Genomic DNA, 72,089 nt, shown 5'->3' with positions numbered 1-72,089 from the left:
AATACGCCGATACAGAGGGCATAGGCATCACCGGGGGGGCCGGACGGTCGATATGGCGTCGGTCGCGGTCGAATAGCTTCGATCCTGGCTGACATATACTCGATTACGTCAATTTTCGTTTCGGCCGAATTCTCGGTCTTCCGAAAAATATACGCCGATGCAGAGGGCATAGGCATCACCGGGGGGGCCGGACGGTCGATATGGCTTCGGTTCCGGTCGAATAGCTTCGATCCTGGCTGACATATACTCGATTACGTCAATTTTCGTTTCGGCCGAATTCTCGGTTCTCCGAAAAAAATACGCCGATGCAGAGGGCATAGGCATCACCGGGGGTGCCGGACGGTCGATATGGCGTCGGTCCCGGTCGAATAGCTTCGATCCTGGCTGACATATACTCGATTACGTCAATTATCGTTTCGGCCGAATTCTCGATCTTCCGAAAAAAATACGCCGATGCAGAAGGCATAGGCATCACCGGGGGGGCCGGACGGTCGATATGGCTTCGGTCCCGGTCGAATAGCTTCGATCCTGGCTGACATATACTCGATTACGTCAATTTTCGTTTCGGCCGAATTCTCGGGTTTCCGAAAAAAATACGCCGATACAGAGGGCATAGGCATCACCGGGGGGGCCGGACGGTCGATATGGCGTCAGTCCCGGTCGAATAGCTTCGATCCTGGCTGACAGATACTCGATTACGTCAATTTTCGTTTCGGCCGAATTCTCGGTCTTCCGAAAAAAATACGCCGATGCAGAGTGCATAGGCATCACCGGGGGGGCCGTACGGTCTAAATGGCGTCGGTCCCCGGTCGAATAGCTTCGATCCTGGCTGACATATACTCGTTTACGTCAATTTTCTTTTCGGCCGAATTCTCGGTTTTCCGAAAAAAATACGCCGATGCAGAGGGTATAGGCAACACCGGGGGGGCCGGACGGTCTAAATGGCGTCGGTCCCCGGTCGAATAGCTTCGATCCTGGCTGACATATACTCGATTACGTCAATTTTCGTTTCGGCCGAATTCTCGGTCTTCCGAAAAAAATACGCCGATGCAGAAGGCATAGGCATCGCCGGGGGGGCCGGCCGGTCGATATGGCTTCGGTCCCGGTCGAATAGCTTCGATCCTGGCTGACATATACTCGTTTACGTCAATTTTCGTTTCGGCCGAATTCTCGGTTTTCCGAAAAAAATACGCCGATACAGAGGGCATAGGCATCACCGGGGGGGCCGGATGGTCTAAATGGCGTCGGTCCCCGGTCGAATAGCTTCGATCCTGGCTGACATATACTCGATTACTCAATTTTCGTTTCGGCCGAATTCTCGGTTTTCCGAAAAAATACGCCGATGCAGAGGGCATAGGCATCACCGGGGGGGCCGGACGGTCTAAATGGCGTCGGTCCCGGTCGAATAGCCTCGATCCTGGCTGACATATACTCGTTTACGTCAATTTTCGTTTCGGCCGAATTCTCGGTTTTCCGAAAAAAATACGCCGATACAGAGGGCATAGGCATCACCGCGGGGGGCCGGACGGTGATATGGCGTCGGTCCCGGTCGAATAGCTTCGATCCTGGCTGACATATACTCGATTACGTCAATTTTCGTTTCGGCCGAATTCTCGGTCTTCCGAAAAAAATACGCCGATGCAGAGGGCATAGGCATCACCGGGGGGGCCGTACGGTCTAAATGGCGTCGGTCCCCGGTCGAATAGCTTCGATCCTGGCTGACATATACTCGATTACGTCAATTTTCGTTTCGGCCGAATTCTCGGTCTTCCGAAAAAAATACGCCGATGCAGAGGGCATAGGCATCACCGGGTGGGCCGGACGGTCTAAATGGCGTCGGTCCCCGGTCGAATAGCTTCGATCCTGGCTGACATATACTCGATTACGTCAATTTTCGTTTCGGCCGAATTCTCGGTCTTCCGAAAAAAATACGCCGATGCAGAGGGCATAGGCATCACCGGGGGGGCCGGACGGTCTAAATGGCGTCGGTCCCCGGTAGAATAGCTTCGATCCTGGCTGACATATACTCGATTACGTAAATTTTCGTTTCGGCCGAATTCTCGGTCTTCCGAAAAAAATACGCCGATACAGAGGGCATAGGCATCACCGGGGGGGCCGGACGGTCGATATGGCGTCGGTCCCGGTCGAATAGCTTCGATCCTGGCTGACATATACTCGATTACGTCAATTTTCGTTTCGGCCGAATTCTCGGTCTTCCGAAAAAAATACGCCGATGCAGAAGGCATAGGCATCACCGGGGGGGCCGGACGGTCGATATGGCTTCGGTACCGGTCGAATAGCTTCGATCCTGGCTGACATATACTCGATTACGTCAATTTTCGTTTCGGCCGTATTCTCGGTCTTCCGAAAAAAATACGCCGATACAGAGGGCATAAGCATCACCGGGGGGGCCGGACGGTCGATATGGCTTCGGTCCCGGTCGAATAGCTTCGATCCTGGCTGACATATACTCGATTACGTCAATTTTCGTTTCGGCCTTATTCTCGGTCTTCCGATAAAAATACGCCGATGCAGAGGGCATAGGCATCACCGGGGGTGCCGGACGGTCTAAATGGTGTCGGTCCCCGGTCGAATAGCTTCGATCCTGGCTGACATATACTCGTTTACGTCAATTTTCGTTTCGGCCGAATTCTCGGTTTTCTGAAAAAAATACGCCGATACAGAGGGTATAGGCATCACCGGGGCGGCCGTACGGTCTAAATGGCGTCGGTCCCGGTCGAGTAGCTTCGATCCTGGCTGACATATACTCGTTTACGTCAATTTTCGTTTCGGCCGAATTCTCGGTTTTCCGAAAAAAATACGCCGATACAGAGGGCATAGGCATCACCGGCGAGGCCGGACGGTCGATATGGCGTCGGTCCCGGTCGAATAGCTTCGATCCTGGCTGACATATACTCGATTACGTCAATTTTCGTTTCGGACGAATTCTCGGTCTTCCGAAAAAAATACGCCGATGCAGAGGGCATAGCCATCACCGGGGGGGCCGGACGGTCGATATGGCTTCGGTCCCGGTCCAATAGCTTCGATCCTGGCTGACATATACTCGATTACGTCAATTTTCGTTTCGGCCGAATTCTCGGTCTTCCGATAAAAATACGCCGATGCAGAGGGCATAGGCATCACCGGGGGGGCCGGACGGTCTAAATGGCGTCGGTCCCCGGTCGACTAGCTTCGATCCTGGCTGACATATACTCGTTTACGTCAATTTTCGTTTCGGCCGAATTCCCGGTTTTCCGAAAAAAATACGCCGATACAGAGGGCATAGCCATCACCGGGGGGGGCCGGACCGTCGATATCGCGTCGGTCCCGGTCGAATAGCTTCGATCCTGGCTGACATATACTCGATTACGTCAATTTTCGTTTCGGCCGAATTCTCGGTCTTCCGAAAAATATACGCCGATGCAGAGAGCATAGGCATCACCGGGGGGGCCGGACGGTCGATATGGCTTCGGTTCCGGTCGAATAGCTTCGATCCTGGCTGACATATACTCGATTACGTCAATTTTCGTTTCGGCCGAATTCTCGGTCTTCCGAAAAAAATACGCCGATGCAGAGGGCATAGGCATCACCGGGGGGGCCGGACGGTCGATATGGCTTCGGTCCCGGTCGAATAGCTTCGATCCTGGCTGACATATACTCGATTACGTCAATTTTCGTTTCGGCCGAATTCTCGGTCTTCCGATAAAAATACGCCGATGCAGAGGGCATAGGCATCACCGGGGGGGCTGGACGGTCTAAATGGCGTCGGTTTTCGGTCGAATAGCTTCGATCCTGGCTGACATATACTCGTTTACGTCAATTTTCGTTTCGGCCGAATTCTCGGTTTTCCGAAAAAAATACGCCGATACAGAGGGCATAGGCATCACCGGGGGGGCCGGACGGTCGATATGGCGTCGGTCCCGGTCGAATAGCTTCGATCCTGGCTGACATATACTCGATTACGTCAATTTTCGTTTCGGCCGAATTCTCGGTTTTCCGAAAAAAATACGCCGATACAGAGGGCATATGCATCACCGGGGGGGCCGGACGGTTGATATGGCGTCGGTCCCGGTCGAATAGCTTCGATTCTGGCTGACATATACTCGATTACGACAATTTTCGTTTCGGCCGAATTCTCGGTTTTCTGAAAAAAATACGCCGATACAGAGGGCATAGGCATCACCGTGGGGGGCCGGACGGTCGATATGGCTTCGGTCCCGGTCGAATAGCTTCGATCCTGGCTGACATATACTCGATTACGTCAATTTTCGTTTCGGCCGAATTCTCGGTCTTCCGAAAAAAATACGCCGATGCAGAGGGCATAGGCATCACCGGGTGGGCCGGACGGTCTAAATGTCGTCGGTCCCCGGTCGAATAGCTTCGATCCTGGCTGACATATACTCGTTTACGTCAATTTTCGTTTCGGCCGAATTCTCGGTCTTCCGAAAAAAATACGCCGATACAGAGGGCATAGGCATCACCGGGGGGGCCGGACGGTCGATATGGCTTCGGTCCCGGTCGAATAGCTTCGATCCTGGCTGACATATACTCGATTACGTCAATTTTCGTTTCGGCCGAATTCTCGGTCTTCCGATAAAAATACGCCGATGCAGAGGGCATAGGCATCACCGGGGGGGCCGGACGGTCTAAATGGCGTCGGTCCCCGGTCGAATAGCTTCGATCCTGGCTGACATATACTCGTTTACGTCAATTTTTGTTTCGGCCGAATTCTCGTTTTTCCGAAAAAAATACGCCGATACAGAGGGCATAGGCATCAGCGGGGGGGCCGGACGGTCTAAATGGCGTCGGTCCCCGGTCGAATAGCTTCGATCCTGGCTGACATATACTCGTTTACGTCAATTTTCGTTTCGGCCGAATTCTCGGTTTTCCGAAAAAAATACGCCGATACAGAGGGCATAGGCATCACCGCGGGGGGCCGGACGGTGATATGGCGTCGGTCCCGGTCGAATAGCTTCGATCCTGGCTGACATATACTCGATTACGTCAATTTTCGTTTCGGCCGAATTCTCGGTCTTCCGAAAAAAATACGCCGATGCAGGGGGCATAGGCATCACCGGGGGGGCCGTACGGTCTAAATGGCGTCGGTCCCCGGTCGAATAGCTTCGATCCTGGCTGACATATACTCGATTACGTCAATTTTCGTTTCGGCCGAATTCTCGGTCTTCCAAAAAAAATACGCCGATGCAGAGGGCATAGGCATCACCGGGGGGGCCGTACGGTCTAAATGGCGTCGGTCCCCGGTCGAATAGCTTCGATCCTGGCTGACATATACTCGATTACGTCAATTTTCGTTTCGGCCGAATTCTCGGTCTTCCGAAAAAAATACGCCGATGCAGAGGGCATAGGCATCACCGGGGGGGCCGGACGGTCTAAATGGCGTCGGTCCCCGGTCGAATAGCTTCGATCCTGGCTGACATATACTCGATTACGTAAATTTTCGTTTCGGCCGAATTCTCGGTCTTCCGATAAAAATACGCCGATGCAGAGGGCATAGGCATCACCGGGGGGGCCGGACGGTCTAAATGGCGTCGGTCCCCGGTCTAATAGCTTCGATCCTGGCTGACATATACTCGTTTACGTCAATTTTCGTTTCGGCCGAATTCTCGTTTTTCCGAAAAAAATACGCCGATACAGAGGGCATAGGCATCACCGGGGGGGCCGGACGGTCTAAATGGCGTCGGTCCCCGGTCGAATAGCTTCGATCCTGGCTGACATATACTCGTTTACGTCAATTTTCGTTTCGGCCGAATTCTCGGTTTTCCGAAAAAAATACGCCGATGCAGAGGGCATAGGCATCACCGGGGGGGCCGGACGGTCTAAATGGCGTCGGTCCCCGGTCGAATAGCTTCGATCCTGGCTGACATATACTCGATTACGTCAATTTTCGTTTCGGCCGAATTCTCGGTCTTCCGAAAAAAATACGCCGATGCAGAAGGCATAGGCATCGCCGGGGGGGCCGGCCGGTCGATATGGCTTCGGTCCCGGTCGAATAGCTTTGATCCTGGCTGACATATACTCGATTACGTCAATTTTCGTTTCGGCCGAATTCTTGGTCTTCCGAAAAAAATACGCCGATGTAGAGGGCATAGGCATCACCGGGGGGGCCGGATGGTCTAAATGGCGTCGGTCCCCGGTCGAATAGCTTCGATCCTGGCTGACATATACTCGATTACGTCAATTTTCGTTTCGGCCGAATTCTCGGTTTTCCGAAAAAATACGCCGATGCAGAGGGCATAGGCATCACCGGGGGGGCCGGACGGTCTAAATGGCGTCGGTCCCCGGTCGAATAGCTGCGATCCTGGCTGACATATACTCGTTTACGTCAATTTTCGTTTCGGCCGAATTCTCGGTCTTCCGAAAAAAATACGCCGATGCAGAGTGCATAGGCATCACCGGGGGGGCCGTACGGTCTAAATGGCGTCGTTCCCGGTCGAATAGCCTCGATCCTGGCTGACATATACTCGTTTACGTCAATTTTCGTTTCGGCCGAATTCTCGGTTTTCCGAAAAAAATACGCCGATACAGAGGGCATAGGCATCACCGCGGGGGGCCGGACGGTGATATGGCGTCGGTCCCGGTCGAATAGCTTCGATCCTGGCTGACATATACTCGATTACGTCAATTTTCGTTTCGGCCGAATTCTCGGTCTTCCGAAAAAAATACGCCGATGCAGGGGGCATAGGCATGACCGGGGGGGCCGTACGGTCTAAATGGCGTCGGTCCCCGGTCGAATAGCTTCGATCCTGGCTGACATATACTCGATTACGTCAATTTTCGTTTCGGCCGAATTCTCGGTCTTCCAAAAAAAATACGCCGATGCAGAGGGCATAGGCATCACCGGGGGGGCCGTACGGTCTAAATGGCGTCGGTCCCCGGTCGAATAGCTTCGATCCTGGCTGACATATACTCGATTACGTCAATTTTCGTTTCGGCCGAATTCTCGGTCTTCCGAAAAAAATACGCCGATGCAGAGGGCATAGGCATCACCGGGGGGGCCGGACGGTCTAAATGGCGTCGGTCCCCGGTCGAATAGCTTCGATCCTGGCTGACATATACTCGATTACGTAAATTTTCGTTTCGGCCGAATTCTCGGTCTTCCGAAAAAAATACGCCGATACAGAGGGCATAGGCATCACCGGGGGGGCCGGACGGTCGATATGGCGTCGGTCCCGGTCGAATAGCTTCGATCCTGGCTGACATATACTCGATTACGTCAATTTTCGTTTCGGCCGAATTCTCGGTCTTCCGAAAAAAATACGCCGATGCAGAAGGCATAGGCATCACCGGGGGGGCCGGACGGTCGATATGGCTTCGGTACCGGTCGAATAGCTTCGATCCTGGCTGACATATACTCGATTACGTCAATTTTCGTTTCGGCCGAATTCTCGGTTTTCCGAAAAAAATACGCCGATACTCTTTTCAAAAATTTGATTTACAATACGGTAAATTCGTATTACGTGTTTGTTTTACGTATAAATATGCCCGGTTACGCGTATATTCACACGCACGCACACAACGCGCGCGCACATTAACACAAAATATATATAAATCTTTGATACCGTATTCAAACTTTTTTATGCATAGCTTAGTTGTTATATAAAATCAAATAAATTATTTTTTTAAATTTATATTTAAAAAAATATAATGGAAGTATTTCATCACGTACATATACGATTCAGGATAAAATATTAATCCGGTGATTAAAAAAAAAATGAATAAATATTAATAAAAAAATTCATCTGTAAATCTCATTTATCTATTATTATTTTTTTTGTGTGATTTATTGACTGTACTCTGCATACAAATGGCTTATAATTTAATCTACATATGAAAACTTATTTTTTTTAAAGCTATTTTTATCGCGTAATCGAAAAATTGTGTGTGTAATAGATATTTCATGCAAAGGAATTGTATTAAAAAAAAAAAAAAAAACATGAAATAAAAAAAACAAAAAATTGCATATTTTTCCTGGGGTTTATTTTTAATTTTATTTTACTAATGTGTACGTTGCAACCTGTTTAACTAGTGAACAATAAGCAATCCCCCACGGTAAAATGAGATGAGGATATCTATGATATGTAAATGAAGTATAATCTGGTACAGACTCAGGCCGACCGTTACTAAGACGAGCGGGTAATTGAATCTTACCACCGAAGTACGGTTGACACAATTCCTGACCGGCCGTTTGGTCTTTCGTTCGTACCTGTCTGGACGAAGAAGAGCTGAAGACCCCTTCTGCCCCTACTGTCGGGAGTTAGACACGCCGGAGCACGTGATATTCCAGTGCTTCGGTATGACGAGGAACGCCGCGACTGTACTGCCGTAACTGGGCATCTCGAGATGGGGGACCATCGTTGGAACGATGTTACGAAGTTCGACACTTAGACGGGTTTTATAATATCGTGAAGCGAGAAAGGGTTAGCGACGGCTACGTACAAAGCTGCCCTTTGCCCGTTCTTACACGGGTAGGCGGTGGTGATGAAGGGCAGGTACTCTCGTCCCCTGAGCTAAAAGACTGAATCCCGGCGGGGCGGTCCCTTTGAGGGTGTCCCTGTTAGAGGCAAAGCGCAAAGGTCCAAGTCCTGGTTGCTGGATGATGGTGGCCGGGAACGGCATAGCCGGGCCTGGCGTTTCCCTCATCTGGCGGATAGAGGCAAAGGCATCTCCCGGAACCGTGTTCATCCTTAATCGGGGGGTCTGGTTTCGGGAGGCAGGGTTAAAAAAAACTACCAAAGTACACCGGTATCCAATTTTTAGTATAAAATCCGTATTAAAGTAATAAACGTTTATAGGAGTAGTATATATTGTGCAGGTTGTGCTTGAATTCTCAGGACCGGTCGGCCAGACAATTTAAGCAGAACCTGAACGTCGTTTTCGCGATACATTAAAGAACGATTTTATAATACATTAAATAACCAGTTATCGAGAACATTTTTTCATGAATATATTGAATACATTAAAGAACGATTTACATTACATTAAATAATCAACCCAGAATATTGAAACAAAATTATACGACTACATTAAAGAATGATTTATACTAAATGCGCTTTACTTATACGATTTTGATTATTTATTTTTAATGTTAATAAATAAGATTATCTATCAAGGCAGTTTTCAATGTGAAATCAGATCTATGACGTCATGGGGAATCCCAATCTTTTACATGACTATATATACATAGAGTGAATGCTAACATCAATAACATATATCGCTTGGTTTGTATAGATGCATATATAGAGTGGCTTTTTCCCGACCTTTAAATCGGCCGAATTCAGTAGACAGACAAAGAGCGTCCCTATGGCAGCTGTTGACCATAGGTGATCGTCGAACGGTTCGGCCATCCTTATATCGTCTAAAGCATAAATATATTTATATTTTTTTAGACGAGCCACAGCCCGGAGAGAGCAGTCGTCCAGACTGTGGGTAGAGTTTGCAATTTCAATCGATCAACTTACTTAAGACGTGCACACTGTTTTAGAGAAAAAGTTACATATATGCAGCATTTACAGGAAGAAATCACATATTTCACATTCTTTCGCAATCACAATTTTCTTATTGACGATTCATTATTGTATATGTTACTAAAAAACATTTGCAAAAACGAAAAAATAAAATATATTCATCGTTAACAGAAACATTATAAAAAATTAATTATAATTAAATATAAACATTATATTTTTTGTTAATGTTAAATTATCTAACAGCGCGGCCTTGATGATAAATTTATCTGTATGTTAGTCATTCATACGAATTAAGTAACAGATTATTGTCTCAGACCAGTCGAGCCAAAACCCTTATCATTACGTTCGGTTTCATCTAATGTTTCGCTTTCCGTCCACGATATGCGTTTGTATTTCGATATTACCATTTGCGCGATTCTCATTCCTCTTTGCACTGTAAATTCTTTATCGCTCAAATTTATAAGACCGATTTTAAATTCACCGCGATAATCAGCATCGACTGTACCCGGTGAATTCACAACAGTAATGCCATAGCTCATAGCCATACCCGATCTAGGCCTTATTTGCGCTTCATACTTTTTAGGCAGCGATATAGCAATGCCGGTCGCGATTATTTTTATTTCACCCGGCTTTAAAATAGTATCGATCGTTGAAACTAAATCTAAACCGGCGCTTTGTTCGGTAGTGTATTTAGGAAAATCAACGAAATTATTCAATTTCTTAATTTTAAAAATTTCCATTTGAAATCTATATTGTAAAATAAATAATTCAATGCAAATAATCTATCGAGGGAAAAAATTATTTATTTATCTATTGTATATGTTCCTTCAGATTTGTGATATGCTGCAAAATACCGATTAAACGGTAGAAATGTAAGTCATTCATACAAATAACATAATAAAGCGTATGCATGACATCATGGGGATTCCCTGGTCTGTAGCATTAACCTTTGTTCGCGCAAAATAAATAATACAAAACTAAAAATCTATCGATGGCAAAAAAATGAAAATAAAAATATCTGCGACCTTTCACTTATTATTCTTGCTTTATCGCTTTACCAGTCAGCGGAGAATACGCGATTACATTATCGTATATCAATAAACAGTATGCTAATGTATTTGGTTTAAAATTCTCTTCCGCTTCAACTTTAATCTTCAAATCGATTACACCAATCTTTACGGATTCATTTTGACGCGAGCAGTCGATCACATACAGAGGGTATTTGGTTTTGTAATCTGAAAACGTGTACGGTGAATCTATATTTTGATAATATGATTTTTGAAAATTAATAAACATTCTATACATCAACGCTTGATTCCCTCGTAAATCTTCATACGGATATTTATTCGAATTAATCATTACACAAATATTTTTAACGTTACACGAATCGAATTCTGACGCGTCCTTCATGGCTTTATCTTTCCTATCGGTTTGAAAACCTACAATAACATAACGCGGTTTATCAATTTGCGACAACGTTGTCACATTCCATATAAAAGAATTCGTTTGAGGAACCGCCGTATTTTCATGAAGGTCCCACGCTCTGAACGCCATACGCACATCTTTATTTTGATCTCTTATTTTAGCTAATTCCAATTCATATTCGGGTGCCACCTTGAGGTACGGAACAACCCACACGATGTCTGTTAATTCTATCTTAGATTTATGGTCGGAAACCGTAGCGCATATCGCGTTTACATCGCTATCAAAACGTCTCAACGCCGATTCCTGTCTGTTGTTTATGATTATTTTTTTATAGTCTTCAGCGAAACCCAACAGCATCGATAACGGTACGCGTAAATTAAAATTACAATTTTCATCTAAATGGACTTTATTTTTTCCACTAATCCATCCCGCTATTTCGGCAGATGTCAACGTAGAATTTGTCATTGAAAGAGCGTTTTTCATAACCGTTGTCACGCCTACATTTCTCACCGAAGCTACTTCTTGCGCGTTAATAAGATATCGTATATCCTGGAATAAGAAGGCCACACAAAAATTAACTAATTCTGAAGTAGTTGATTTTTTTCCGTCTGCTCCGACGAGTTTACCGGAAACAATCAAATAACTTTCACCCGGAACGGTATACACGTCTGGTTGATTTATAGGGATTTTAATCTCCTTTTCGATTTTATTCGCTAAGGAATAGTGATTGTGAAATTGATTATATGTTAGGGACTCATCTGAACGCGCTATTTTGTTAACTGTTAAATAATTCATCTCTATAGAGAAAGTTTAATTTTTTTTATTTCAATAACGTAATGGTGCTTTTAAGTTTCCTGTCGACGATTTCAAAACCTAAAGATTTTAATTTTTTAACGCTTTCTTCGGTCAATTTGTAACGTTTTTTAACATTAATTTCATCATCACTTTCAAATACTACCGGCATGTCTATCTAAAATAACAAAATAAAAATCCAAATTACAATATTATATTCAGAAACTCCGATGGGTCCTTGATTCTTTCAATACTAACATCGTGTTTACTCGTTCACCACGCAAATTCAATAAATTATCATTTTCATCGGTCAACGATATAACTAAATCGTAAATTGCTCTCACATCTACCGGTAGAAATTCAGTATAGGGAGGATATTCTTCAATCATATCACCCGGATCTACACTCAGCGGAAACTCATATAAAATGCGGTCTTGATTTTCATTTCTATAACTGCCCGAAATAATGTTACATTTCACGCGTACTATATTCACGGAAGCGATATTTATTATTTCATCCGAAAGATGCGTTGCATTCGCTTTCAGAATTATCGGCCCGTAGCCCAACAGCCTGCCGATACTGCAATCTGTATCCGACAGGTCTATCCATACGGTGCTTTTAATTTCACACTGTAACGTATTTGGGTTAGCTCGCAATGTGATGGTTTGATTAATTTTATTCATTTTATTCTGTATATAGTTACTGATATCTTCAATTTCGTAACTGCCCGTTGGTATTGTTATGTATTGCTTTTTTGTCAACACATAATTATTATTTTCATCTTTTTTGACATCCTTTTCCAAAGCGAAACAAAATTTATTATTTTTGTTTTCCTCGACGTTCGGGATAGTGTTGGCTGTCATCAACCATTTGAGACCCGATTCGTATTGGCCTTTTGAAAGATCGATCGGAGGAAAAAATGATTTTTTAATCATCGAACTGTTACCGTCAATCGATAATAGACACGACATATCTATTTAGAAAAAATAAAAAACAAAAAACGTATAATTTATTCGGATAAAAATTCTAAACATAATCGACCGCAAATCACATCATCATCGGTCTGATATCTATTGTAGTTGTACGTTACGTTAGAGTTTCTGAAATAATTCATCAGTTCTGGAGGCGGATGCGCATCGCCTATGCTATCAAAATAATCTACGTTTTTGTCGATTTTTCGGAAACAAACCCAATGCGTACCGCGGCCGTTTGAAGTGTCTAAATTCACTATCGAGCATTCATTTTTCCAAATCATTTTCGGTAAAGCATCCAACATAAAAACACCGCGAAAATGTGGAATTTTCAATTGTTTCGCATATTCAATCATTTCGTGATCGTACAAAGCGCGATTTGGTATTGAATCGATTAATTTTTTTTTTTCTTAACCGTACCGCTGCCTTTCTTCAATCTCAATCGTCCGCCAAATTTGGATTTAAGTTTCATCGCGTTAGTTACTGCGTAGGGTGCGACCACACGTTTCCAAGCCCGTTCGGCAAGCGCTTTATCGGCTTGTGATCTTGTTTTATTATCTGAATATTTCGAATATGCTATATCGTGCAGTTTACACGCCTCATCTAATTTATTTAAGCCTCTATCACCACGCTTCAACCTCTTATCCAAATTCGTGCCCGGACCGCAATAATTGTAACCTGGTATATGAGCTTCAAACGGTAATAAATCTACAGCCTTATTGATTACTGACCCGATTATACCGCGTCCGCCTTTTTTCTTGGAAATATTTTTCTTCTTCACCTTCATATCTCTCTATATAAAAAAAATTATTTTTTCATTCAAATAAATTATTCATCATGACGAACCAAATTTATTTTTATGCCATCATTATTGTTTTTGTTAATCGCTTCCAAAATTTCCTTAATGGCCGTCTCTATCGCATCATCTATATATCTATCAACTTTTGTTTTAAGCTTGATGTTTTCATCATTTATAAATCGTAAAGTATCGTTAGCAAGGCTTTCCATTTCATCTTCTATGTATTTTCTAATAACCTCATCGTATGCATTTAATATTTCTAAACCTATAAACTTTTCATACAGATGGATTGTGTATTCATTAAACATAGTTTTGCTTCGACGCAGATTCAACGCGTCCGCATCATCGACAGGATCGGACACGTTACACAACCTATGATTTTTTATATCGTAATTTCCATCGGTTGTGATGGGAAAACCCGACGAAATTTGTTTGGCATGTTTCAAATTCACCGCATCCGAATCACCGATAGGATCGGACACGTTGCACAATCTATGGTGATTTATATAATAATTTCCATCACTAGTCGACGAAAAACCTTCCCCAGGAGGCCCTCGTTTTCTCGCTGTTCGACGTCCATTACGACCTAATCTTAATCGTGACATTTCTATATTTGCAAAAATTAAAATTAAAAACAAATAATCTATTCTTCAAATTCAACTTGTTTCAATTCTTTAATTATGGATATCAGTTCGTTAGAAACGCCCTTGTTTCCAGCGTCATATTCGCCTACAAGAGTATGCAATCTAGCTACCAGATCGTTTGGATCGTGCCAATATAAATAGACCGGATTATAATTGAGTTGCGCGTGCAACAGCCCGGTGCCGCTGAACGATGACGATGGTGTCTTATATGGTGAAATTGATTTGACGGGTCTTTTTGAAGGGAACAGTTTTCTGATGACTTCGTTGTATTTGAAAGATTTATTCGTTTTTACTGCGCCGGCGTCCGTCAAGTGAGCACCGGTACGCTTCAACATTTCACCGTAAGTTTGCATATCTGCCGTGTGAACTTTTCTCAGATCTGGATTTTTAAACAACAACAGCTCGAGAACGCCCGGTGTGGCCGAATATATCATCTCTCCCAAATGCATTTTATCACCGACAAATTCAATTTTAATATCGCCCAATGTAGCCCTATCTGTATTTTTATCGTATTTCACACAGTTTACATGATCTAGAGATACTTTTGGACCGGTCTTCAACATTTGTATGTATGGTTTTATAGCTTCTGAATAATCTTCAGCTGTAATTGTTTCTTGCGTCTCAGAAATTTGTGTAGATGGAGTGTCTGGCAAAATATGTATATATTTAACAAGCTCTTCGTCACCTTCATACGCAGTTTGAGTTTGTTCACATGGTAGAGTTATTTGTTGGGATAACATTGTAGAAGAAGCTACATCTTCTTCATCATCTGAAAGTTCTAAATCTTGTTCCAATAAACTCTGTTCACATCTCTCTTCATGTCTGTCTAAATTACTCATCAGTCTATCGCCCAATTCGCGTCCTACTCTATCTATATCAATTTCTCCATCGGTCAGAGGTAGAGGAGACGGTTTTGGTTTATCTATTTTTTCTCTAATTTCTTGGATCGGTTCGATTATCGGTTTGAAACGTTTAGCGAATAAAGCTTTCTCTTCGGCTAAACCCAACATGAAAGCCGCACGTTTACGTTTAAAATCTTTATTCAATCTATCAATTTCCATCATTTGTTTCTCCTGCTTATACATTGTTCTATATATAAAAAAATTAAAAACTGAAACAAATAATCTATTCGCGTTCAATATAGCATCGCTGCGTTCAATCGATGATCGTAGATACTCTTTAATCGAATCAGGTAGGGAAGAAGTCTCCCCTGGATTAATATTTTTTCTAATTATCTAATTTTACGGTTTTACTTACTATTTCATTAAAATTAATTATCTTCTGGTCCGCTACTTTTCGGTATTTTGCACCGCTAAGCCTTTTGCGTCCATCCATTTTTTTTTGGTTAAAATAACATAACCAAACTTAACTTTAGACCAAAAGTATACTAACTGAACTAAGTACTTACAAAATAAATGCACTAGAATATCCTAGGATTTTAACTAATGCAAGTTACATTTTTAAAAAAATTAATGTAAACGTTTTACATAAAAGAACTTTCACTGAAACAGCAGAATGGCAGGAAAATCGCCATGGCGCAACAAGACACCAGATACCTGACTGTCAGCTTCAACAGACGACAGACTTGAGCGCTCGCCACGGCCGTGCTCAGTACTTCGCTTGCTGCCGTCCTCCTCAACAGATTTACGTATAAGGCAATCGTTCATTTACTGACTTCATATGCTTGCTGTTAAAAAACAACGTTGTGCCACAACTGAACTGCCGCAATTATCGTGCTTTAGACTACTATTAAAATAAATATTGCGTGTATTTTCTGATGAATGTACTTTTTTAATGTTTGATTTAATATTTTTTAAAATATATTTTAGGAGCGGCTAAAACGTAGTCACCTTCCAGCCAATATCATGTCGGCTAGCAGTCCTCAGCATTGATGGCACTATCAGGACCCACATCCTGTCAGTCCGTGCCCCTGCTGAAACAAGCTCCGATCCAGCCGAGGATGAATTCTATACTCAGCCCCAACACACGCTGGATTTAATCCAAACAATTGAGATGATCATTCTGGCCGGCGATTTCAATGCCCGCGTCGATACGAATAGGCTTGGATGGAAGCTAACAAAGGGCAACTTCAGGCATGAAGTTATCGACAACAATGGCCTTCGCTTATTGCCCTTCGCAGCATAAAATAATCTGGTTGTAGGAAACAGGGATCTTCCAACATCCACTCAAGCACCAAATCACTTGGCAAAATCAATCTGGCATTGACTCTGCAGCGTCGGGCTATGTTCTGAAAAGTTCTCGATTCCGGTAATCGCTTCAGGATATGCGTGCCATGCGAGGACTAGACTGTGGATCTGAACACTACCTAATTCGGCCCAAAATACATGTTCGCCTTCATCGCGCCATGCGCAAGTCACTACCCATAGCCAGACTGAACTGGTCGTGATCAACCAACGATTGAAGAAGTTAAAGCAGCAATAAGGACATTGAAGAATGGAAAAGTACCGGGAGTGGATGACGTCACAGCGGAGGCGATCAAAGCTGGAGGAGACATTCTGTTTTACCGACTCCACACGCTATTTCAGTCGATCCGGCTCATAGAGTATGTACCTTCCACATGGAAGAAAGCCTTCATCATACCGATCCGTAAAAAGCTGGACAGTCAAGATTGCAAAAACTACCGTGACATCAGTCTCCTTTCAATCATCGGCAAAGTCTTTATGAAAGTCATTCAAGTGCGACTGCAGAAAAATCGTGAACAGACGAGCCGTGAAGAGGAAACTGGATTTCGGCCGCATCGTGGCTGATGTGATGAGTTCTTCGCCATCCGCCAGCTGGAAGAAAAAAATCAAGTGCGGAATACGAACAGTTGTTGCGTTCATCGACTTCAAGTCAGCATTCGACCGGTCTGCACTGTGGAACGCACTGAAAGCCGAACACGTACCCCAGGAAACCGTTCGCTTTTTCCAAGCATCATGCAACGGATCAACCGGCTGTGTGCGAATCCGAAACGAATTATCTAATTCGTTTTCCATTCAAACAGGAGTTTGCCAGGGGGATGTCATCTCTCCACTACTATTAAACATTTTAATCGACGCTATAATGAGAAAAGCATTTGCAGAGAGGTGTGGAGTACAGTACGATAAGGATAACTACCTAACCGACCTGATGTTTGCAGTCGGCAGCGCCATATTTGCTGACAGTGATGCCGAGATATTTCGTATGAGATCTCCAGTGTAGCAGAGTCCTTTGGACCGAGGATCAGTGTTGACGAAACGAAGGTACTAAAAACTGACGGCTCACAGTCCATCGTTTACCTCGGAGGAGCTGAGATCGAACAGATACAATAATTCACATATCTCGGATCGCCGGTCCAGTAAAACAAAGCGGCATCTACAGCTGAAATCCACGCCAGGATCGGGCAGGCAGCTACAGTTTTCGTCTCGCTAAAATGGTGCCTACGAAAGCGAGCAAAGATTACCATGCAGACAAAAATCCGCCTCTTCTGCACGCTTATCATCCTAATTCTGCTCTACGGATCAGAAATTTAGACCCTCTTCCAAACAGACTTGAACCGGCTACAGGGTTTCCAAATGCGGTGCCTGCATCTGATCATACGGGTCTAGCTTTACGACCGCATCCGAAATGAAGTCATCAGATCACTAGATGGCAGGAAACGACAGTCGAAGAGCAGATCCAATTGCGTAGGCTGAGATGGCTTGGTCAACCGCGTACCGGATGGATCCAGATCGCTTGCCGCACAGACTCCTCTGTAGGCGACTTGCTACAATTCAAAGAGCTGCACCAAAGAAAATCTGGATAAAACAAATTGCAGATGACCTGAGGAATCGGCGAGTTGATCTCGACCAGGCCAGGATCATCGCTATAGACGGTAAAGCACGGAAAAGTGTTGTGAACAAAGTTCGGAAAAGTGCGGCACTCACAGCATCGTATACCGGTTGCGCGGCCAGTCTCTCCCTCCAGTCGCCAGCTAGGGATCAAAGAAAAAGTAGAAAAGATTTTTTTTGTTATTATAAGTTAACCCCTGTAGCTTTATAATTTTTTTCAGAACAGTGTCGACCTTCTTGCGATGTTTATGATAATTCTATCCCGTAAATAGTTACTACCAATACGGGTCTTGATTTTTTAACAGGTAATCTAATAATAAACGATATTTTTTAATTTGGAAGTTAAAACCGTATAGATATTTTATGCGAATCATAAAACAAACAATTTTTTGTCTGTTTACATAAGTAAAACAAATGTAAAAGAAAATTATTTAGCCGAACCTAACTTTAGATTCCTTTTTATTTAATAAAACTATCGAAAAAAAAGCATACCTTAATTAGTAATATGTTAATCGTCGGGCACTGTCGGCTCAAATATAGAAATACAAAGAGAATAAAATATTTATTGACGTGTAATAGCAGCGCATTTATTGCTTGTGCTATCGCAACATCTTAAAACTGTATTTTCAAACCTACATAGTGGGATGTAATACTTTTATGTGATTTTTAGACCGGTGTACCGATTGAAGCGAGCAAAGGTTTATAATTTATTACTTATGTATTTTTCTCTTTTCAGTGATATGGCGGAAAGAAAGAGTTTCAAAACGAGCGCATTTATGAAAAAATATAAACTTGGAAAACCAATCGCCGGGAATTATTTTGTAGCAAAATCGGCAAAATAATTTATGTATTTTTAATTTTGTAAAGATAATAATATAATATAATAATGCAAATTTTGATCGCTGATTTTTGTCACCTAAATTATTATATATTGTGAGATTTTGCAAGTTAAAAACAAATCGGTACGTGAAAATAAATAAAAATGAGTTATTTTATTAATACAGTACATATATTTAAAAAAAATATTTTATAATTTGCAATAAAAGTAGGTTTTTACTTACTTGTACAAAGTATAGGAAGTATTGTGATCGAGAAAAATTTCGGTGTTCAGATTTCAACGGAAATATTCATTTTACCATCCCTAAATCCATTTTGACTAGTTTCGGCATGACGTCTGTACGTACGTACGTATAGAACTTCAACCGTTGCCTTGAAAAGGACTGATCCCCGCTGATTTTAGCTACGAGCCGCCACTGATAATGAAAATGTGAAGAGCGGTTGGCGAAGCCGGTTAAGAGATTCAGATCTATCTTATCAGTACTAACCACCCAGGCTGTGAATAAGGGAAAAACTGTTTCGTACTCGTATGCCTGTATTAAAAAAGTAAAATTAAGTAAAAGGCTTTAGTAAAGTTTTTAGTAAAAAAAATAACATTTTTATTTAAAGTTTTCAGTTTAATAATTATTAATGTTTAAAAATATTTAAGAGGCATTTAAATAACAATCGTAATGTGTAGTACGTGACTTATCGGTTATTTGCTAAACTATCATTTCAGTTTATTAATGTACCGCATAAATACGTTGGCCGTACTACCAATTAATTCTTAAAAATATGCAGAAACGGGTAAATTTTTTTATTAAAAGAAATATGCCAAAATCAGGATTTTTAAATCCAACACTAATTTGTAAGTAATCATCATTCGCCATGTTTCAGTATAATTATGTAAATAATTCTAAACGACAGTATATTTTTAAATATAGATTTAAAAAAATTATCGTCACCAACCGACCAGCCGATCGGCATTCGGAAACGATTTTATTAGATATATGATTTTTGCTTTTAATTCTTACTTCGATAAAAAATTTATATAAAAAAGAGTATTTGGCTAAAGGAAAAACGTTGAATGATGTGTCAGGTAATTAGATATAGTTTTTAAATTAAGTTATTTTTGTGAAAAAAAAATTATTTGCGGTATATGAACGCGAACAACAAATTTATCTAAACGAATCGCATTATAAAAACATTTTTTGATAGGATAGGAAAAATTCAATCTACAGATAATATAAATTTTTTTTAAATTATAATTCATAAATGCGACGTAAAAGAGGTAACTTGAACCGGTCGGTGAAGGCGTTTTGATCGGTACGAGTGTAACACTGATTTATCTTAAAACTCGTTTGTTTTCCGAGGCGTGCACAGTCACGAACGGTGTTGTCAAAGTTAGACTAGGCGCGGGATTCGCGGTTTCGGTTAGTTAGTCTGAGGAAATCATGCTAGGTCGGATGTGAAGATGTCCGTTTGAGGCCTACGTGAAGGCAAAATTTGATTTGTATTTTACCGATGCGATGTCTGCCGAGGCATTTACATCGGTGGGATCCCGACCGAGGCCTGGCTGATGACTGAGAGAAGTAATCGGTTAGAGGATCTCAGGGCTCGAAACGGAGGGGGTGGTGCGGCGACCGGTAACGTCACAAGGTGGATGTCTTCCCCCTACTGGGTTGGTGAAGGCATACAGAATTTAAAGCCGTAAAAAACGAAATTTTAATTTGCGTTTTGCATTTTTTATTTATACAATTAAATTTCTCTAAAATTGTAACTAGGGTAAAAGTAATGAAATACCAAAAACATTTTATATCGGTTTGATGGTTTTCGGTAAATAGAATTACTTGACAGACCTGTGATCTATGTAGACTGTTGTACCTTAACCCTCTTACAAAAAGGAAATATTTTATTCGACGGAATCAGAAAGTACATTCTACGCTCGACTATTCGAATTTCAAACCTTTTAAAAACACAAAACTCCCCGTCCGATTTTCGAAAACAAGCCGAATCAAAATTAACATAATTTCATTCTGCGTTTGATGATGTTAAACGTACTTTAAAATTCATTTTTAAATGTATATTTTTGCTGTCATAATGGAAAAGGGCACCGGTTTTTTAGTCTTCTGTCGCGTAGCTTGATTTCAATCGCTTGTCGTAAAAAACTACTCTTACGAATCTCGCTCAAAGTTTTATACAAGCCCGTACAAATAATTTATCACCTCTTAAACTTCACGTCGCATCTTTAACAGTTTACGAATCGTTTTTCGGTTTATATCTCCGTAAATAATGAATAAGTCAATTTTCCACTTGGACTGCATCGCGTTGGAACGTAAAGGAGTATTGCGATGACGAAAAATTTCGTTTTTCAAATTTCAACGGAAATATACACTTTGACCATCCCTGAATCCATTTTGACTAGTTCGGCGTGACGTCTGTACGCACGTATGTAAGTATGTATGTATGTATGTATGTATGTATGTACGTACGTATGTATCTCGCATAACTCAAAAACGATTAGCCGTAGGGTATTGAAATGTTTGATTTAGGACTGTTGTAACATCTATTTGTGCACCTCTATTTTGATTGCAATCGACTGGACCAAAAGTGTCCAAAAAAGCTCAAACTACAAAAAAAAAACTCGATTTTGGACTTTTTCTTAACCGCAGTAATAAGCCCTCATTCAGAGAGAGCTTTTCAGCGATATATCATAAGCGGTACTTATTTTCATCGGTTCAAAGTTATAGACAAGTAAAATGTTAATTAATGAAATATTTGGATCTTACACGGGGAAGGCGGTTTAAATCAGACTTTTTCTTCTTTTTTTTTAATTTAAATATATCGATTCATTAATAATTATTAACCTCTGATTGTAAAAAATAATCGATACGATAAATATAATTTAATAATAACAATAACAAAAAAAAGGATGAAAAAATATCACAAGTTATTTATAAAATAAAATTTTATGTACATTTTCATTAAAAAAAAATGTGTATATGAAATTTAATAGGCGTACAAGGAAGTCATGTGGTTCCCACATCAGATTTTTTCTGTCTCCGGAGCCACCGTAAGGTATATGTGTTAAAATAAATGAAACGTAGTCGTGTACGCTCTCAGGTCAACCGTTCCTGAGATGTGTGGTTAATTGAAACCCGACCGTCAAAGAACACCGGTATCCACGATCTAGTAGTATTCAAATCCATATAAAATTATGTAACTACCTTTACTAGGATTTGAACGTTGGAACTCTCGACTTGGAAATCGGCTGATTTGCGATGCCGCTAGACCAACCCGGTGGGTGATATAGTATTGAGCCAAAATATCTGCAGCCATGTCGTTACCAACCTAACCGAAAATATCGTGCTTGGCTGACACCTGTAGTACGGCTAATGTAAACTGCAGAACTAACATTCGTCAAAATTAAACTATTTCATAATACACCTCATTAATACGTAATTTATAAATAATTATCATGAATTCGTTAATTAATATATTTAGTTGATACTAAAATCAAAATACGATCTTAAAATAAGGTACTTTATCTATAGCATAAACTACACGTATTACTTTAAATCCAAATTTATCCGATAAAATGCGAAATTAATTAATAAAGTACGATGACTAAGTACGTTATTGTAATAGGAAACAAAATAATTAGGTAGTGTAATATTTAAAAACATATTTTCTGCCGATTAATTACAACTATTATCAACTATTTCATAAATTTTATTATAATAGTAAAATATTTTACTGCAATTACCCTACAACGAAACGGTAAGAAAATGATACGGTTTTATTTATCACCTATCACTTAACTATTAGCACTACGTTAACGATTAAGGATAATAAAAAAGTAATAATCAAGGCTATCCGCTCGAGTGATCATGTCGTAAGGAAGAAAGAAGATGACAGGAGAACAAAGAAAACAAACGAATTTGAACAGCGTTCCCTTAATACCATTTTGGTATTACAAAAATGCCAAACAATGCCTACTCGTTCTCGTAACCTCAGTAGATGTTATTTTTTCCTAAGGAAGTTCCTAAATCCAAAGTGTACGTAAATAGACCCCTAATTTGGATGAACTTCAGAAGACTATAAGAAAGGAAAATGCTACCGAAACGCAAACGGTTGTGTTTTATGAGAGATTTGGTGAAAGGCTTGAAGTATGTCTAATGAAAAATATACGTCTTCTGGATGACGTCATTTTCAAAAGTTAAACTTTATTTTTTCATATCTTTTGTATAATCGAGAAATGGACGTATATATACGTCCGAATTAGGTTAATTTTAACAACATATTGTTGGTAGTTTCCAGTGTTGATTGTTACTTTATCACCAAAGCATGCAAGTGTGGGTTAGTCGGGTATCTGTCCCTCCCTAAAAAAAATTATTTTTCCCAAGTAGTGAGAAAATTTATCCTAGGTCTTTTTTTACTAGTAAAGTAGAAATAAAACAAAGATAAATTACTAATATTTTTTATTAGTTTCACTTATATGTGTCTACTGGCTTTCCTTAATTTTAAATATAGAAACAAGTGAAACTTATTTAACGTATGAAGTAAACTGCACCGATAAAGATTTTCAGTGTCCTCTTTATTTTGTATGTCAACCGATTTGCGCATACAACGGAGACAAAACTATGACGTATAAAACTTTTGACTCTCTTTGTGACATGTTGCTGAAAAATTGCAAGCTATTTGGATCACAAAGTAAGTTAGACAATTTCACGATTGTATAGCCTTAACGCAATGAATAATGCTGACTGTAAAACGTTATGCGTTAATTCAGATGACACAAAAAAGAATGGGAACTTTACAATTCCCTCTGTGTACCCTCCAAACTCTCATTAGTTTTGTAAAACATTTTTACGGCACACTGCTCCATGAAGACTAGTGGCAAGTTTGCCTTTGCGTAAAGTAGTGCTGCCGACTGTACATGGCAGCCATTACGCATTTCACTTTTTGTATGTATATATACTATATAATTGCTTTAATAATCGTAAAGTTACCTTTTAAAAAAATGCATCTCTAAAAGTCATCTACTGAGTTTTGTTCTTTAAATTTTTTGTTTGATTTTTTGCAATATAACAGAGCGTTTCTAAAACGGTGGGCTGGCTTACTTTTTCGGATTCTACTTGTAAAACTAATTTTGTATAAAAATTTATATCTCAAGTTCCGACGGACGAATCGCATTAATATTTGGCAAGCGTCTTGATATTGAAGTTTTAAAATTAGAAAAAAATCGGGACTTAAATACCTTCGCAAATTACAAAATGGCGGCCATGTTTATTTTTCAATTCTTTACATCTCAGTAAATATTAGTTTTATCAAAATTTATGTTATTTTCTAAAATATTAAGCCTTTTATTTTAAACAAAATGACATTTTAATTTTTAAAATCGGTTGACAAATAGCCGAGTTACTAGAGAAAATTGATGTTGTAATTATGTGTCTGTTTTCATGACCTCCACTTTACGTTCAATTCGATGAAATATTAATCGTTTCTATTTATTGTTAATTCTAGTACTGTAAATTTATATCAAATAAGTAATAATTTTCTCACAATAATACACCTAATAATTATACACAAAACTTCAACAAAAGTTTTTTCCCGTAACTCGACTATTTTTTAACCGATTTAAAAAAAAAATAAAACATCATTTTGTTCAAAGGCTTAATATTTTAGCAAATAATATAAATTTTGATAAAACTAATATTTATTGAGATAAAACGGATTGGAAAATAAACATGGCCGCCATTTTGTAATTTGCGAAGGTATTTAAGTCCTGTTTTTCGCTAATTTTAATACTTTATTACCAAGACGCTTACCAAATATTAATATGATTCGTTTTTCCGAACTTGAGATATACATTTTTATATAAAAATCACAAGATGGCGGACCGTGGGAGAACGAAAGAGAAATTGCCATTTTTCCTAACGGTATTTTTTGTTTGGTTTTACGATTAGAATTCTAAAAAGTGCAGCCAGCCCACCGTTTTAGAAACGCTCTGTCTCATAAGTAATTACACTGTGAGGATTACACTGTAAGGATACACTGTGAGGGTGTTTTAATGATGCATTAATTTCAGTTTCTAACTTCTATATAAGGAATACAATATTTAAAGATTTATAGATTGTAGTACATTATTTACATACACAAAACTTTGTCGAACGGAAATATCTAAAAACACCCGTCTCTAAAGCGGAGCGTAGCATCACCGCATTTCAACTACAATCGAGGTAAGAATTTTCATTCGCTTTAAATTTCAACGTTTAATTTTTTTTAGCAGGTCTGTGGCATGAAAAGGTGATGCGTCTGGTTGCCAGATTACTACCGGACTGCGGGGGACCGAGGCAGCAGAGGAGGAAGCTTCTCTCTGGAGTGATATACTCCACGTTACTGTACGGTGCCGAGATATGGGGAGGGATCACTAGATACGGCGTATACAGGGGTACTTTTGAGTCGGTACACAGAAGGAGCTGCCTCCGTATTACAGCTGCACATCGCACATTTTCTCGAGAGGCAGTCCAAGTGTTGGCGGGAATATTACCGACCTGGAGATCACCCGCAGGAAGAAGTTTAAAGAGCAACGGGTGTCAACACCTGCGGAAAAAAGGAGAGTGGCTAACTCCATTATGGAAGAAACGAGGAGAGAATGGGAGGTGCGGTGGGACACTAGCGATACAGACCGATGGACACACCGCATTAACGGGGACCTAAGAAGTTGGTGCGAGAGGTCTCATGGCTCGTCGGATTACAGTCCCATACAGTTTCTAGCGAGCCACGCTGGGTTAAGAGAATATAGTTTTTAGTTTGAGCTTGATCATTCCGCTAGTCGTCCGGTGTGAGTAAACGAGGAAGAGACAGCGTATTTCGTCTTCCTTTGTTGTCCCCGATTTGAGGATGCGAGGAGAGAAATATTGGACACCATAGATAGAAGGGAAATGCAGCAGATCATGTTGGAAAGCGCGGAAAACTGGACGGCTGTAGCAAGGTTTGTTAGGAAAATCATGGGGGAGCTGTACATCTGGAAGGAGTCTCGCAGGGGTAGAAGAAGTGGTCGTCGGAGGGTTCGGAGGTGGACAGGCACGCGGCTGAGAGCCTAGGGGGTTCCCCGTACGTGTGGGAGTCGCCTGGGTGTGATGAGGTCGTGGGCACCCCGCTCCCGCGTCCGATTAGTTACCCGTGAGTTAAGTACGCTGTAGTGTTCGGTTGCCTATGAGGTGTTTGTTTATGCGATCGGATGCGACCGATCGATTGTAGCACGATGTGTGGACTGTGAGGCGTGAGGCATTCTGGAGCGATGATTGGATGTCGTGGAATATGTGGTGTGATTTTAGTCTGATGTGAGGTAACTTGTGGTCGTGTGAGGTCAGTGTCTGTTGACTGTGGTGTCTGAATGTGTGTGAGGGTGCATTCCCCCCTTCCAGAAGTAGTGCACACCAGCTGTAACAGGGGTGGAGGTTTAGTCGGTAGTGCGCAGGAACACATACGTATTTAATAACATCTTGCGAAACCTGTTTGCGAACTAGACACTGCCAAGGCGTCCGACAAGGTCACTTACTAAGACAATAAGTGCTATTACAATGCAAATATGGGACTGGTTAGAGGAAGAAGTAGTTTACTTATGAGAAAAAAATGCCATTAAAAAAACATTAATGTACTAAAACAGTAACAAAATTTCCTTACTGTTTTGCCACTTATTACTTGGTAAAAAGTGTAAAATTTTTTTCTTTCATTGAGCTTTCCTTTGTACAAGTTTGCTTTAAATTACTTTTGGTACAAACAACGTTTTATTTATTTTTAAGCTATTTAGTGTAACTAATCGATAATAATATGTCTGTAACATAAATATACCTGTACACATATCGGTTTTATTTTTTCAGAGTGGAAAATAATAAGCGATGAAGAATGTTAATTATGCAACAACCATGATTTTTAAATTTAATAATAACCGCATAGTACATTTAAATTGTAAAATAGTATTGTATTATAAATCGTACTTACAAAAGTCAATACTATGTGTATACACATGTTTTGCGGTATAATCATATATCATCAGAGATCTAATATTAAAACTTTTAACATTTGTATCGTAAATTTGTCATCAAAGAGTTCTAAATAATAGTTTAGTTCTTTTTATTTATTTATCTTTTACATTAATCCTTTGGAAGACAGTTCAACAATTTGTTGTAATTGGTATTGTTTCCGCTTAATTCAGCTGATTATGACGATTCGTGTAGATTTAAACCTGTTTACACCTATTCCTGTTTTTCCCTTAAAATTTTTAATAAAATATTATTTACACATCTAACAGCAACTTTATTTTCAAATAAATATTAGTCGCAAAGAAAATAATTCCTTTCGGCACGCCGGAAGGCGGAGGTAGATTTCACCGGTGCTAAATAGGGGATAAAAAAGATTTCCACCTTAAAGTTAAGAAAAACTTCAAATTTACTCGATACGACAACGGTTGCATGTTAAAAAAATTTCACATGTTTATCATACGACAAGGCGCATCTTACAATTCCAGCAACATTTTGGTCATCCCTTGCCGTAAGGGTTGGTCATATCAAAAATTGTTTAAAATATAAGTTTTAGGTAATGTTGTTCATACGACTAACGACCGCTTTAAACAGATTCGATACTGTGCCTATTAAGGGAGGTATGATTCTTTTTGTCTTCGAAATCCCATTTTTTCAATCCCCTGGGCCAGTGGTTGGTGATATAAAGACAATTTACTTTGAGAAATTTTAGGCTCTTATCCAAAGAATAGTAGTAACTTTAAACGAATTCGATATTTTACTTAATAAGAAAGTTATAGCGATATTTTTTTTCGAAAAAGCCTCCCCATTACTACTCCCACGGTCCGATTTTGGCCGTTAACGAACTCGAACGAGATTTTCGGACGAGTTATTTTTAAGGAACAATTTGAAAGTGATTAGTGCAAAATTACGGCAGTTATCGTGTACACAAGAAAGTGATATATATATATAATAAAGCTTTATTTATGTATAGCTTTCTTATGAAATCTACCTAAAAACATTTAAAGAGTTACAGTATTATGAAAAATAACAATTTACTTCATCGCTTTGCTAATTAAAAAACAAAAATATATTATATGGTGCTAATTCCATTATTTATTTAAACTTAAACAAAATATTGATTTGTTAAGGGAATACATTAAGCAATTTTGTTAGTACATACAAGCAAAAAATCAGTACATACTCGTATATTTAAAACCGCTTTTTTTCTTAATAATTTCATTCTGAAATTATTGGGAGAAGGAAAATATAACTTTTTTAATTAAATAGCAACAATAATAATTTTCTTCGCTTACTATAAATTTGACTTATAAATGTAGTTTTTTATAAAAATTAAAATATATAAAGATGATCTGACAGCAATTTATATCTTTCATTTAAATTAAAATTTTTTCCCGAGATTAAAAAGGAATTTTTGAGTGGAAAGAACATCCAGATTAATCTTGACATCCACCAAATTCTCACCGCTGATTGCTAGCAGCAGAATTTTTCAACACCGGAATCACCAATACCTCTCCTGATTCTTTCTTTGATGTCAAAGATTATTATAAAAAATTACTTTAGACATATTACCTTTGTAAAAATAAAGTAAGGCAAGATTTTGTCATAAATAGATAACGATAAACCTTAATCAAAGCAGCATCACAAAATGTACAATTAATAATAAAGTATATATTTATCCGTCGTAAAAAATGGAGCGACCATTTGATGCGTATATCGCTTTGTAGATTTCCTTCTGAAGTATGGAGGTACAAACCGAGGAGAAGAAGAGATATTGGATGCCCAGGAAAGCGATGGATGCCGGAACAGGCCGATGAGCCTGATCCGTGACGGATGAGGATGGTAAAATATATATACGGTTTAAGTTCAAATTAACTATTTGAAATAGAAACGTATAGACACGAAGATACTAAATAGGAGCTCGGCTGTTAAATTTTGCACACTAGGGTGCTACACGAAGACAAAAGGTACTTTCGAGTTAGGCGTGGCAGCACACGATAGCTAAAATCTCCCTCTATAAACCTGCGATAATGCGTTGAAATACGTTTAATCAGACGAGGGATCCCGTATAACCCATAAGCAACAGCTTTGTTGCTGCAAGGACTGTAGTCCTTGCTGGTGTTTTATAAATTTATAAGGGAGGTTGCCGATTCAATCTTTCTTCTCGCTCGAGGCTTGATGAGCAACCAGGTTGTTTAATTCTACATCGGTGTTGGTCAATGAGTTCCTCTATCGCTATTTTTCCATATTCTTTATGAACCGTCATTGATTTTGCTTGCTTCTGTAAATTCATGTTAAGCAGCAGTTAGCTATTTACAATGGACACATCCAAGAACGAAAAACATAACTACCTCCACCACGAGTGATTTTCGAGAAAAATTGTACGATGAAACGTAACGATCAAGTTTGTCTACAACACCCGTGTACATGTTATAGTCACAAATTACGTAAGGTTTCAATATTTTATCTTCTCCTTTATCTTTTACCTTTCTTTTAATTATTTTTGATTTATTATTATGAAAAGAAGACAAAATAATGATGTTTCTTTTATCCCGCCATGCAAAAACAAGAACGTCATCCTCTGGACTTTGAAATGTTTTTTTTTTTTAGTTTTTGGAGCGCTTTCAAATTTTTACCTTTTACTTCTTCCGAAGTTACTCGTTACTACGAAGTTACTTCATTACTCGTTACTACGCCAGTGAAATGAATTTTCATTCCTTTCAGAGCCATAGCCAGCGGTAAACTTGTGTAATACCGGTCCGTGTACATGTGAAAACCACATCCAGGAAAAAAATGAGATAAACTTTAAGTTTTGTAACACAACACGAGCTGTTACATCCGGATCTGGTCTACAAAGTTGTGGTAGAAACGCAAATATATAACCAGAACATGCATCTGATAAGACCCCCCGCTTAGTCGGTTTATTTTTATTATAAGATTTTAAATAAATTTGCCCTTTGAAACCCGCTGTACTTTCATCGATTGAAATACGATATGAAGCGTAAAATACTGTTGTAATTTATTCTGAAGGAGAGCGACTAAATTTTTTATCTTGCCGCTTCTGGTACGCCCTTGATTTATGGGGTTTGCAGGACAGATATGGAAAGCCCAGAATATCTGCTGGAACCGTTCGCTTGAAAAAACATCAGTAAAACGATTCTGTTTATAAAGTCATTTTATAGAAAAATACTCTTCAATATGTAGTTTATTATTCGATGCCGTATTCAAAATAATATCAAGAAAAGCTTTTATTTCAGGGAATGTAACGTTACTCCAAGAATACCATACAGATCGATTACTTGAAGGTTCTTTCCCAGGCCTCTAACTAATTTTTCTTGAGCGTAACGGTTAGTTTCATTTACTGCTCCTGTCAGAAGTTAATCTGTGAAAAATTACTAAATGACTCAAGAGAAGATTGCGGCTCATAATGTTGCGGTCTTTATAGCCCTGCCGCATGTGTAAAGAAGAATATCAAAATTAGAACCGTTACGTTTATATATGTTCCACATAAAAACAGGGGCATGATTACCGCCTGCTGCAGGAACAACAATTGAAACAGCATTAGAAGCATCAGATTCGTTTTCTGAATCAGAAATATTCTTAAGAGCAGGTAATACAAAATCACTGTCTGAAGAACTAAAGCTACTATAACCAGACATACTAGTACCAAAAAATGCAGAAATTTCTGCTTCAGTAAGTTTTTTGCATGTACTTGCCATATTATAAAATAAAAAAGAGTACAAAAAAAATACAAATCGCTACTTCAAACAAATCACAAAGTAAATAACAAACTTATAAATTAGTTTTATTCCGACACTAACCTATAAAAAATAAGCACAAACTGCATTTTACACAGAACGTTCCTATAAAACGAAAAATAGAAATACCGGTATTGCTAACGCTAAAAAAATTACAAAGATTTTATAAATATTGAAAAATTAACTAGTGTGTTTCTTAGTTATAGACTAACAGACACAATACTTAAGTAGTAGACAAAAAAACCGAACATAAATGTAAAACTATTAACCTACGTCGCTCATTAAAAACACGAAAACAACATTATAGTTTGACATCGAGGTATATAATCAATAGGTCGAAAGAAATCGATTATGAACGATAGTATCGCAATACAATTGTCTACAAGTGTGTAATCTTACTCTATGAATCGCGAAACTTTGCCGATGGCGAGAGGGCTTGAGCACTCGGTGATACAGAGTAGCTGGACCGAAGGTGCAACCGTATCGGAGAGGTATCTGTTGAGAGCCAGATTAAGGAATGATTGCTGAAAGAAGGCATCCCAACCCCGTAGGGGGAAGACATTCACTTTGTAAAGTTACCGGTCGCCACACCGCCCCTTCTGTTGCGAGCCCTGAGGGGCTTTACCGGAGGTCGTCTTTAGACCCTCTAACTGATTGCAGCTCACAGCCGTCAGCCAGGCCTCGATCGGGATCCCACCGATGTAAATACCTCGGCAGACATTTGCATCGGTAAAATACAAATCAAATTTTGCCTTCGCATAGGCCTCAAACGGACATCTTCACATCCAACTTGACATGATTCCCTCAAACTAACTGACCGAAACCTCGGAAGCGCCTAGTCCAGATTTGACAGCACCTTTCGTGACTGTGAACGCCTGAAAAAACAAACGAGTTGAAAGGTAAATCAGTGTTACAATCGCAAAATTATGTCTCGCGCAACATAGAAATTCAGACATACACCCTAATAAGTCAACCGGTTTAAGGTCACCTAACAAGGGAAACGTAACCTCATTACGGTCCGCGCAGGAGCCGGGGACAAACCCCGTACGTCCACCCGGTCCCATCATGGAGTCTCGTGTGGGACAAGTCACCATCAGCACCGACACCGGCGGAACGAAGCCACGCACCCGGTAGCACGGGCTACCATACCCCGGCGGCGCGGCCACCCCCACCGGCGAGAGCCCCAAATCGAATCATAAACAACACCAATATAACCGCGGCACGATGCCAATGCGTCTACATCCAACCGATCCAATACCTAAGCCGGAACCCTACCCGCTTGGGGTCCTACCACGATCGAGTACCTCTTTCAGTAGTTGTTAAGGGCGTAGGTCATAACTTAAAGGCCGTATAAACATCACTCAATCTTCTGAGTACTGCGCAGCTGAAAGCAATGGATAACTGCTGTTGTCTTTTTTTCCAAAAAAAATGTAGCTCTGCATTTTCACGTAACAAAAATGGAGGCGCCTTCCTTGGTAAAATATTCCGGAGGTAAACAAGTCCCCGGTTCGGATCTCCGGGTGGGAACTACTAAGGAAGAGGTCACCAGAAAATTAAAAAATAACATTCTACGAGTAGGAGCGTGGAATGTTGAGTCTAAAAAAGGTTGGTAGGTTAGAAAATTTATAGAGTGTTCAAATTAGATGCATATTACAGAGTGAAAGTATAATTTTGGTATATTAATGTGTACCTAGGACATTGTACAGTACATACTGATTAAATACAACATTGAGTACTATATAAAGTACCTCATTCTACTATGCGTTACTGTATTGGTGTAATGGTTAAACAAATTCTAACACTAAATGTTAAGGAGTTAAATCTTAATCATAAAACCTTTTTTAAACATTAATTCCATTAGGAAATACATGGAATAAAATAGAATATAAAAGTGGTATTTTATATAAATTACATATTTTGTGTGTGTGTGTGTGTGAGAGAGAGAGAGAGAGAGAGAGGTTAAGATAGACATTTTTAATTAATTTCTATCTTGGAAAAGAATGGAGATATAAAACTGCTGGATCAAGTGAAAAATGAGGAGGTGCTTAGAAAGATTGTTGAGGCGATGCAATCCTACACACAATCAGAAGAGAAAAGAAAATTGGAAAATTTTTTTATTTTGAAGTAATAATAATAAGTGTTCTGCCGAAAGGCAGGTTTTCACATGGCCGCCCTCCATTCTGCTCGATTCTGTGCCATCCGTTTCATTTTATAGTAACTTCTTCCCTTTTTATATCGTCTACCGTTTTCATTCCTCTCCAACCTCTTGCTTTCCTCTCCGTTACAAATCCTTCCAATGCCGTCACCAACAGACAGTCACGTCTCAGCCAAAGTTCCAACCGACTGAATTTTCTTCTTTTTATTATTCCAATAATCGCCATCTCTTCTACCATTCTACGAAGCACCTCCTCATTCCGAACTTTCTCCGACCAGCCGATCTTTTCCATCCTCCTCCAAATCCACATTCCAAAGGCTTCCAGTCTTCTGTCCTCTCCCTTCCTAATAGTCCATGTCTCTGCCCCGTAAAGGGCTACACTCCACACAAAACATTTCGCAAGTTTTTTCCTTAGTAACGACTTAATACTACTTACTACGACTAAATAACGACTTGCATACGACGAATGAGTTTTAGTTTTTTCATTTTAAGAATAATATAAAAGTATTTTGAGTTTCTGAAGATGGATTTGGTATCCGAAAATACTTGAACATATATAAAAAAAGTTTGTCGGTAAGTGGTTTTTATAAATTATTATTATTGTATAATCGTTTGATAAAATTATCGCAGTAACGAATCACAAATATGTTCAATCTGAGCACCTTTTTCCCGCGGCTAACATCAAACCGATACGAGAGTTCGTCACGTGCTTTAACTGGCATATCTGGATTAACAAAAGCGACAGCGGCTTCTATCCTTACCTCAAACGGAGTAGATTAGCAGGTAGCGAAGCCAAATACGAGATAGCTTTTATAAAATCTTAAAGAAAAAGATTTCACGGGGTCAGATCGGGTAACTTAGAGGTCTTTGTCATCGGGTCTATGTATACTGATGCAGCGGTCGGAGAAAATATCATTCGACCGATCACGACTATCTTGTTGCCAAATTAAATTCTTCGGTCCATATTGCGGTCGAGGAAAAAGGTATGTACGGAGCATATCTAGATACACAACTCCTGTTCTCTCAGCGAAAAAGAACGGTCCGGGCGAACTTGCCATCGGGATATGCCACGGAAAACATTTAATTTGGAGAATCCCTTTGGCATTGTAACACTTCACGGGGAATTTCTGACCTACACCTACGTACATTATGAGCGTTAACGTTTCCACTAAGATGAAATGACGCATTATTAAACACGTAACGATCAAGAAAGTCATCGTTTTATGCTACAACATTTCGAACGCAAAGTCGACACGCGTAATAGATAGGCCTCAGAGCCTGTAACAGCTGCAAACGGCGTGTAAGAGTTTCCTCGAAACATTATACAATATTATCACCGGCATTGCTGGTTCACGGCCGGCCTTCCAAACAGACGTTTTTTAGGACTACGTAGGAATAACTCCCTTATAAGTTCAATATTTTATTCAGACACCGTCGATCGTCCCTTTAAGAAACATCAGGTCATTTCAAACCGATTTTGCCATCGGCGAGTGTTATTATCATTCGAAGGATCACAATTAAACTTTCTACGTAACGCATGCTGAACGGTAACTACAGATTTACATTTAGCCGACTGCAAAGGACAGAAGGCTTTCTGTTCAGGAGCTATCGAGTGAAAAGATAGAGAGAGAATCTAACTTTTTTCAAAATATGTTATATTTCAGTTAAGATTATTAAAATTTATTTGTAAATTATTTTCCCCCTTTCCTAGTATTGTTACTCCAACATTCGTAGTTCACGCGTTTCGGAGTACCTCAATTCTCAAAACTACGTACTTTTAGCACTCTGTAGTGCTAAAAGTAGTAATCCAAAGTAGTACTAAAAGTAGTGACAAAACTGGAAAAGGCAGAAAATAACACTCAAATCAGTAGGTAATCAATTTACGGCCATGCGCGCAACTAAAACTGTCCTCCTTGCTCTTTGATTCTCGCTTTAAATCAACACAAACAGGTATAACAAATTACAAATCCAGAATTTTTAACCTATTCTAAATACACAGACAAAATAAGAAGAAAACTTATTTAAAATACCGATGCTTTTACACGACTAACAAAAAGATTTTCTCGATTCGATTCACATGCTGGCCTGATTTTATTGATTTTTCTTTTATATTGTAGAAGAAATTTCCCAGATAACTTAGGTGAGTGTATTATGTGTATATACTTGTGTCTGTGTGTGTGTGTGTACACAACTTTTTTTTTAATCATACGTATATCTTATTTTTATACTCGTATAATGAGTGTACGAAAAAGAAATCCGGGGTTTCAAGAACGAATATAGTTTTACGTGGACAACAGTTAGGTTTTAATTTAATTTACGCATTGTCTGTCATGTAGCTGCTGAATTAGACTGTTGCACGGACCAAGCTGTTATGAGCCTAGTAAGTGGCGCCACCGTAAGTGGCGAGAACAGTTTTCGGAAGTAGGAAGCCTTTTGAAAGGACAGTCATTTGTAAAGGAAAAGCGTTTTGTAAAAAAAGTGCCGAAGACAGAGAGGCCAAGTCCAAAACTTTCAGTTCGTAGTGTCAGTCCGTCAACTAAACATCCGTAAGCGCTGCGTACGGTATTTGCAAGGAATTGAAACTTCGAGCTTATAAACCGCAGCTACTTCGTGAAGTTAAACCTAACGATAAGCCACGAACAGTTCAATTTGTAACGACCTTGTTTTAGTTTATTTCTGTTGCGCATTTTATTTTTTGATGAAGGATCATTTCATATTCATCGAGTCGTGTGAATCTGTGTGAGCATGCGCTCAGAATATACATACAAATCTGTGAAATTCGCCCGCAACTGTCCGAAAGTGAATGTCTGGTACGGTATCATGCATAATCGAATTTTTGGGTCATTTTTCCACGATCAGACTATTACGAGCATATTAAGAGAACTTTTTGTTTCGACAAACTGATAATTTGGACGGCCTAATTTTCCAATAACATAGAACCTCTCCATATTAAGCAAAAAGTTTGCAGACTGCGCTCAACGACAAAATGAATCGACAAAAATCCGATCCCAGAAGATCGGATCTGAAGAGATGTTCTCATCGGTTGCAACCACGAAGTTCCGTTTTGACGGCAAGGTCTTTCTTTTTTCTTTTTTTTGATATACGTAAAATACATTGTACACCAAAAAAACTCAGTCGCTCGATTATCTGAGCCGAAGAATGACAGCAGCCGTGGAACCGTTTCCTGCATACTTGCTTGCCAGAGTGGATAATATCGGGATAATCCACCTGGATTATCCCGACGTCTGCAGGGCTGTAAATGGTGCTCATGTTGAGTTACATTTAGAGGTTAAAAAAATCTTTACTTTGTACTTTCATGTAATAAAATAGGTACATTTGTAATTAAATGTGATAAAGAAAAATTTAATTTAAAACCACGGAGCGGTTTTAACAGACAGCCGACAAATTTTATAAATATATATACAGCAAAAGGATAATGTCATTTGATATTCTAAGTATAGTCGCACGAAACTTCAAGAAAACAGTTATAAAATTTAGGCTAAATAAAACACAATCCCATATTCCAGACGTACTCAAGACTTTAATTTACTGTCAGTGATGAGCTCTCGACATTTTGTTGAGATTTTTTTTTTCATCATAAAAAATGTCTTGTCTTGCATTTCTAGCTAACAGATTTTTTTCTAATACAATACTATATTTAATAGAGATACAAACTTCAAGAAAGAAAGAAAACGATTTTAAATTTTTTTTATTTTAAATTACAGATAAAATATTCTTTAAATTTTAAAGTAATTTATTCCTTTTACGAATGTGTATTAGTAAATTTTAATCGTGTTTTGTAATCTCATGTTTTGTAAAAGTGTTACACTTTTCCCTTTGGATAACTACCCGGGTGGCAGATTGGGAAATATCAGATATAGTGAGAATTGTAACGATATATGATAAATAATTACCTCAGTATGTTAGGATTAACACAAAACTGATAATTTTAAATAAAATTTGGTTTTCACCCAGATCTCAATTTATTTCGTTATTAATAAAGTTTTGCAGAATTTTATTTATCAGTAAAATATATATATATATTTTGTTATTTTATATCAAACAAAATTATCTTCATTAATTATAAAATTCGAACAACAGTTGTTACTAGATTTGTATAAATAAAACTACAGTTAATATTATTATCACTTTAAAAATAATGGCAGTTAGACAAAGCAATAGTTCAACAATGTATTGATTAAGAATAACATAAACATTGTGTTGAAAAGTTTGACAGAAAGTAAACAAATACTGGTACCGGTTGTGTTGTAAATTTACCGATAAATCTTCTTAAGACAGATTTCAATTTAACTAATAAACGTAACATAATTATGTAAATGATTACCTTTCAAACAAGTAAATAAAATACTGAAAGCACATAAATATATTCTGAAAAGTAATCATTTGCTTACTGCACACACGTACTGAGTATATACAGTTTTTCCACAAATTATTCCGATCGGAACTAAACCTACATGTTATGTTATTTGATCGATTAGAAAATGTTAAAAAAAAAAATTTTACGTACTTTGAGTATGACTTTAATCATCTTAACCGCGATTAAAGGAGAATGTTTGAAAAACACTACTTTCAAATCTGCATGCCCTTTTCAAAATATAGTTTTACTAACGGTTGAAAATATTAATTTCAATAGTTCAAAGTGTAATAAAATAGTGAATAAAGCGCACTTTAAATATCCACCGAAAATAAACATATTAAATGCTAATGAGGTAATAACACTTAATATTAAAGTCATTTTGATAATGTCTAAGTTTAACTTTATATATTAATCAAAATATTTGTTTGTTTGAATTGATATTATTAAAAATTAAAAAAACCGCTTGACCGATTAAAATTTTTTCTTTCACTGTTTTCACAAATTACATTACTAGGATCGGTAGTAAAGCTTAAGAGTTACCTTTTTTTAGGTTTGTAAAATAAGTTACGGTTCACGTCTTCTTTTACAATGTCATTTATCTTGTAGCAATATTTTGAATCTTTAATTAAATCGCTTTCTGTAGAAAGTAGTATGAATTTCAGGAGTGAATTTGTACCGGCTGTACAAAATATAAGAGTTGACCCCAGTCATTGCGTCAAGCAACGTGAAAAAAGTAGCCATCGGCCACCTTCGTGTTTTCCGGCTTGATGAGTAGTCGGCGAATTTTTTGTCGACTGTCAACTCCACCTTTCGTGACATTATAATTCCACTATCTCTTATTTTCCGGTCGACGGGTGTGTACAAGTCTTGTGGTGCATTGAAGATATCAGCACGACCGCTTTATTCCTATCCGAAACAAATAACAGCGTCACGTCTTCTGTGAACCCGTACAGACTTTGTTTGATAAAAACCGAAGGGGAATCTTCCTTTTATTTTTCTTCGTAGACCCGGCTTACGTAATACCTCTTTTTAACAATTCTGCGATTAAATCTACGGAAGTTAGATTTCGTCGGGTATTCTCAATAGGCGGGATAGATTGTAAAACGGACTGAGTAGGTATTGAAATTTTTTTTCCATTTCTCTCTTCCAAGGTAATCCCGTCACTATCATTTCAGGCGTATATGTAAACATTATATAGATAATTCGTCCTTGCATCTTTTATGAGGCATTGCACTTTTATGCCGATTATGGCCGGCTTGCTCGGCATGTACATCCGAAATCGGCACCGCCCGAATGAAACCAACTTTTCGTCTATGAAGACATAGGCAGCCGTGAAATATAAACGTTTGCTATTTTCTATGAACGTAGAAAAAATATTGGAAATCGGTGCGGTTGGGTCTTGTATTTTCCTTTCTTCACAATCACTTTCTTTCTTTCTTTTTCCTGTTTAGCCTCCGGTAACTACCGTTTAGATAGTACTTCAGAGGATGAATGAAGATGATATGTATGAGTATAAATGAAGTGTAGTCTTATACATTCTCAGTTCGATCGTTCCTGAGATGTGCGGTTAATTGAAACCCGACCACCAAAGAACACCGGTATCCACGATCCGTGTAAAAATAACTGGTTTTATTAGGACTTGAACGCTGGAACTCTCGACTTCCAAATCGACTGATTTGGGTAGACGCGTTTACCACTACACCAACCCGGTGGGTTTTCTTCACAATCACGGGGGTTATCAAACCGTAAACATGTCAAAATAAACAATAATCTTTGTTTTGACATGGTATATCTGAAAATGTTCTGTACAGTACCATCCGTTGCATATAAACTGTGAACCGACTCGTCTTCTGATTTGAACGCAGATGTGAAAATAAGGAAACCAAGGAATGCCTTTACTTCAATGATATTCAGGTCTTGAAACCGGTTCGATGTTTTCCTCGAGTATCGAGCTTTTTCAATTTTCACGTCGGTCCATTTCAAAATCTCTTCCAAAATGTTCTCGGTAAAATAAAGTGACCGTATTTTTTCATACGGGGAGACTCTCCAAATATTTTTACTGGAGGCCATGGCCCTGGTAATTGTGTTATTATATTGTGCTGCCTGGCTGTCCTTTCCTCCATTTGAAGCAACGTTTTTTTCCAAAATAAAATAAATTTTAAGGCTCGCCTCCTTTTTCTCCAAAGTCTTGTTCAACTTCTAGGTCATCGATGATTTCCCCTTCATTGTCAACTAAATCATCAGATTCGTGTTCACTTCGGATTTCAAAGTCGGGGTCATTGTTGCTGTCTGTAGGGGATGTAGCGTTTCATTATTTTCACCCGATATCTGTTCAACATATCACATTTGGGGCCATCAGCAGACCGCATGGAAGGAGTCTGTGTAGATGGACCTTCCAGTGATTCTTCTTTTCGATTTGATATCATCTAAAATAACAAACACTCATTTGATGTCTAATGTAACAAGAAATACAAGATAAAGATAAAAGAAATCAATAAGGTATCTGCTGTCGCTTCGTCCATGACGTAAAAGAAAATAATAATTATAGTAATTCTATGAAAATAATAATCGAAAGAACGTCTTCAAAAGTTAAAAGGAATTAGTTAGACGAATCAAAATGATTAATTCTGTCACAATACATAAAAAAAGTTACATAATCACTATCGTTCATCTACGGGATCGCTAGACAAACTCAAATAAAGATGTTCACTCACCAGAACGCACAACAGAAATGACCTTGCACGATATTAAAGTCGGTACTGAGAGTAAAAGGTTACGAGGAGGTAGTGGCCTAGACCAAAGGGAATTGGCACCGTTACTATATTCCTGAGATGTGGGGTCTGACACTTACGGGTTAAAATTACCGATGTGCCCTCTAAGAAAAACAGATTTAGGGCTTTATCGATTCACAATGTGCTTACCAAAAAAAAAAAAAAAAAAAAAAAAAATTAAAAACTTGATTTAATTTTGGCGGAAGAGAAATTTTTACCAAGAAAATATTTAAGGCGCTCCAACTAATCATGTCATACTGCACGTGCAATGTGCTATACTTAGAGATCCAGTTTCTAGCACGCTCCTCCTTGGCTATATTGTCAATGTACTGTTTTGATCAACTTGTTCTGTTTTATTAATGGTTTTTTTAACTCGTTTTTCTGATCACTCTTAAACATCAGTCTTATATTTGGGATATGATTTTAATGTTCGTATCAGATTTCCTATCACGGAATTTTTAAGTCGCCTACACTGTTGCGCTGTTTTAACTTTCATTTGACTTGTTTAGTCGACAAAAGAAGGCATCATCTGACTTTCTGCGATTATAAATTTACAACCTTATAAGTTTAGAACAGTTTATACCAAATGAAAGCTACTTCTATTTTACATTATTTTAAAAATAATTATTTATACTGTAAGAAACCCAACATTATGCAGAAATCACAGGAAAACTGAATTCCGTTATTTTTATTTTTTTTTTTGCTAACATATTTTTCAAGCTCTATAACTGATAAAATTTTGTAAAAATGTGGTCATCATTTACGCTAAAATATCGATTTTTATCTTTAGCCTCCTAAAATTTTTATCTGTTTGTTATTTTGGTGGCAGTGGTGTGTTTGAAAAAATCTTCCTTCATCCCTGTAACATTATTAAATCATTTGAAATCATTTACAGTAAACAGTTTTACCAAATAAATTTATAAATTTCATAGTTTATAAACCTGGAGGAGTGATTAAATAGGAGTGAAATTAATGAAAGTAGAAATTCATTTTTTACTCTTTTAGTTTATATCGAACCGGTTTACTCTTATTCACTCTATCGGTTGAGCGATTAGCCAAGAAAACTACTAGCGCCAAATTTATTGAGGATCTCATAATTCTTGCAAGTCTTATGAAATTTAAATAATATTCCCAATAATACATTTAAAAAATTTTACCAATGCTATACCAATAATGAAATTGTAAATCGGATGTGTAATAAAGACAAAATAACTGCTAACAGTGTCGAGGCTATTGTAGATATCCAGTTTTTAAACTGATAAGAGGGTTCTTCCTAGATATTTTTTAAGGATTTTCATTTTAAGGACTTGAACAGTCCTGATATTTATATCATGACATGATAGTATTTAAAACAACACTAATAATAAATAAACTTGGATATATCATGAATTTCCGGCTTAATTATTTGAGGAGAACGGTTTATTTTTAAATCCCTATCACAGTTTTAAGAAGGGCAGATCAACTATAGTTATCAAGGCCTTTTTTTTATAGAGGCTCTTTTTAGAAAGTATCTACTTGGGTATGAAGAATTAATCATGCTCACGCTCCGCAATTTTATTTGCTTTGGATTGCGTCAGTGAAACATAGACGGTTGGAATTGTTCAACTTGCGATCTAATCGGTTCTACAATTTCTGTTTTCTTGCTATTTAAAAGATTAGTGGATTATCATAGCATCCTCAGTCTATTCAAAATCCTTTGGGGAAATTTTTTCTTTAGAACCATAGATTTGGAAGCTATGATGAATTTATTTTATCTTAAATGGATTTTTTTTTAAATAAATTTTTGTATTTATATTTTATGAAAATAATTAATTATTGTATTACAGACAGAACAATACGGAGAGATTCTTTAACAACAAAATCACATTACCCGATAACGATTCATTGGATTGTTTACAATTTAAGTGTAAGTTAATTACTGCATTTATTAATATTCAATATAATTATAAATATTAAAATTAATGTTAATAGTAACCTGTTTGACAAAAATATAAATTTGTCACAATGTCAGTCGGTTCTTAATAGTTTCATTAAAAATGAAGCTCATGCTATTTCTCATTTCTATTATAAGTATTCTTTTAAAAATACAATTAATAAATAAATTCAATAAACAGTTATTTGATCTTATTGTACCGTAGTGATCATGTGATGTTACCATATTTTTTCTAATTATTATAATTATTTAAAACTAAAATTTTAAATGACAAATCCACATTTGGTGAGCTTCTGGTTTGTTTATATTAGATTTCTGGCAAATGTTAACTGAGAATTGTTTATGTTTGTTAATTTGACATATTTTTTTGTTTCGCTTACTTTTGTTTTTATTTATTTTTTGTAAGAGATGTCAGTGTGTATTAAGTATTTTATAATGCTGAATTCTTTTGTATGGTTTACAGGTGACACTGCTTTTTGAACAATCTGTGTATCGTATTTCTAAACGTAGATATTATATGTGAGGTCGGGTAGTTTGGCATATTATGAATGAGTATCATTGTTGGCTTTTTCCACAGAGTGATTTGTGAAGAATGTGATAAACTTTCAGGACATGATCAACCGGTGAAAATAAAGAAGGGAGTTCAGTTCATAATAGGTTCGGAAACGCTTCATTAACTGGCAAAAGATTTCGCCCAGATTTTTGCACCTATGGTAAAATTAAGCCAGGATGTAATTTTTGGAACCCAGTTAAAAGGAAAATATAGAAGTTTTATAAAAAATCTGACGTGAAAAATTAAACAAAAAAATAGGTCCCAGAACTTTATTTTTAATAATTTTCGAGGAATCTGGGGTAAATAGAAAAAATTGAGTCGAAAAGTGGGATTTTCGTCACCATTATTTTGTCTTAAGGGGGTAAGTAAACCCAAATTTTGACTACTAAAATATTATTTTTTTTGTTAAAAAAAAATAATTTTTTGTGTCATTTATTGATTATTTAAAATCTGCTTTTTAGTGTGATATAATTATTTATATATATATATATATATATATATATATATATATATATATATTATAGATCATTGCTAGATAAAATTGACTCACATTTAAGAAATTTGCAGAAATACAGATTAGGTTCTTTGTAAATTATACAGTAAATTACTGTACTTTATTTTACTATTACAGTGTCAATGTACCACTATTTTAGTGATATTACAGTACAATGTATGTATTTATAAAGAAAAAAATATGTACCATTTATTTATTTTCTCCTTTCAGTGACACTATCTAACAACTAACTACAACAACAACTGACTATCTACAGATCGGCTGGGGGCGTCTTTAAAAGTACCATATTTTTTGCTTCCAATTGTGTTGTTCATGTACATGTACATTTCATAATAGGGTTGCAATGGGATCATGTTAAAAAATAATTAGGTACACCAGAATATTCCAATTTTTCCTCCTCAGTGGCAGTTGCTAATTGATATACAGTCAATGAAAACCCTTCCACTCTTTCAGACTGGGTCACTTGATAGACAGAAGAGTAGCATGCACTCCTAGTGCCAACAAAAGAATGTATATGTTTCTTCCTGTTGAGATAAGTAAAGTAATATTCAGTCTAGATCATCTCTTGGAAAAGAAGGTTTGGTGGTGCACTCCCAAGAGAATTGATCATATCTATAATGTGAATCAAAAAAATATTTTTTTCAGACTTCAGTCGCTCTTTGTTACTAAGCTTGCTTTTCTCTACATATTTGCAGTTTTATGACTAATTCATCATAGTCTTGGACCAGAATACAGTGACCAGCATGGAACCATCAACTTCTATAGCTTCAAGTAAAATGTACTGTTGCAATCCATTTGAAAAGTCAAAGTCATAAATCCTGTAAGAAAAACCTGAGAAGTGCAAGCAAGAATTTGGTGCGTACATTTACTTTTCTTAAACAAGGTTACAAAATTTGTAGTACTTGCCGCAAACAGATTAAAGCTTCTGCTAAAAATAATGCTGAAGAAACTACTTCTGATGAAGAATTTCAACAATTAGATCCTTTGTATACCCCAGAAAAAAATGAAGCTGTAAATGCTCTCATCAAAAGTTTGATTGTTTTAAATGAATCACCTATTCAGAAAAAAAGGACTATGCGAGAGAAAATACTCTCAGGAAAAGGTTAAGAAAGCAGCAGTAATGTTCAAAAGCAAAATATTGAACATCGATTCAGATTCTGAACAAGAAGCTGTTCCTCTCATCTGACTGTGAAATTATCAACCGATTGAAAGAAAAATGTAATACTGCAGATAATAAGAGCATAAAAAGTAACTAATCTGTATGAGAGTGAAGAAATAATTGTATGAGGGTGAAGAATCGATCGATGCCTGGAAAAAAGATTTTATTTCACTTTAGATAAATGGAAGATTGAGCATGTTCAGAAATAAATTAATTTTGTGTTATCTCCGTGAAGCTTTTGCATCGTTTAAACAGAGATATCTGTTGCTGAAATTAGGATTTTCAAAGTTCTGTGAACTCAGGCCTAAGTACTGTGTTCTTGCAGTTGCGAGTAGAACCCACAGTGTTTGTGTATGGGTCAATCCATTTTAAGTGTCCCAAAAAAACATAAGCTGGTTGCTTGACCGATTAAAAAAAAAAGCCACTTTCAATTCAATTCAAAATACCCACTTGTTTTCTACACGTTTCAGGACCTTAAAATTACTTTTTAAAATTTTTATTTAAGCAGTTTACCTGTGGTGGCCATTTTTGTTATGGTGTGCACACCTATTTTTGTGATTTTAAGGGTTTACAGAAAAAATTATAACTAAAAAACTATTGGTCCTGGAAGGATGAAAAAAAGGCAATTTATTCATATTTTTTCAAGGTAAAATACTGATTCAGTGGTTTATTTACCTATCTCCCTTTTTTCTATGAAAAAATTACAAATAAATTTGAACATGAAAGATTGTGAAATTTCACTTTTGTTAATTATTTTTCAAGATGCAGGGATGGCAAACACAGTTTGAATTATTTTTTTATGTGTAGGTATATGTTAGTATTATTACCATAAGTAATATCAATGATGATATACTTGCCCCTAAATTTTCACGAATTTTTGAAAATAATTTTTTTTAAAAACTTAAAATTTTGTCTTTAAATAACTCTGATGGGGCTGGTGATAAAAATCTCAAATTTGCATAACTTGCAGTGTTTTTGTGTAGATGCTTATGGTAAACAAAAAAGTTTCTTGTATATTGTACTATTAAAAACATTATCTCTCTCAAAACTCATGAAAAACCTGTTAAAAGCGATACCATTTTGATTTGCTAAATAAGTGCTCCAAGGGGGGGTTTCTTGTCTTCTTTGCACTTTACATTTTTTATATTTAGCCCCTATGTTGTTGAAGTTGATGTTCACAATATTTTTAAAATAGCTTTTTTTTTAATTATTAATGATATGTCGCATAATTTAAGCAGCATTCAATTGTTCAGTATTGTGATGCGGGACAATGCAATTTTCTTGGTCTTTGCGTTCATGTAGTTCTTTGTTCTGCTGAAAAAAAAACCTTTTGAAACAGTTAACACAAAGAGACATTCCAGGAACTAAATTTAAATTTGGAAAAATGTGTTTTTTAAGAGCTTGCTTTAATGTTATTTGTTCTTAAGTTTTTCTTAATTGTTTTTATGAGTTCTCAAAGGGTCACAACAGAAGTGTCCATACAGGTGACTGAATTTTTACATAAGCTTTTTTCATAATATTTACAAACACTAGTGACATCTGAATTAACATGGAAAAAAGTAAGTTGTTGGTTTTCATCACCAAATTCACATGTAAAGGCGAGATACAGTGTTCTGTAGTAGTCTCTTCGCTGTGGCTGTAGAACAGGACGCAATATATATAGCAAAAACATCAACAAATAAAGAAGATGAAACAGGCGTCTGCACACATTTAATAATACTGTTGATGGCTATAGAAAATAACGTGGCACTTAATACACTTCATTGGTATTCCATTCTCCACATTGACGCTACCTGAGAGAGAATCTCCACACAAACATGGAGAGTTCGACCATTTAAGAAACCCCTAATAAAAGCAAGTATAATGCCCTTGAGTCCCCATTCTTTGAGGGTGTTTAGGATAGCATGTCGTCAGGCTGTGTCAATTTCAAGGGTGATATGTTATTAAACATTTTTCAGAGAAGATTCTTGATTTAATAAATAATCGAATTTGATTTATAGCACAGATTTCTACCTGTTTTTAAGAGGAAATTAATGCATTTTGAAACGTTACCAAAGTTGTATGAATACCTTTTTCTGGCCTTGGGCTCTTTTCTGGACTCCAAACTATGAAAATACAACTAACAAAAATTATTACTATATAACTGTATAAAAATACTTGTAGGAAACAGATATAAGAAAAATAAAATCAGTTGTTTAAAATCATGAGAAAATAAAACCTACTGTTTTAAATATGCTCCTGTTCACCAAAGATTACTACAAAAAACTTAAATTGTTCCAGAATGAGTTTTGAAATCATATTTTATTTAATTCTGTGTATTTTTTTAAATCTATTTTCATCAATGACTATCATGCAAATATAAATAGCAAAAGTTAATTACATTTCAAATTAAACAGATGCTGTTAATTAACCAAATTCTTTTTTATTTTCATTTTAGGCATTTGTATATGTATCAACAGCCTACTCTAACTGTCACTTGAATAAAATTGAAGCGAAATTTTATATATCAACCATTGACGACAACAAATTAATAACATTAACAGAGTGCCTTAACAATCAACAGTTAAAAAATCTGACACTTTGTAAGATTTATTTTATTACCTTTTTTATTTATTGATTGTATCCATTAGTACTAAAAAATTATTAAAAAAGTGAAAATCCACCTTACCAGCAAATTAAATGTGTTTTTATAGATCTTTACCTTAGACCACTGTCAGGAGAATAATGACTGCTTAATCATTTTAATTTTTGACTATTTTATAAAATTATTTTATTTTCCTGACGATGTTCTAAGGAACTGAAAGATCTAGAGACACATTTAATTTGCTGTTAAGGTGGATTTCACTTTTTTAATAATTTATTAAACATATCAGTAGTAATCATGCTTGAGAAATTAATACAAAATTATTGATGTGTTTATCTGTAATAATACATTTAAAAAAGCCAAAAAAAAGAAGGTGAATTACGATCATTATTATATTATATACCATTATCAGTATACATACCTTAAGATTACTTGTCAAAAATAGGCATGGAATTGTGTTCAGAGAAGGAAGTAATGATTCATTAAATGTTTATTATATTATAAGTATTCAAAAATGTTTATTTTCCATATTCAAATATTTTAATTAGTAATCATATTTGAATAATACAGATTATGAAAAAAAAAATTAGATGTGAGTTTACCATAGAATGAAGATCCAAATCATTTTTTCATTCTTATTTTAAAATCTGTTATGTGCTGGAACATACAAGATCAGTACACTGTAAAAATATCATATAATTATGGGGGGAAACTGAACTTTCTTGGTGCAGATATATACATTTTTTAACACTTTCATAGGCTTTAATCATTTTAGTTCTATGTTTTGAAAGTAAAGAACAACATGTTTTATTTTTTAATGAAGATAGAGACTTGAATCGTTTAAAGTATATTAATATCTAATAAAGCTGAAGATTCTTAAAATGTTCTCTTAAGTATAATTTATAAAATGGTATTTTGTACAATGCATACTAGCAAAATAATTAATTGAAACAATCAGTTAATAAAGAGTCTTTAAGACAATCCCCCATCTTAAAGATTTATTTATTCATTTTATAAAAATCAGTTTAGCAAAACTAGTTCCGATAAATTTCTTAGATACCCGTTTTACCAAACGGTAATTAAAACTTTTCTTAATATTTCTGTTTGCTGTATTATTACAACCTTTTATAACCGAATGAAGATATACAAAAGTGTGCAGAAAGACTGCATACTAGTTTCATCTCAAGTGCTAACATTTAAAAAAAAAGTGGTAATACAATATTATATCATTTAACTCAAGATAACATCTCTACAATGAGAGGCATGATTTTATATATGATTAACATCTTTATGGTTTACATATATGTAGAACTTAATATGAAAATTATTTTATTTCAGACTGCTGGATGATATTCCTAATACATATGTATATACTAAAGCAGTAGCAGAAGACATTGTTAGAAGATGTAGTAAAGGGTTACCAGTAGTTGTAGTACGACCAAGCATAAGTAAGTATATATGATGAAGTAAGTATGGCTTTTAATTTTATCAGCTTATATTCTTTAAGTTAATCTTGGTAGAACAGCTCTGATCACAAATACTCAAATTATTATATCTTCTGTAGTACGATCATGAAATTATAATTGTTATCGTAATTAAAAATGAAATCCAATTCATCGGTGATGTCAACATAAATACTTGAAAACGAAATGTTCCTTTCATACTTAGGCGAACTGCAAAGAACAGATTTTTAAAAATATCTCATTGAGGGTGCAATATAAGGCTGGAAAATTAGAATTACAGGCGTAGTTTTTCTTTTTTTTTCTGTTTTTAGCCTCCGGAACCACTGTTACAGCATTACTTCAGACGATTTGTATGAGTGTAAATGAAGTGTAGTCTTGCACTGTCTCAGGTTGACCATTCCTGAGATGTGCAATTAATTGAAACCCAACCACCAAGAACACTTGTCTCACAATATAATATTCAAATCCATATAAAAGTAACTAAGGTTCAACTCTCGATATCAAAATCAGCTAATTTGCGATGATAAGTTCAACACTAGACCAACTCAGCGGGTACAGGTTGAGTAGTATATGTATTATTTAATCATTAAATGAGATGAAGTCATTTTTACTGAGATATTTTTAAGAAGACTGAGAAATTATGTACAAAAAAATTATATGAATTTACTTTTTACCAACTGCCATATAATTTTCTAGATTGTACAATTTCTAGATTGTGTAATTACCGGAAACTAATCAAATACTTGTATCATCAGTAACGCCTAAAATAAGTTAAATAAAAGGTTACTATTACTTTAAAGCAAATATAGAGGAAATCAAGCTGCTCTAGATTAGCTTAAAAATGTTAAAACAAATAATTTTTTTACGCGGTTCTTTATAAACATTTGCAAATGTAGATCAATCAAAATGGAATACCCACCCTAATGATTTGTTACTTCACTCTGAAAAAGCTTCCAATGAGCACTTAGTTTCTTACTAGAGCCGCTTTAACATATCAGAAGAAAGAATTGAGGGGTTCTTCTTAAGATATCCTACCAACACAGGGTTTAAAACTGATGTAGGCAGGAACAACAACCGAGTAATATAATTATATTTCAGTGAAAGTAATAACTTGTTTCTGATTAAACGTTTACTAATACTAGAAAATGAAAACTGTTGTGTTGAAGTTGTCCTTTATGTATTTGTGCACATTATGAAGTATTATTTTTTTTCTTAATAAATACTGTGCATAGACTTAATGTTAATGAAACTATAGACTTAATGAAATTGTAATTGTAGAAACTTTGTCTAGTTTTACTCGCATAAATATGTGAAAACAATTTTTCATTTATCTGAAACTTCTCTTAAATGTTGTGTTTTTGTTTGCTTGTTATATAATATTTTTTCCCTAGAGTTAGGAGTTTCAAATAATGTTAGTAATCATGGTGCTATTTCTTACCTTTCTGAATACCAGCAAGCAAACAAGCTTCAGTAAATTTAACCATAACTTGCTTGATACTATTTTGGGTCCAAATCTAAATTCTTCATCCTGGCAATTAATTATCTCATCCTTCAGCAGTAGATGCTGCACGGATGTTAACATTCAAGTAATCTTGCCTATTATTATAATTTATTAAAATTTTGAGTTTTAATTTCAATGTAGATGCTATCTACTACACCAGTTATGTAAGGGAATTTAAACCCGCTAGTATTTCACTTTCTTGTAGCATTAATATTTCTCTGTAATTTTTTTCCTTTTTGGAAATGTAATAAGAAGCTTTTTTATTGAATGCTCCTAACATGTAAGTATCTGTACGCCCGATTAATTGTTAAATTGAATTATTTTAACATGTATAAGCAACATTACTGAATTTTTATTGTTCTAGCTAGACATATTTAATATATACTTAAAATGTGAACTTAACTAAAAACATAAATTATTATAACTCATTGCAATGTTTAATAAATGAAGTGTAAATTTTGAAAGCAAATAAAGGAAGTGATTATGAATAATCGGTTATATGGCATTACTTATTATATACAGTTTAGATCCAACGAATTGCTCCATGGCTGAAATTGTTGTACATTATTTTTTGTCCTCTGGGCCGGATAATTAAGAAATATGGATATGACTGGATAATTAAATAATTATGTGAAATATCAGCTACTTGTGAAGTTCTCATATTGCGAAATACATATAAATACATTGCAATTTGGCAAATTCAATCTTCATTGGTGATATTCAATAATAATAATTAAATTATGAATGAATGAAAATATTATTTTGGAGTTTTGTTCACTACATTGGATCTAGGTTCATAATTTACGTTAACACCAATATCTATATAATATTATTAGTGTAATTTAGTTTTATTTAGTTTTTTTGGCCATATTAGTTATTGTAATCATTATGGATAAAGAACAATTTTTAAGACATTGAAAATCAATTAAGGCTTTCGTAACAAGAATTGCAACATTCGCGGATAAATTTGACGCATCACAAGATGAGAGCTATACTGTACTCAAATTACAAAAATTTGCACCGCAAATATGATTCCATTCAGATACAATTAGAAATGGATGTTGATAATGATAGTTTGTCTTTAGGTCAAGAACAAATCAAGAAAAAATTATGCAACATAGAATGTAAGCTGCAACATTTTTTAAATAGTCAGCATAGAGTAAATAATCAAGAACATTCTGTAGACACAGCTACTAAACAATTACAATTACACCTTTTCAATTTACCGTTGTTTAATGGTGACATTCTTGAATAGCCTCAAGTTTTTAATACATTTAATGAATCAATCCACACTTGAAAAGATTTAACAAATGTTCAAAAATTACATTACTTACATTCACCGCTAAAATGAAGCATTAGCCATTATTAAAAAGCTTCCATTAACCAATGAAAATGATAAAATCACATTAAATTTATTAATAAAACATTTGATAAAAAATTTATGACTATATTTTAATACAGATTGCATTTTAAAAATACATTTTTTAAAAAGAGAATCATTAGCTCTTCAGTCTAAATTCATTAATGATATTTCTTCATTTTTAAACTCACTTGAAGCAATACAACATCCAGTTAACATATTCAAATTCATTGCAATTCAATTTCTAACAACACGGCTGGATTACGGAAGGAAAGATTATCAAATAAGGGTGGTCCAAACTTTCAAGAGTTCTTAGAATTTCTTGAAACCCGATGATACAACCTGGAAAATCTTAGTTTGAGTACTATAAATTCACAATTCAGTATTGGAAATGTTGAAGAACAATATTACAATGCATTTAAATCTCATTGCAAACATCCTACTTTAAATGTTAACAAGATTCATAAACAACAATGTTAGTTATTATTCTAGATCTAACTTTAAACATTGTTTATTTTGTAATGGCAATCATAAATTTAAAAAAAATGCAAAGAATCTTTAAATTTATCCAATGATGAACGAAGAGATTTTTGAGGATAATAATAGTTGTCTCATATGTTTTCACAAAGGTCATAGTAACAATCAATGTTACTCAAATAACTTATATGATTTATGTCAACAAAAATACAACATACTAGTTCATACTGATAACATTAATGATTCTAAATTAAGTAATGATAAATTTAGTAATTATGACTCCTCATATGATATGCATTAACCGTTCTGCATATTTAAGAGGACGGCTGAAACGTACACAGAAGACTTTGCCATTTTGTATACCTATGGTTTTGCATGAACCAAAGGATCATGCAACCGATTGTTACTTTTTTTAACAAACGTGTCTAGAATTTCTAAAAAACCTAAACATATGTCAAATATCCTTCATTGCCATCTGCAATCAGACCTGTACCTCACACTGAAATTATTCCAGTTCCTGAGCCACCTGTGGATGTATGTTTTGAAAGCAGCGATGAAGAATCAGGCAGTACTGAAGGGCAACAATGATTTTGATTTTGAATTATCTTCAAATAAGCCACTCTTATATCACAAGGTGACTAAACCTTTAATTAATAGGTAATTAAATGACTTAGTTAGGGATTTAAATTCATCAAAAAAAAAAAAAGCTGAACTGTTAGGATTAAGACTGCAAGGTTGGAATTTACTTCAAAAAAATACAAAATTTCAGCCTTTTGAAGCCGGCAAAAATAAATTTTCAGTACTTATTGATGAAAATAATTTGATTTATTGCAAAAATATATGAGCTTATGTTGCACTTAGGACAAGCTCATAAACCTGAGGACTGGCACCTTTTGATAGATTTGTCAAACAAGTATAGTTTAAAAGCGGTTCTACTACACAACGGTAACAAATATCCTTCAATACCAATCACTTATGATATTAATTTGAAAGAGATATACGATGTGATGAAGACGTCCTTGAACAAATAAATTATAAAAAACATAGCTGGAACATATGTGGTGATTTGAAAGTTACAGCTATTTTGTTAGACTATACCAAGTACATGTGTTTTCTTTGCGATTGGGACAGCCAAGCTAGGGATAAACATTTAGTTACTAAAGAGTAGAAGAAATGAGATAACTTAACTCCAAAAGGGAAAAATATTATTCATGAGCCCTTAGTTGAACCCCAAAAAATATTTTTACCTCCTACCCAATCAAGCTAGGACTAATGAAAAATTTTGTAAAAGCAATGAAGAAGGATAGTTGCATTCAGAAATTTCTGAATGCAAGTGAAGGAAAACTTAAAGAAGGAATATTTGTTGGTCCTCAAATAAGAGAGAGGTCAAAGATGATGTATTTAACACAATGTTAAATAATGTAGAACGTGTAGCTTGGGCTTCATTTAAAGACGTTTGCAAAATTTTTCTCGGCAAACAAAAATCCAACAATTACCATGATATTGTTAATCAACTTTTACTTCATAAGAGCTATGGTATATAATATGTCTGAAAATACATTTCCTCCACTAATATTTGGAATTTTTCCCAGACAACCTTGGAGATAGTGATGAACACAGTGAATGTTTCTAGAGACATTTTGGTGATGGAAAGCTGTCTATAAAGGGAAATGGAATACTAACATGCTAGTCGATTACTGTTGGATATTAATTTGGGATGTGCTTGAGGCTATTTATAACAGAAAAACATCAGTGAAATCATTCTAACATAGGTATGGCCATGCAAAATTATAAATTTTACAGATTTTAACTATATTTTCCTTTCATTTTTTTTTGAAGCGTAATTTACTTAAAACTAAGGGCGATAGAAAAATTCTATTTACAGATCTGTATTGTATGCAAAAATGAAATTCAAGAAATGGTATCACACTTGGAGAAACATTAAAAAATTTTTTTTTTTGCGTATCAGTGTAATCATAATATTGCTACTCCTGAGCACAACTGTTCTATTCCTTTAGCCCATGAACATGAGTTACATATCTTAGGCATTTTATGGAACAATTCTACAGACACAATTACTCAATCTATTGATACTAAAAGAATTATTCTCACTATTATTGCAGGAATATTTGACCCATTAGGTCTAATTGGTCCTATTGTTTTCTATCATAAATGTTTTATGCTATCTTTAATGCAACTTAAAATTGATTGGGATGATAGATTACTCACAATGATGTTACCTCAACGATGTAAATTATACAATCAGTTGCACTTAATTGATTTAATTAAGATGATTCGTCCAATTAAATTCATCGATGGTGCTGAGGTTAATTCAATCTAAATACATGGATTTTCAGATGCCTCCATAAAGGATTACAGTCGTACATTCAAACTCTTATTTTCTAATCAAACAATTTTGTGTAATTTACTTTGTTCCAAATCAAGACCTACTTCTTTAAAGCAAATAACACTACCAAGGTTTGAATTATCTGGTTCTTTACTACTCTCACATTTATTAGAGAAGGTAATAAATGCTCTGAATAAACATATTCATGAAATACATTTGTATTCAGATGCAACATTAGCATTCTCCTGGATTTATGAACGTTCATTTGCTTGGAAGGTATTTATAAGTAATAGAATTACTACTATTACTAAGTAATAGAATTACTATATTTCTTAGAAAAGTTTTTACATAATATAAACAAAAAAGAAAAATTATTTTTTGGGCATGTGAAAAATTTGTAAAAATAAAATTTGCTGTTAAAAAATAAAAAAAAAAAGTGGAAATTACACAACTATTGACAGAAATAAAATAAATTTAAAAGATTATTTCAAAGTTGCCAATAAAATAACTGTTCAACATTATGCAACACTGGATTTTAAATCATTCTTGAGGTACATTAAGTATATCGGGTACAGCAAACTGCGCTATCGTTATCGAAGTCTTTCTGTGAATTTCACTTTGATGTAATCGGTCTGTCATTGAAGTAATGCCATACTTATTTACAATAGAGAAATACGCTGATATGGGGTGAATGTAATGGTAATGCTACAGCTGCTGTTGTAGAATATGAAATACGTTTTCTGAATCACAGGATTGCAGTATCAAAACAATTAACATGAATTTTCGGAATCTTCAGGAAACTGGTTCACTACCTATTATTCGTATCAGCTACAAATGATCTAACCGACACGATGCTGTTATTGATAAAATTATTATTGAAGCAATTCATTGCAGTCCAGGCATCATGTACGGCACCTTTCTAAGTGGACCGGAGCTTCACATTTGATGGTTTGGAGGACATTTAAAAAACAAGTTTTATCCTTATAATAAACAACCACTTCAACATCTACAGCCAGGAGATGGTCTGATTCACATACAGTTCTACAACTGATGGAATACAAATTGACAACTCTACAAGTACGTTTTATTTGCTGACGAAGCAAATTTCACTTGAGATGGTGTCAACAACTTATGAAATGAGCTTACAGAGGCAAAAGTAAATCATGGAACGGTGAAAAACAATGTTCAACACAGAATTAGCATCAGTGTATGGTACAACCATTTTCATAACCAGCTGTTTTGACTGTTCATATAACCTGGCCGCTTAATGCTGAGGTCTATTTACATCCTCAGGTGTACCTAAGATGTTACTCTGCCAATGAGACACAAAGTGTAGCACGATGGTGCACCTCCCCGCTTTTCTAATGCTGTTTCAACTCACTTAAATCATCATTTCTCTGAAAAATGGATTGGTTGTGGAGATCCACATTCCTGGTGACCAAGATAGTCTGATCTAACACAGTTAGAATTTTGCGTCTGAGGATGATTAAAAAAGATTTTGTATGAAACAAAAATACATTCTCGTGAGGGATAAATTGTCCACATTATGGATGCAGCTGAGTTGCTTAAGGACAACTGAAGAACAAAAAGAGCAACAAAAACAGTATAGAAAGAAGCATGCAAAAAAATGTGTTGAAAATGGTGGGCTCATTTTTGAACATTTATTACAAATCGGTATGTATAATGCACTAGTAAACTTGATCTAGTGTACGGTTTCTAAATAAAATTCAAATTGTTCTAACTTTTTTTGTTTTATTCAACTTATCTTACACTATTTCATATAGAATTAAATTCTCTACACGCTTTGTTTAAAAGTTTTCTATGTTTATTACCCGTTTAATAAAGTTATTGTATATTCCACATAAAAAAACAGGGTCTTTACTTCTAATTTATGGGATTTCAACAAACAACCCCCCCCTCATGGCCAATTAAAATAAGGGTGATATGTATGACATCATGTAAATAAGATGTAGTCTTGTACAGAATCTGGCTGACCTTTCCTGACTCGTGTGGTTAATTGAACCCCAATCACGAAAGTATACCATATTCACTGTCTAGCATTCAAATCAATATAAAAGAGATTAACTATTATAAGGATTAGAACCTCAAAACCTTCGACTTCAAAAATCAACTATTAAACAACTGATCTGTGACAATGATTTAACCATTAGACCAGCCCGTCGGGCTAATAAACATATTGTTGCGTGTTCCCGGCGATCAAGATATTGAGAGATTAAAAATTTTAAATGATTCTATAATTATAAGTTATTAATTTAAGAACATAAATAAAATAAGACAAATCAATAACAATAGTAGTGACAACAGTAATAATAATAAAAAACCACAATAATAAACAAATAATAAATTTAAAAACCTGATACCTAAATTAATCGATTAACTTGTTTTTATTTATTTGATTTCAGGTTATTAATAATTTCAGAAAAAATTGACAAATTTATGGATGTAATCTCATATTTCTCTTTAAGGCAATGGGAATTTTCTGATAAAATACACAGGATTTATGGCACTCATTAGATGAGAGAGACAAAGAAATTTTTCCATTTAATTCAAAAGATCTTAAACGGGAAAAATATATTAATATTTATATGCGTGGAATTAGACAATATCTAATAAAAGATGATTTGTCAACAATTCCAGAAGGAATAAAAAGGTTTCACACTTCCCTATTCCTGAGATGGTGTAAAGAGTACAATTATAACTGATCTGAATAAAGTCATTATTAATTTAAAATGTTTAACTTATCATATCAATAAACTGAACCAAATTGTGTAATTACTATAAAAAAATATATATACTTTAACACATATTCATATGCTTTTATGACAACCTTTAGTTTGAAGTCTGATTAAAAAAAAAGAAGTTGCTTACAATTTGGTTTTGTTTATCATTGTAGAAGTTAAATTTTTACAGAAAGACTGCTTGACTTGAGTTACTGATGAAGGTTGAAAACTTTTTCAAGTTTTTAAAAAAAAAAATTATTATGCAATTTCATTCAGTTTGTCGTTTAAAGTTACAATTTTAAATTAATATTTTTGCTGTCATAAACAAAAACGTAGAAAAAAAATATTTATTAAATGTTCCAGGGATTAAGGAGAAGAAAAGTGTATTAACATTTTTATACATTATATTGGTTAATTTTTACATTAAGGTCATCCAGTTCGTTCTATTAAAAAATAAATTTTTTTTGTTATAAAATATTCTGCTGTATAACATGGTCTTCCATGTAATCACTGTTACTTTGTTTATTTTCTTTATGCTGTTTAAAATATTCTGCTCATAGTATAGTTAGTTTTTTTTATTTGTATATTTTTTGTTGAATACTGAAGTTATATCCAATTATTCTTTGTAAACTTAAAAAAACTTTCAAATAGATGCTGTCTTTGCCTCTAACATTGTAATTCAGAGATTTTAGTTTTAATGAAGTAATAATTAAATATACTGAAATGAAACGACTAGCACTAGATAGGGAATCTTGGAGAGCTGCATCAAACCAGTCAAATGACTGAAGACAAAAAAAAATAATTAAAACTACCTATTTTGTATTTTTTATAAGTAGTTTTTTGTTTCAATTTGTTTTTTGTTTAATTTTACACAGTAGGTGTTAAGCCATTAGCATATGCTTTGTATTAGATTAAATAAAATGAAGAATTTAACATATTTAAGTTCGTTTTTAATGAACAATTAATGAACAATGCTTAGCAAACGCTTAATGAACAATTAAGCGTACAGATTAATTTTTGAGATTAAAGATGGTCATGACTACACTTGTTATAATTTTCACAAACAGGGAATTCATTTAAAACTATGTAATTATTATTTTGTTCTGATTTCAGTGGTTAAAATTAATTTTTTTTTTTATTCCGCCTAGTTATTTATATAAGTAAAAATATTTCAAGGGTTAGTTTAAAATCTCCCAGATGTGTATACGATCACTTTTTATTATAGTTTCACAATCAAATTTTTATGGTTAACCCGCATGAGTATTCTCAAAACTATTGCTAATGTCAACAGGCAGCTGTCAGTAGCTGTTTAACTGTACCTGATTTTTCATATGTTAGCTGCTTGGGAATTAAAAAAATAAACCTTTGAAATTTTAAATCGATCTTTTAAGACTATTCAGTATATTTGTAGAACAGATTTTTAGTTGACTGCAGTACAGTTTAATTACAAATAGAATTTATAAAAACCTTCCGCTGTTATCTACTTAACAACTTGAAATTTTAATTTGGTTTTTTACATGCAAAATAACACAATGTAATATTACAGTGTGTAATGATGTCATTTCTTAGATGTGATTTATCTATTTTCATATTATTTTTAGTGAAACATTTCCATAAAAATGTAACCCGATAAATTTAAATCCGGTGTTTATCAATGTTTGATTAACTTAGTTACACACATCTCAGGAACGGTCGAACTGAGAATGTACAAGACTACACTTCATTTACACTCATACATATCATCCTCATTCATCCTCTGAAGAATTATCTAAACGGTAGTTACCGGGGGCTAAAAAACAGGAAAAAGAAAAAAAGGTACTAAGTACTAGCTGCATGTGGGCATCTAATCGATAAGCTATTACAATTATCTATCAGTTTATTTATTACTAATTTAAATGTTTGTTAAGTTTACTACTTTCTATTAATCATATCTTTTTATCAGTTTTAAAAAGTGCCGTTTTAAATTTATTGATTCTTGATCTTATCGCAAATACGGTTATGTTGTTGGCATTAAATAAGTAAGGTATTTATAAATTCTGAGTTTCTTGTATTTAACTAGCGATTTGAATTAAATAGTTTAAATTAAAATATACTTTGATAATATAAATTAACCAGCAGGCATGCAAAATTACCAGTATTTTAAAGAAAATCAGTTACTGTATTAATTTTACAACTAAAAACAAATTATATAAAATCATGAAATACAATTCATATTGTATATAGATATACAGTATGAAAAACACATGAAAATAATATGAAATTTATAAAGAAAAGATATGTATTGTTATATTTTTTTTTTTTTTTTTTTTTTGTCTTCAGTCATTTGACTGGTTTGATGCAGCTCTCCAAGTTCCCTATCTAGTGCTAGTCGTTTCATTTCAGTATACCCTCTACATCCTACATCCCCAACAATTTGTTTTACATACTCCAAACGTGGCCTGCCTACACAATTTTTCCCTTCTACCTGTCCTTCCAATATTAAAGCGACTATTCCAGGATGCCTTAGTATGTGGCCTATAAGTCTGCCTCTTCTTTTAACTATATTTTTCCAAATGCTACTTTCTTCATCTATTTGCCGCAATACCTCTTATTTGTCACTTTATCCACCCATCTGATTTTTAACATTCTCCTATAGCACCACATTTCAAAAGCTTCTAATCTTTTCTTCTCAGATACTCCAATTGTCCAAGTTTCACTTCCATATAAAGCTACACTCCAAACATACACTTTCAAAAATCTTTTCCTGACATTTAAATTCATTTTTGATGTAAACAAATTATATTTCTTACTGAAGGCTCGTTTAGCTTGTGCTATTCGGCATTTTATATCGCTCCTGCTTCGTCCATCTTTAGTAATTTTACTTCCCAAATAACAAAATTCTTCTACCTCCATAATCTTTTCTCCTCCTATTTTCACATTCAGCGGTCCATCTTTGTTATTTCTACTACATTTCATTACTTTTGTTTTGTTCTTGTTTATTTTCATGCGATAGTTTTTGCGTAGGAGTTCATTTATGCCGTTCATTGTTTCTTCTAAATCCTTTTTACTCTCGGCTAGAATTACTATATCATCAGCAAATCGTAGCATCTTTATCTTTTCACCTTGTACTGTTACTCCGAATCTAAATTGTTCTTTAACATCATTAACTGCTAGTTCCATGTAAAGATTAAAAAGTAACGGCGATAGGGAACATCCTTGTCGGACTCCCTTTCTTATTAGGGCTTCTTTCTTATGTTCTTCAATTGTTATTGTTGCTGTTTGGTTCCTGTACATGTTAGCAACTGTTCTTCTATCTCTGTATTTGAACCCTAATTTTTTTAAAATGCTGAACATTTTATTCCAGTCTACGTTATCGAAAGCCTTTTCTAGGTCTATAAACACCAAGTATATTGGTTTGTTTTTCTTTAATCTTCCTTCTACTATTAATCTGAGGCCTAAAAATGCTTCCCTTGACCCTATACTTTTCCTGAAACCAAATTGGTCTTCTCCTAACACTTCTTCCATTCTCCTCTCAATTCTTCTGTATAAAATTCTAGTTTTTTTTTTATGCATGACTAGTTAAACTAATTGTTCTGTATTCTTCACATTTATCTGCCCCTGCTTTCTTTGGTATCATAACTATAACACTTTTTTTGAAGTCTGATGGAAATTCCCCATTTTCATAAATATTACACACCTGTTTGTATAATCTCTTAATCTCTTCCTCACCTGCACTGCGCAGTAATTCTACAGGTATTCCGTCTATTCCAGGAGCCTTTCTGCCATTTAAATCTTTTAATGCTCTCTTAAATTCAGATCTCAGTATTGTTTCTCCCATTTCATCCTCCTCAACTTCCTCTTCTTCCTCTATAACACCATTTTCTAATTCATTTCCTCCGTATAACTCTTCAATATATTCCACCCATCTATCGACTTTACCTTTCGTATTATATATTGGTGTACCATCTTTGTTTAACACGTTATTACATTTTAATTTATGTACCCCAAAAGTTTCCTTAACTTTCCTGTATGCTCCGTCTATTTTACCAATGTTCATTTCTCTTTCCACTTCTGAACACTTTTCTTTAATCCACTCTTCTTTCACCAGTTTGCACTTCCTGTTTATAGCATTTCTTAATTGCCGATAGTTCCTTTTACTTTCTTCATCACTAGCATTCTTATATTTTCTACGTTCATCCATCAGCTGCAATATATCGTCTGAAACCCAAGGTCTTCTACCAGTTCTCTTTATTCCGCCTAAGTTTGCTTCTGCTGATTTAAGAATTTCCTTTTTAACATTCTCCCATTCTTCTTCTACATTTTCTACCTTATCTTTTTTACTCAGACCTCTTGCGATGTCCTCCTCAAAAATCTTCTTTACCTCCTCTTCCTCAAGCTTCTCTAAATTCCACCGATTCATCTGACACCTTTTCTTCAGGTTTTTAAACCCCAATCTACATTTCATTATCACCAAATTATGGTCGCTTTCAATGTCTGCTCCAGGGTAAGTTTTGCAGTCAACGAGTTGATTTCTAAATCTTTGCTTAACCATGATACAATCTATCTGATACCTTGTAGTATTGCCTGGCTTTTTCCAAGTGTATATTCTTCTATTATGATTTTTAAACTGGGTGTTGGCAATTACTAAATTATACTTCGTGCAAAACTCTATAAGTCGGTCCCCTCTTTCATTCCTTCTGCCCAGCCCGTATTCACCCACTATATTTCCTTCCTTGCCTTCTCCAATGCTTGCATTCCAATCTCCAACTATTATTAAATTTTCATCTCCTTTTACGTGTTTAATTGCTTCATCAATCTCTTCGTATACACACTCTACCTCATCATCATCATGGGCGACTGTAGGCATATAGACGTTAACAATCGTTGTCGGTTTAGGTTTTGATTTTATCCTTATTACAATGATTCTATCGCTATGCGTTTTGAAGTACTCCACTCTCCTCCCTATCTTCTTGTTCATCACGAAACCTACTCCTGCTACTCCTCCTATTGTTATATTAATATTATAATATTAATATTATTATATTATATGATTAAGTATTGTGGCAAATAGATGAAGAAAGAAGCATTTGGAAAAATATAGTTAAAAGAAGAGACAGACTTATAGGCCACATACTAAGGCATCCTGGAATAGTCGCTTTAATATTGGAAGGACAGGTAGAAGGGAAAAATTGTGTAGGCAGACCACGTTTTGGAATATGTAAAACAAATTGTTAGGGATGTAAGATGTAGGGGGTATAGCGAAATTAAACGACTAGCACTAGATAGGGAATCTTGGAGAGCTGCATCAAACCAGTCAAATGACTGGTTTCATTACAAAAAAAAGATACTAAATGAAAAAATATATTATTTTCTCATTAAAATATACATAAATATTTATATATAATATTTAGACAAGACAAAATAATCTTTGATAGCTTCTACAGTAAATTATTTATATAAGTATCTCTAAAAAATGGTTTAGAAGAACGATTTTGATGTAATTTGAAAGCGAGTAATAATTTTTAATATTTTAGTTTATCATGTTTCATTGTGTTAATCGGTGAATTAAGTGTTAGATATTTAATGTTTTAGGTAGATCTATAATAAAAGAAATACTAACTTTGACATGCAGCTGTAAAATAAAAACAAGATGTATTTAGAAAACAGAAAATATAAATATTATTATTCTAAATATTTAGATATATCTAAATATTATAAATATTAGATATATCTATTATATTCTAAATATTTATTATTCTAATATTATTATTCTAAATATTTAGAAAACAGAATGTATTTAGAAAACTTAACAATCATGTTAGGAACTCATAGCCATCGCTGAAACCTTTTGTAAAACTTTTCATTTTATATTTGTAATTTATTAACCGTAAATACTTCCATTCCTTCATACATTCACGCCCGTAATTTAAAAAAAATTTTAATGTTTGTTATTTTATGTTTTATAAATTAATGATGATGTTCTTTTATTTTTTTATAGGGTGGATTTCATTATGTTTTACCATTTATTTTTGTTCTTTCTTCAACCGCTATTGAATATACAACTGCACTTTTCTTTTGTTATATTAATTTTGAAGCTGAATTTGAAAAAATGGAAAATATTTTTATAATAAACGTAATTCTAGCAGGTAGTATAAAAACTAGTTTAAATATTAAACATATAATAAGAGTGTTGAAGGAGATATTTGCCACCAACATTTTTCGGGGTAAAAATAGGCGCAAAATGTTTGGCTGCATAAATTTTGTGTTCGCTTTAACAATTTCAACCATATCTCAAACTTTTTTATCGATGTATTTAAACGAATGGGGAATCATTTTGTTCATAATAAAATGCTTAAAATTTTATCTAATAAAACACAATTCGATAAAACTAACGCTATTTGTATAATGATTATTTTAATTCAATAAAATACGTACAATAAATTACTTTTATTCGATAAAGCTCTTTGCAGACCTATTAACGATTAAAAAATGTAAATGGCCACCGATTTGGAATTTTCAAAGGTAAAACTTAAGGGTGGAGTATCCCCATTAATCTAAGGAAAATTTACAAAAACCGCCAAACTTTTTCCTGTTTTTCTGAAAGCCTAAAGTCTGCTCAAAATAACGGTGTAATTACTGTTTCAGTAAATGTTTAATTTTATCCAAAAAATTATAATTTGACAAAAAAAATATTAACACAAAAAACCTCTTATGAATCAAAGAATGAGGTTTTATCTCTTATTTAACGCTAAATTTAATAATGGGGCAAGAGAACTCTAATTTATGACCATCTCCATCCTGCATTTTCACTTAAACACATTTTTTAAGGAACGGTTGAGGTTGAATGCTAATTATGTATAATGAAAATATTTCATTTACCTACAGGAATCGCATTATAAAATATCAGCTTTATATGATTTACAGGAAAAACATTTTTTTTTCAGGTATACTCCTCTCTTAAATTGTGTTGGGATATGTGTATCAAATTTCATTAAAATATCTAAATTTGTTCTTAAAGTATATAATTATTTTTTATTGAAAAATTACAAAATGAAGTGAATCAAGGTACTTGTTCATGTGAATGTTTTTGTTTAGTTTCATATCCCGAATCAGTCCCTTAAGTTTGGCCAATTCCTCCTTGGACACCCTATAATATATATACATAACTATTTTTTTTGAAAATTTAAATAATCGATTAACATAATTACCTAATGATTAGTGTGCTAATTAAATTCAATATTAACTGATAACCTAATCACTAAAACACAGTAAAACTTAACCAAAATCGATTTTACGGGATCCCGCATCATCAGCCGGTATACAATTATATAATTGCATAAACAAATTTTAAAAAACCTAGATTTATACTCAAATTATTACTCGTTCCAGTAATAGTTGTGGAGTTATGTTTTCATCGTAACAAATTTTAGTGTTATAATACTGGTAATGTAAGTTTTTTCTAAATTTTTAGGTTTTTAATATTTGATTAATGTAATTATAACATTTTATTCCAATCGATAATGCGGGATCCCGCGATCGATTTTGGTGTTAAGTTTTTTAAGCTTTTGCTTATCTGTTACTGAGTTTTGGTGGTTAGGTTTTCATTTAATATACGTATATTTTTTATCGGAAATTCTAATAATTTATTAATATATTGACAATTGTGTTTATAAAACTTAACATTTTATGAAATATAAACCGCCAAAACCAAAGTTGCACTTAAAATATTCCAATAATCGATTTTCTCTCTTTCGCAGTAATCGATCCTGCATCTTCATATTTTAATATTATTATAAATTAAATACAATCTGAAGATGCTGGATCCCACGATAATTGATTATTGGAATTAATACGGTACGTACAACTTGTCTACTATATTTTGGCGGTTTATAAACCATATAGACCGTGTAATAATATTATAACCGTAAACCATATAATATTGGTTAAAATACGGATGATATATCACGTTAACTAGATATTTTAGCAGCTCATTCATTACATGTAAAAATAAAAATAAAAGCTGACAACATGGTTGTAGGACTTTCCCGTCACGCGGATTTACACAAACATACACAACTTAATTAAAAATATTAATCAATTTATTTAAATATAGTATTTTTTATTTAATTAAATGATTCTAACTAAAACGCGCGCGCATACCTGATTTCATTCGCGCGGGTGTGGCGGTACTAGCAGCCACTTAAAATATCATTAATTCTATCGCTCACCTGTGACGTTACAACATAGTTAGTGACAGAGCTAAACAGAAAAAGACTTCAGTACGACTACAGTAGTTGTACATCAGCGGTACACTAGCGGTTCTTGTGGTGAGAACGGATACTAATGACACACCAACCCGCTTAGTCGCTAGTTTATTTAGAATATATTTTAGAGCGGGGTGCGATTTTGGATAACTTTTTTTGGAAATATTATTTTTTAAGTAGCAAATGGGCCTAAGAAAAATAAGACCTTCATCAGTGGAAATCTCGAGATACTGAGTGCGACCTAGTTGCAAGCTTACCACCCCCTTGACATTTTAAGTTGAAAATTTAACGGCATCAGTGCCCCGTATATAGAAGTAAACCAAACACGTACAAGTACATTCCAAGATTCGGAAAATTTCTACCCGGTTTTTCGGGTTCCTTAGGTGTCAAAACGTAAAAATCCGGTGAAAACCGCATATGCCCAAATCGGACAGATTGCCGTACTTTCCCTCTACAGTATATGTCTACTGCAGCGCTAGGCAGGAAAATAAAAGTACATGTAAACATACGTCCGGAAACGCTGCGTTAACGAGTTAACGGCTAGCGAAAAATTTCGCTCGTATTTCATCTTCTCCAGTGAAATGAAGCCATACATTAATTCTTGGGACGCAAAAATGTAAGCTATTTGATGGTTTCATATGAAATTCAATCTGAAAAATTGAAAAAAAATGAGTCCGAGAACCGTAACTTCTGTAGTTCTTTTTAGAAAAACGCAAAAAACGGTAGTCGAAGAACGGACATTCTTAGTCTAACTTTTAACATCTTTTTTAAATTGCCAATAAACAGATAAAACTTGTACGAAATTTAATTCTAAAGAGAATAGTAAATAAAGCAAACAGAAAGCGAGTAACAATTAAATAAAATGAACTTTTATTTAGAGCGATACAAAGCTACATTTAACGGAAAAATGATTTTTAACGTAAAAAGTTGATAAAATTTACAATAAATTTTCGAAAATTTATTGTAAAAATGTTATAAAATTTTCACGATTGTGGATCGGTCGTGTTGCTTTAGTTCATCGGGGCTGTTCTTTAACGTCACAAAAGCATCAGTAATACGGTCAAGTAACTTCTATCGGGTATTTACTTTCAATTTATAAACATTACACTTCATCCAACCCCATACTCAAAAATCCATTGGCGTAAGATCTGGTGATCTGGGTGGCGAGGGTTGTGTACCGTCTCGATCGATCAATTTATCTGGGAACTGCTGATTTAATTAGGCGGAAAAAATACGAAAGAAATGTGGAGACGATTTGAAAAAAGTCACGCGTTCAGATTAATTGTTAACATATAATCGATTTCACAAAGCGGTCGATAAGGTTAGAATAAGAATAAATCAACCGGGTGATAGTTTTTTACGTATTTGTGGGAAGCTTGTAGGCGAAAACGGTAAAAACTTAACAACATCAGAATCGGTTAATTTCGCGGGCGCCTTTCTATTTGACGAGATACAAAATATAATAAACGGGAAAGAAGTGGCCAGAACGGGAAATGCAGGTGTGACCTCTAAAATGAAAAACGCAATTTCAATGACAAATTCTTTAATTCCATTACCTGAATTAGGCGGATGGGTTAAGGATACAAATAAAATTGATACCAACTACGATAGTAATTTTAGTTTTTGTATACCGTTATCGATGTCGATAGGTTTCGCTGAAGCCTGTAAAAAAATAATCGTAAACAATAGGCAGGAGTTTTATTCTTGAAACGTAGTCGAGATGATGTGAAACCGATACCGGCTAGAGTTTCATATCGTAAATCTACACTAGAAATAACAGAAATCGCACGGGTTATACCGTATTTAAAGGCGGGGTCTCAATATCTATTGGAATCGCTCGATAAAGAAAAACGAAGAGTTGCGTATGCCGTTTAGAATTTGGGAACTTTCTCGAAAATCCAACAGTTCCTCAAACAAAATCTGTGGCGTGGAACGTGAAAACATCATCACAATTAGACAAACCGCGATACGTTATTGCGGGTTTTCAAACCGATAGGATAAATAAAGCTACAAGGGACGCGTCAGAATTTGATTCGTGTAATGTGAAAAATATTGAAGTATTCATAAATTCAAATCGTTATCCGTACGAGGATTTAGAAGGGAATCGAACGATGATGTTTAAGATGTTTATAGACTTTCAAAAATCATATTATAAAAAGATCGATTCGCCGTACACGTTTTCAGATTGTAAAAACAAATATCCGTTGTACGCGATCGATTGTTCGAGACAAGAATGAATCGGTTAAAATAGGCGTTATCGATTTGAAAATTAAAACCGAAACGGAAAGAGAACTTTACACCTAATACAATAGCGGATTGTTTATTAATTTATGAAAATATAGTTTCTTACTCGCCATTAACAGTGAAAAAGTAGTAAAATACGAGACAAACGAAGAGTCACAGGCTGTAACCTGAGTAGCTGTTAGATAATTTTAACACATTTTTTTGCGTTTGCAGTTAAATTTCACGATGAAAGAGTGGATTCAATGAAAATATAATAGTAAAACACCACTGATTTTTTTGATGAGAAGTTATTACATACATCATTTTGACCTTTGACCCCCTTAATTTTTGGGGAAATAAAATTTGAAACCCGTGTTTTAATACGTATTTTAATACGTATTTTACAGTGAATGCACTCTTTCAGCTTGAAAATTTAACGAAAAACAGGAAGTAATTGTGGAGGGGTGGTCTCCCTTTAATTTTCCAGCTTTCTGATGACGGGGTCAAGGTCGAATTGATGCCGTATGTGGACATATTATACTACTGCTACAATCTTCGCTGATGCAGCTTTGAAACCCCGAGTCAAAGAAATATTTTAATCTTCTGATAAGAATTTAATCCTTCACCCTTTTCTTTATTTACATCAGGCAGAAACCGATTATTTGTTGAAAAAATTAAGTTTTTTATACGTAGCGCCGATAGACCTACATAATTTTTGTGATTACGCATATTCATTAACTCAGCGATTTTACAACGCCCAGCACATGATTTTACTTTTCAGGTTGATCTGAGGTAGCATTAAAATTTCTGTAGTAATTATTAGAAGAAAAAAGAAGCTTTTCACTTCATTTAAATATTTACAGATACTAAAAAATAATTATGTATATTTTACAGAAAATTCTCATCAGGCCGATAAGTACTCCGAACGTCGTAAACACCAAACAATTTTAATTTTTTTTCACAAGAAGCGAATTTTTTTACTAAAAAACCGACGAGAAAAAGTAAATATATTTTTTTTATTCACTTCACCCATTAAGCGTAATAAATTCCAACATACACCCTTATGTAAACGATTTTCCCGGAATAGATATTCTGTTGAGTCGGAAAAATAAATGTGTCTAAACGGGTCACTTTTAGAACGATAGTAATTCTTTTCCAGTATTATTATGCTTTTCATTGTAATTTTCATCTCAACCACTTCTTTTGCAACGAATTTAACTAAAATTCAAGATCACTACATAACCAACCAACCAGATTTTTTTTTAAAATTTAAATTTGTATTTTTATTTAAATTTTTCTCAGAAATTACGTTTTTATCACGAATATTAAAAGCATGGAGCGCCCTTCATTGTATTACATAGAAAATTATGAATGAAATGATTATAAAATATAATTAATACAATAAAGGGAGCCCCATGCGCCCTTTTATTATTCGTGATATAAATGGAAAAGAAATTTTGGATCTCATAGGTTATACGACCTATATATATATATATATATAAATTTATATAATAAATACATCTAAAAGTATAAATACAATCTAACCTAACTTACCTACGCTCGCTTCGCTCGATAGTCATGGTTAGCGAGAGAAGCAAGGGTAGGTTAAGTTTTGTGGGTTTTATATATATATATATATATATTATTTGGTTATCTCATAACCGTAATTGGACAAATATTTATGGACAGATATTTATTTATTGGATATTTATAGTGGGGGTCGTATAACTCATGAGACCCGAAATTTTGTTAATAAATTCCTTCAATATGTATTATTATAAATAAATGTTCACATAAAAGTAAAATCACTACCGTCAGTAGAAAACAGATGTAAAGATCATCATTATCAATAAAAAACGTTATTTGAATTTATTCAAAGAGTTTATTATAAAGATTTATTCTTGATTTAATATGAAAGTAAAATTATTTTTATTTTTTTCATGCATCTTTAAACAAAAGCGTATTTTTAATTTTTTTTAAATATTTTTTGAGAACGCTATTAGTGATTTACTGTAGATGTATTATAACTAATTGTGAAAATATTTAATGGCCACCATTTTGACAGGGTTGTTGTAGTCCGAAATTTTTACCCCAAAATTCTTGTTTCTTTTTAGAGCATGAGTGTTTGGTAATCTAATACCGAAATTTAAATCGTTTTGAGATTGGAGCATTTACTAAATTTTATTTTATACTCGTATATTTATTTTTTAGTTTTGATTGTTGAACAGTTATGTAAGAGGTACTGAAGATTATTTCTTTAATTATCTCTAAAAAAAGGCATTAAATGACCGCCATTTTTATTAGACTTCACGTTGCCTGATTGCTTTATGTAAAGCAAACATTTTTGTTTTTCAATCCCCTTCACAATTATGTGTCATAATCCTATTGCTGAATTTAGCTTTTCTATATTTAACTGTTGAAAAGTTATTTTAGGATTGCCGTATTTTGTTAAGATTATGTATAATAGTTCCCGTAGAATTAACAGTATATTTTATGGAAACCATACTTTTATACGAATGTGACTACTGCTGCAGCGATTTTTTAATTTCTTAAATGGGTAAAGATTTAAAATTTTATAATTAATCGATTTCATATAATTTGTTTTATAAAAACACAAAGTCTCTGGTTTGATTCCCGGCTAGGTTTTAAAGAAAATTTTAAATAAATCAACTTCAACATAGTCAATAATACAATGCTGACGATTAAAAAAAAAATTTGTCTATTAAAAGAAGGTATCTAATTCTATTTATTAACTAACCGTGCGAAGCCGAGTAAAAATTCTTTTTTATGAATATTTAGTAAAATTTAACAATACATAAAGACTTGTGTATGTAAACGAAAAATAAAACGTTATTTTGATTGAAATATAGTACATTATATTATATAGATCACGTCAGTATAAGTAACAAATATAAAAAGAAATTATATATATATATATATATATATATATATATATATATACATTGGAAATTGTTTTGAGCACATATTTACGTACACGTTGAACGGGATGCAAAAACTTATATTTTTGATTAGTATTACCAAAAATTCATCAACAGAATAATATTTTTCCTGTAAAAGAAAGATAACAAAGTTAATGAATAGAGCCCGTGCGAAGCCGGGTAGAAATTCTAATATATATTTTTTGTTAACATTTAGTACAATCTACTACTTACATTTCATTACTGTTTTTATATTATCTATTTCTATTAAAACAACACACAGTAAAACTGAAAATAAAACTGTTAAAAACGAACGTGAACGTAGGCTAACCTTTCAATCTTAAAATTCAATAATAATTTGGTTAAATTATAATAGACGTATTTAATTATTAGTAACCAAAAAACCATTAACAAGATTTTCTTAAAATTGCTACAATCATTGCTTTTTAAACGTTCTCTCAATTTTTTTACTCACTAGGACTGATTTAATTTCACCTAACCTATCTTTGCCCGAACATATGATCAAATCAAATGTGCTACATATATACGTACGGTTGCATTAATCACAGCAGTTTTTATTGATGACTATTTTTATTGTATTTAAAAAAAATAAAAAAAATAAAGATTGTTTTTAAAAAATATTAATATTAATATTTTTTTAAAAATATTGTTTTTAAAAAAAATAAAGATTACATTATTTTTATAAATTATAACAAAATAGTATTATAATTAAAAATTCAATTCACTCATAATTATAATAAAAATTCATAATTAAATAAAAATTATTCACATTAAAATTAAAAGTTATAAATTCAGTGAAGAAAAAGAAGATAACGAAAATCTTGTTTTCGACGTCAGTCGGTTAACGTATCTCTTTGTCGTCGCAATTACGGAGTAGTTAACTTCAAATCCGTCGTTACTTTAAAATAAAACGTAAAACTGACCAGGATTTTAAGTTAAAATTAGGGTAAGCTTATTGAATACAACATATTAATGCTAGGAATAAGTATTAAATGCTAGTTTTAAGTATTTTAAATTGAATTATTTAATTAAAACTTTAACGTAAATGTTTACTGACAACGTGGCAGGCACATGCCTTTGTTCAAAATTATAAAATGCAATGAAGCATAATAATTCATTTAATATTTTATCTACTTTTAATATAAATATGCATCGATTGAATTATATGATGATATATTTTGTATTATATTTTAAATTAATATGATATGTTTGATAAAAAATAGTTTTTTCTATAATGTTCCATGCTTTCATGATGACACATTCTTTCTTTTTTCTATTACAGTAATGTAATTAAACATTTTTATGTACCAACATTTTCAGATTTTTCGCTATATTTACTATTTATTTCTATAACTTTTTTTTTTGTTTTGATTGAATTTTAAAAAAAGATGATGAAATTAAATGGCTGCTACCGTACATAATGTAAGATTATTCATTGTAAGCTGTTGAAATTTTTCCTGTAATTTTATTTGATGCGAAACTGAATGTTTCATATCATATTTACTTTAATTGTTAAAGTTGTTGCAACAGAATGAAATTGGGTGTTACCTTAAATAATCCAAGATTATTTAAGGTAACATTGTAGGCAGTTGAAATCTTCTCTACAATCTTATTTGATTTTTAACTGAATGTTTCATTTTCTTATATTTACCGTTGAATTGTTAAACTAGTAGCAGCAGTATGAAATTACTACTTATATCAGAGACTTATTTTACAAATTATTGAGAGACTGGTAGAATTTATGCTGTTTTAAAGCAACAATTTGAATCTCTTTACTTGAGATTACATGATCACTTGTCATTCTTAAATAAACAAAATAGACTAATATTATTTATTGTTATTTCAGTATTTTTTATTTGGGCATAACATAAACCATTGTTTTCTGTTATTTCTTCTGTTAAATATGAGTAATTATTAATTTTATTTCATGAGTACTTTATTAATAATTAAAAAAAAAACCTTTATAAACACAATAATAATGTTATTTACAAGTTTTCTATAGTTTATATAATTTTTTTTTCAAAATTTCTATAACTTTTAATTAATGGTAACCTGATTACTATGTAAATTTCAGAACAGATAATCATCTAAGAAGATTTTATCAAATATAATGTAAGAGTTATCAAAATTCTATATTAAACAAACAGATGTAATTTTAAACTGGATTTTAATTTTTTTAT

General features: G+C 34.7%; 1 long non-coding RNA gene across 1 annotated transcript; it reads left to right on the top strand.

Moving 5' to 3' along the window:
- The first annotated feature begins 42,578 nt into the window (after nucleotides 1-42,578).
- Nucleotides 42,579-62,950, top strand: LOC142325815 (uncharacterized). The gene is made up of 4 exons (XR_012756589.1): nucleotides 42,579-42,698; nucleotides 46,448-46,592; nucleotides 47,933-48,042; nucleotides 62,461-62,950. It is a non-coding gene; the product is annotated as an uncharacterized LOC142325815 (long non-coding RNA).
- The last annotated feature ends 9,139 nt before the right edge of the window (nucleotides 62,951-72,089 follow it).

This window comes from Lycorma delicatula, chromosome 5 (assembly GCF_047948215.1).
Source record: "Lycorma delicatula isolate Av1 chromosome 5, ASM4794821v1, whole genome shotgun sequence".
In the NCBI taxonomy this organism is placed as follows: domain Eukaryota; kingdom Metazoa; phylum Arthropoda; class Insecta; order Hemiptera; family Fulgoridae; genus Lycorma; species Lycorma delicatula.
The sequence above is the reverse complement of the archived record's forward strand: the minus strand, read 5'-3'. Positions and strand labels throughout refer to the sequence as shown.